The 72,089-nt window shown below is 35.7% G+C and overlaps 3 protein-coding genes and 1 long non-coding RNA gene across 4 annotated transcripts; 3 read left to right on the top strand and 1 right to left on the bottom strand.

Moving 5' to 3' along the window:
• Positions 1-23,090: 23,090 nt before the first annotated feature.
• LOC142638219 (uncharacterized) lies at positions 23,091-25,927 on the top strand. Its single transcript, XR_012844994.1, has 2 exons — positions 23,091-23,349; positions 25,190-25,927. It is a non-coding gene; the product is annotated as an uncharacterized LOC142638219 (long non-coding RNA).
• Positions 23,272-25,927, top strand: LOC142638218 (uncharacterized). The gene has a single exon (XM_075812236.1). The coding sequence runs from the start codon at positions 23,578-23,580 to the stop codon at positions 24,985-24,987; it is 1,410 nt and encodes a 469-aa protein (XP_075668351.1). The 5' UTR covers positions 23,272-23,577; the 3' UTR covers positions 24,988-25,927.
• A 17,071-nt stretch (positions 25,928-42,998) lies between these two features.
• On the top strand, positions 42,999-44,532 carry LOC142641602 (heavy metal-associated isoprenylated plant protein 47-like). The gene is made up of 3 exons (XM_075816058.1): positions 42,999-43,072; positions 43,735-43,813; positions 43,953-44,532. Exons 1-3 carry the CDS (start codon positions 43,067-43,069, stop codon positions 44,291-44,293), a joined length of 426 nt encoding a protein of 141 aa, XP_075672173.1. The 5' UTR covers positions 42,999-43,066; the 3' UTR covers positions 44,294-44,532.
• A 6,162-nt stretch (positions 44,533-50,694) lies between these two features.
• Positions 50,695-61,291, bottom strand: LOC142640742 (DUF21 domain-containing protein At1g55930, chloroplastic-like). The gene is made up of 14 exons (XM_075814974.1): positions 60,262-61,291; positions 59,447-59,544; positions 59,255-59,348; positions 58,328-58,405; positions 58,060-58,163; positions 57,101-57,182; positions 56,658-56,797; positions 56,493-56,571; positions 56,319-56,382; positions 55,540-55,631; positions 54,621-54,686; positions 53,589-53,705; positions 52,058-52,228; positions 50,695-51,151 (listed from the first exon to the last, which is right to left on the bottom strand). Exons 1-14 carry the CDS (start codon positions 60,844-60,846, stop codon positions 50,912-50,914), a joined length of 2,010 nt encoding a protein of 669 aa, XP_075671089.1. The 5' UTR covers positions 60,847-61,291; the 3' UTR covers positions 50,695-50,911.
• Between the last annotated feature and the right edge of the window lie 10,798 nt (positions 61,292-72,089).

The raw sequence follows: 72,089 nt of genomic DNA, 5'->3' as shown, positions 1-72,089 counted from the left end.
CAGTCTTTTTATTTCTATTTAGTTATAATCAAGTCCTTTTCATTTTCTTAGATAGAATTCTCCTTCTCATTAATTAATTTATACATTATTTATACAGAAGTAGCCATCACTGCATCATAACACGTCTATTATATCAAGTTAAAATTCATTGTAATATTAACTTAAGAATAATAAGTTGTTTCATACTTATGTTAACAATAATTCATTGCAATGATTTATATATTTTCATTGAGTGAAGGCCCTAGCTAGTTCCTTATTACATTGGGGAAAAATGTGGTACTAACTTATAATAAAATATCCTTGTAATAATTTAATACTAATTATTTTGTAGTTTATTGCAATAAAAATATTGAAGTAATAGTTTGTTGTAAGGAAAATATCATTACAATATATCGATAACAATTATTACACAATCTATAACAATGATAAAGTGAAATAATAAAATAATATAACAAAAATATTGTTGAAATAACTTAACTCAAATTACTTTTGCCAATTATTTTGCAAACTATTGCAACTAGAACTATGAAGCAATAGTCTATTGCCATGAGTTATTTGTTGCAATATTTGAAGATTTTTGCAATGAAATTTTTGTTTCATTGACCTATTACGTTACCTTGGGCTTTATTGCAATTGCAATACCTCTCATTGACCATTTAGTCATTACGATAGCAATTGTGGGGAGTAAAAAGACCTTGATGGGAATATGGGCCGTTGGGTCATGCTAAGGAAGGCCGACCTGCTCTTGGGTTTGGGACTTCTTAATACTACAGGTCGGCCCATACGCCGAGGGTCCGAGGATCCGGCCGAGGATGATTTTTCCCTTCGGACTGACACCGAAGAGCCCGGGACTTCATGGTAAAGGTTAGGGAAGGACACGGACAAAACCAATGGTTAAAGGGGGTGAACCCTTGAATGTCCTAGAAGCGCCGATGTTGGAAAAATGTCAAAGATTAAGGCTGTCACCTCCACATTAAAGACCCTGCACCTACCACCCTGGCCGCATTTATGGGGAAGTGACACCTGAACAGTGGAAGAGAAACTTCTGGTTACTATTCAAAGGCTCTGAGAAAAGAAATATCTAGGCTAAGGGGGAGATGAGGCAACACGTGTATAAAGTATTCAAAAGAGTAGTATTTAAAGAGCAATCTAAGACAGAAAAGAGAGACGGACTTTTTGTAACCTAAAAAGAAAAGAAACAAAGAGAGAGATAATATAAGAACAATTCTCGGCTTATGTCCGAGGAAGCTAATTTACTATACTCCTTGTTGTTTCCAAGTATTTGCAATCTTTAGTTTGTCATTTAATCCTCACACGCTTCTAACTTGGGTTTCAAGCCCACACTCTACAAATTCATATTGTTTAAGGCTCATTGGGCCTGAGCCCATAACTGTTCTTGGAGCCAGGTGCAACTGTCCACTTACAGCAACATATTGCAACTACTATAATATTATTGCAACGATTTTTTGGTTGAAACAAATATGGTTTTGAAACTCAAACCTTTTAAATAACCAAAAAAGTAAGAGGTTTAAAATTTTTTGAGGTTCGACTGGGGTTAAATTGAGGTAGGAGTATGACAAAATAAAAATATTATAAGTTATTAATTCACTTGAATATGAAATAAATATAATAGTTAGAGTCATAAAAAACACCACAAGCTAACTTGTCTCAATGGTTGGTGCGTTAAACATATATATTTTAGTGTGGGGGTGACTGGACTATTTTATGTTTTATTTAGCAACACATAATTGTTCAATGTATAGTTTTTGTGTCGACATACATCCCATTTTGTCACATTAACTTAAACAAAACTTGTACACTTTTTTTTTTTTTTTTTTAATAAAAAAAAGGAAAAAAAATTAATTATATATAAGTAGATAGAATTAGTTTTTGACTATTGATGATGGTGATGGTTGAAAAATGAACACTCCATTAAATTTTACCTATTGGATGGCTAAAATTTCTAATAATTTTAAACAAGGCCCAAAAGGATAGATGTATGGTGTGAAATTGGATAAGGATTTTTTTAATTATTTCTTACAACTTTTTTATGTTACAATTTTTTTCATAATTTTATAACTTGTTGAGATAATAAATTGTAAGTCGTGGATAATTGTTTCATATGGATATGTTACTAACACCTTTATCATTCACAATATCCTATTATAGTAAGTTGTGAAAAGTTATAAAAGAAATCGTATCCTAAGATTTTTTTTTTCTTTAATTTTATGTGGAGAAAGGATGAGAGGGAGAGAAATGTTAAGACTTGAAATACAAGGAGTTTATTAAAAATACCTAGTAGTATTAATTTAAACATTTCTCACTATATTATTGTATAAAAAGACTATTGGACATTATTAAGCTGATCTCCAAGGTGGAAATATTTTCTCATAAAAAAAAATTTCTCACAGAGGAGGTTTGTTATTTTATGCATCCTTGTATTTGTCTAAGTTTTAAAATTCATCTGAAGCATCATCTAGAAGCATTCTGTTGTATTGATGAAATAAAAACAGTCTAACCTACTTGAAATCCCATATTTTCCTTTTATTTTTATTATTATTAACAAATGCATTCTTAATTAATCTCTCTCTCTCTCTCTCAGACACACATACACATACACATACATATATATATATGATAAACACTATAGAATTTAAACTTGTGATATTCATGCCATAATGATTACTCTTATTATCGGGCTAAAATACCACTTCGTTTTTAGTGTTGGTGGGATTCAAAAGCTAAATTTCTTATTTGACAATAAAAAACTTAATCAATTGAACTAATTGGAACCTACTAAGTACGTAAATATATACAAACATACACATGCATGTATAACAATAGAAATTACGTCTTTAGAAATTACATCTTGTTTTCATGAAGCCTATATATAGTAGATTAAATCTTACATTTACTATTTCAGTCAATGACTTAGGTTAGCTGACAGTTCCGAGTGTTTTAAATTGAGATTTCCAATACTTCGAATTCCCCCCTTTCATTTAAACATATTGAGAAAAAATATTTAATTTTTCAAATTTCCTTCAATATTAGTATTAGATTATGAGTTCATTAAGACATTAACTACAGACTACCGATTTTATTAAAAAAGTAAAAATAAAACTACATACTGCAGAGAGACTGCACGTGCATCTGAAAGGTAGATTATTTGTATACCACCTAATCCATTATTTTTAATATATATATATATATATATAATAAAGGATAAATTAAACTTTTAAAATATTTTATTTAAAGCTTCAAATTTTCGAAAAACAACGATTTAAACATTTTATCACTATTCCTCTAATGCGTTTGAAGCACATGTGGCAGGTTTAAAAGAAGTTTATTCGCAATTGTAAGGTTTAAATGAAACTTATCCATTGTTAGGACATTTATATAAAACTCATTAAACTTAAATGTCACTTATGGTTGCTCCCACCTGCCCTATTTCTTCCAGAAAAAAAAGAAATTTCACTTATCCAAAATAAAAGGTTTATTTTCGAATTTGATTTGGTTGGATGTGTTGGGCTTTGCGGAGCCTAGTTGTATTTGATCCGGTTGATGACTTGACCTGACCCGACTCGAATAATGTTGCATGGTTTTTAATGGGAGATTTTTTGGAGTCTAGTTGTGTTTGACTCGTTTTGTAGCCCATTGTGAATTCTGTATGTAAGATATAGAAACCGCTGTCTTAATGATTAGAGTTTCTCATTGCTGTTGTTTTTGAGAGAGTAAAAAACTATATGACCACACTTTGTATTTTTTCATTGATAATAGTAAAACTTCTGCAACTTCGTGGTCGTAGGCAAATTGGCAAACCACATAAATACTGTATTGTGTATGTGATTATTTTTCTTTGGCTTGTGTTTTTTCTATTTTTGTTTCTCATAGATTTGAAAATTTTGTGTTAATTCTGTAAGTGCACAATTGCACCTGGACCCAAGAACAGTTATGGGCTCAGGCCCAATGAGCCTTAAACAATATGAATTTGTAGAGTGTGGGCTTGAAACCCAGGTTAGAAGTGTATGAGGATGAAATGACAAACTAAAGATTGCAAGTACTTGGAAACAAAAAGGAGTAATGTAAATAGGCCTCCTCGGACGTAAACCGAGAGCTGTTCTTATATTATATCTCTCTCTTTTTCCTTGTTCTTTTTAGGTTACAAAAAGTTCCTCTCTGTTTCTGTTCCAGGTCCCTCCTTAAATACTCCTCTTTTTAATACTTTATCCACGTGTTACCCCCCAATTCCTCCCTTAGCCTAGATATTTCTTTTCTTAGTGCCTTTGAACGATGAATTAGAAGTTTCCCTTCCACCGTTTAAGTGTCACTTCCTCATTAATGCGGCCGGGGTGGTAGGTGCGGGTCTTTAATGTGGAGGTAGCAGCCTTTACCTTTGATATTCTTCCAACATCGGCGCTTCTAGGACATTCAAGGTTCTCTCCCTTTAACCATTGGTCTTGACCGTATCATTCCCTAATCTTTACCATGAAGTCTCGGGTTCTTTGATGTCGATCCGAGGGGGAAAACCATCCTCGGTGGATCCCTCGGATCCCCGGCGTATAGGCCGACCCATAGTACCAACAATCTCTAACCCGGGGTGGGTCGGCCTTCCTTAACAAGGCCCAAAAGGCCCACATTCCTACCAGGATCCTTTTGCCCCACACAATAGCCCCTCAAAACTCTAATTTTCGACATCCGAGGAGAAAAATAGGGTTTTGATCCGACAAGAACCTGCTCTACACACTTTATAAGTGACGACACGTGTGGAAATCGTTTCGCGTCCCGAGAAGATGACACTTGGCGGTTTCATTTTCGAAAACGCGCGCATTTATTACGTAAGTTACTCTTTGTCTCCCACGCTCAACGGTGAGATGGGCATCCAACGGTTCTCCTCACTCCACGAAATTTTAGGCGGGACAGACATAATTTTCGAGGCCGCCTTTTCGCACGTCGTGACACTTCGGGAACCTGCGCCTTCATTTAAGTCATCAGGGATCAATCCCATCAAAACAACGACAATCATTCTTCACTTGAGAAACCGTGGAAACCCGTACCTTCAACTTTGTAAGTTCTTGCTCTCTCTAGTCTTGACCTTTTCTCCTCGGATACGGTCCTCGGCTACCAATACAATCACTCTCCCTTTTAAAGTTTAGTCTATCGTCTCTCGTAATGGGAAGATTCAAGTGTCTAGTTGATACCGCCGTTCGGGATGGAAGGCTTTAGAGCCAAATACCATATTGACGTAGGGTTAGAATACTTGCCGGCAACGGCGTGGCTGGTTCTAGGAAAGAGGGAGAGGTTATCATTCTATGATAGCCTTCATGAGGGTGGGATGACCCTACCCAATGAAACCCGTAATGAGGGAGTATCTTCGCAACCACCGGTTGTGCCCCGACCAATGCCTTCCAAATGTTTTTAGAGTTTTAGGTAGTGTAGATGCTCTAAACGAGCGAGATGAGTTTAAACCTCACATGGCACGATGTCGTGTTCCTATGAGTCCCACAAACTCTCTAAGGTAGGCTATTATATGAAATCTCGGTCTAGCACCGTTAGGCTAATCTCTGTCCGCCCAAATCAAACAAAGGCATGAAGGACGACTACCCGATCATGTGTCCGGGCGGCACGACGGCCTCACCTGCCCGAGTTCGGTGGGGGGATCCAGTGCGACACCATAGGATTAATCTCCCCCACAACACAACTTCTCCTAACACACACACGAATGCGTATTTGTATTTACTTAAATTCGTTAAATATTTGTGTGAATCGACCAGGTTTGTTTGTTTGATGTCTTTTTGGAGATAAGCAACACGTGCGTCCTCGTCTAAGTCACCGTAACGTCGCGTATCTAAACCGGGTACTTCGCTCCGAGGTGTTCGTTAGTGAAGACCTACAACTCGGCTGCTTTCATCTTATTCTAGGATACACCCCCCTTTCCAAAGACTTTCGGGAGATAGAGGACGCCATTATTGCCGCGACCGAAGACGAAAGAGGATAAACGTAGCTCGGCCCCATTTTTTGGACGACCGTGACCTCCCGGACGCTCCCGACACTATTTTATACAACCGGCCGATAGCAGTCCCCCTCGCCATACACTCACAAACAACGGTCGTTCCGGAGAGGAGGTGTCTTCTTCACACACACTCTTGACGACGAGATAGACCAATTCCATCTCGAAGACACCGAGAGACCTCGCGGGAACCGTTCGTGGTACTTTCCGACGAGGAGGAAGAAGCCACCGAGGCCTGCGGAATCGCGGGGTTTGTAGTTGCCCTTCCCGAGGACGAATCCGTAGAAGGCATGGGACGAATGGAGGGTCTTCTCACTAATAGGGCCGCCAAAGTTGCCGAGAAGAAGAAAACGGGGACGTCCCAAGTTCCCCAACTTTACCTCCTCCTCCTCCTCTAGCGAGCCAAAATCAGTAGGATCCCAAGAAGAAGAGGAAGGGAGATAATGAGGGGACGATTACTAAAGACCCCAAGAAACCACGCCAACAACTCCCACCGGCCCGGCCGGAAGCCGGACAAAGGCAAGGGTAGAGCCGTTCAGCTGAACTTGGGGAAATCGGGATGAGGCCGTAGTGCACCGAGCACCGGCCACGGGTCCCCCGATCTGAGGCCGGGACGGCGCTCCTATCTCCTGCCCGGTCCATGATAAGGGCGGTTCGGTCAACAAGGCCACGCCCACCACCCTGCCGAGGTCCTAGAACGCCTTCTTTCGCGCCACCCAAGGACATGGAGACCTTGGAAAAGATGGGCCAACCACAACTATTCCTCTCCCTAAAAAAGAGACTTCGCGCTGGTAAGTGTTTCTCCTTTTAACAATATTCGTAAGTAAGTTTGTTTTTGTTACTCCTAACTCCATCATACTTTGTTTATAGGCTATTCGGGAGGTCTTTGTAGCTGAAAAGTTTATTGAAGACACTCGGAAAAGAGCCGTAGCCGAGCTCGAAATTAGGGTGGGCAGAAGTCCTTGGGTACGGCCACTTGCCGAGGAACGAAAAGCCGACCTCGGAGGTAGCAGAGCGAGAGAGAAGAATGGGGTCGAATCAAACTTGAAGACAATGAAGACCCAGATAGAAGGACAGCGCAAGCTCCTTCATGCAAGAGATTTGAAGAGCTCTCCCCAAGCTCAAAAGGAGTGCTCGGATGCGGAAGAAGCGATTGGCGCCGATGAAGGAAGAAGCCGATTCCTTCCAATCTCTCTTCAAGCCGCGAAGCAAGTTTTGATGAAGGGGTAGCCACTACCGAGGAGCAGCGGGACAGGAGTTCGCGGCTTTATGCCGCGAATACCGTCAAAAGTATGGGGAAGCTTTAAACGTAGCAGAGTTCCCCGGTCTTCGGATTTGAGGAAGTCCGAGAACGTTTGGCTTCCCCTAGAAATACAGGAGATTGAAGGAGGCTCTGCGCTACTCCTATCCCCGAGACAACTCTTCTGTCCTACCTCCGATGGTCCCACGAATTCCTTGATCCTACGTAACCTTTGGTTCCAATAAAGAAAAGGAAGGAGGAGTGGATGCGAGAGAAGGACTTGAACCTCGATAGTGGAACCCAACGTCCTTCCACCAAAGACGGCGGATAAAGGAAAGCGAGTTATGACTCCTTTTTGGGAGTTGAGAAAGACCGAGGGCACTAGTACCTCTCAGCAAGATCCTCCTCCAACAGCTTAGGACTTAGCTTAGGACTTCTCTTTTTCCATTTTTTTTTTTTTTTTTTGTTTTTGAACTATATATTGTAATGTATATTCACCTTGATTAATGAAGAACAATTTCGTTTGCTTTTCACTTGGATTGTGTCTGCTTTTTCTTTATTCTTTATGTACTTATTACAAAAGTTTTCCCATTAAGTCATATCAGAAGTTTCTCAGAGCATAAAAATCTAACTCCAAGGATTGCATAGTCATAACTTTCACATAATCATGCGTATATTACTAAAGATTTAATACAAGGTGACATAGTTAATACGTTTGAACAATGCCTTGATTAAAAAAGGAAAGAGGACTTCATATAACGGTTAAGCCCTTATAATGCACAACACTGTTTCTAGTAGGATGTAAGATCCGAGGACCATTCCTTACACAAATTTACGAATACTTGAAGATATAAAACTTAAGATCCAAGTTAATAAACGATGGTATTAACATCCGAAGGCACAATCAGAAGTTAAATTTAATCAAAGTCGTAGTCCGAAGATAAATCTTAAACAATCTTTCGTTTAATTCTTGAAAATTGCAACTGTAAATGATAAGACATCAATTTCCACAAGGTTTGTGGTTCGAGGACCATACTTAACCAGTTCTGCGGGTTGTTCAAAACAATAACTTCAAATGTTAATTTTCCCAAAGTAGGAGGTCCGAAGACCCGGCATAACTAAGGTTACGTTTTAACACATGACAGGATATCAATTTCCACAAGGTTTGTGGTCCGAGGACTACACTTAACCAAGTTTCTTTTGATTCTTAGCAATTGTAACTTCAAATGTTAATTTTCCCAAAGTAGGAGGTCCCAAGACCCGCATAACTAAGGTTACGATTTAACAAATGACAAGACATCAATTTCCATGAGGTTTGTGGTCCGAGGACTACACTTAACCAAGTTTCTGTTTGATTCTCAAAATTGTAACTTCAAATGTTAATTTTCCCAAAGTAGGAGGTCCGAAGACCCGCATAACTAAGGTTCCGTTTAACAAATGACAAGACATCAATTTCCACAAGGTTTGTGGTCCGAGGACTACACTTAACCAAGTTTCGTTTGATTCTCAAAAATTGTAACTTCAAATGTTAATTTTCCCAAAGTAGGAGGTCCGAAGACCCGGCATAACTAAGGTTCCGTTTAACAAATGACAAGACATCAATTTCCACAAGGTTTGTGGTCCGAGGACTACACTTAACCAAGTTTCGTTTGATTCTCAAAAATTGTAACTTCAAATGTTAATTTTCCCAAAGTAGGAGGTCCGAAGACCCGGCATAACTAAGGTTCTGTTTAACAAATGACAAGACATCAATTTCCACAAGGTTTGTGGTCCGAGGACTACACTTAACCAAGTTTCTGTTTGATTCTCAAAAATTGTAACTTCAAATGTTAATTTTCCCAAAGTAGGAGGTCCGAAGACCCGGCATAACTAAGGTTCTGTTTAACAAATGACAAGACATCAATTTTCACAAGGTTCGTGGTCCGAGGACTACACTTAACCAAGTTTCTGTTTGATTCTCAAAAATTGTAACTTCAAATGTTAATTTTCCCAAAGTAGGAGGTCCGAAGACCCGGCATAACTAAGGTTCTGTTTAACAAATGACAAGACATCAATTTCCACAAGGTTCGTGGTCCGAGGACTACACTTAACCAAGTTTCTGTTTGATTCTCAAAAATTGTAACTTCAAATGTTAATTTTCCCAAAGTAGGAGGTCCGAAGACCCGGCATAACTAAGGTTCTGTTTAACAAATGACAAGACATCAATTTCCACAAGGTTCGTGGTCCGAAGACTACACTTAACCAAGTTTCTGTTTGATTCTCAAAAATTGTAACTTCAAACGTGAGAGCTAGCCATAACTTTGAAATATTAATTGACAAAGGCTTATTTGATTAATAATAATACCTTCTAAGATTATTTACATTCCATGGACGTGGTACAACTCGTTCATCTAGGTCAGCTAGCCTATACGACCCTATGCCTGCTATTGAAACAATGCGATAGGGGCCTTCCCAGTTAGGTCCTAGTTTACCCCATGCTGGGTTCTTAGAAGTGCCTACAACTTTCCTTAATACAAGATCACCAGGTGCAAGTGGCCTTAGCTTCACGTGGGCATCATATCCTCGTTTTAGCTTCTGCTGATAATAAGCCAATTGGACCATAGCTGCCTCACGCCGTTCCTCAAGTAAATCAAGATCTTTCTCTAGAAGTCCCTGGTTATTCTCGGGGCTAAAAGAACTTGTCTTTAGAGTAGGAAAACCAGATTCTAGTGGTATCACCGCCTCGGCTCCATAAGTCATAGAAAATGGTGTTTCTCCAGTGGACCGGCGCGGTGTGGTCCGATATGTCCACAAAACATGAGGGAGCTCTTCTACCCATCTGCCTTTCGCATCGTCTAACCTCTTCTTAAGCCCGTTGACTATGACCTTGTTAACGGCCTCGGCCTGCCCATTTCCTCGAGGATAAGCTGGAGTAGAGTATCTATTTATGATACCCATGTCACCACAATATTGCCTAAAGGCCTTGCTGTCAAATTGAACGCCATTGTCCGAGACGAGTGTATGTGGTATACCGAATCTAGTAACAATATTTTTCCAGATAAATTTCTTGGAATCAACATCTCGGATATTGGCCAAAGGCTCAGCCTCGACCCACTTAGTAAAGTAGTCTGTTCCCACGAGCAACCATCTTTTGTTTCCAGCAGCTCTCGGAAAGGGCCCTACAATGTCCAAGCCCCATTGCGCGAAAGGCCAAGGGCTGGAGAGAGGGTTAAGAACCCCTCCAGGTTGGTGGATATTAGGGGCGAACCTCTGACACTGATCACATTTTCTGGCATAGTCCTGAGCCTCCCTCTGCATATTGGGCCACCAATAACCCTGAGTAAGGGCTCTATGAGCTAAGGACCTTCCCCCAGTGTGACTCCCACAAATTCCTTCATGCAATTCCTCCAGTAATGATTCTGTTGATTCAGGATGTACACACAACAAATACGGTCCTGAAAAGGATCGTATGTATAGCTTCTGGTCCTCGGACAACCAGAAACGCGGCGCCTTTCGACGTACCTTTTCTGCTTCAACTTTGTCTTCGGGAAGGATGTCATTTTTGAGAAAAGATATGATCGAATCCATCCAACTAGGACCAGGCCTTATTAGATGGACGCGAGGTGCGTTAGCAGCTATAAGAGAAGGTTCTACCAAATCCTCAACGAGAATAACCCTTGGTAGACCTTGAGCCGAGATGTTGCCAACGTAGCCAAAGAATCCGCATGAGTATTTCCACTCCTAAAGACATGAACTAAGGCAAGGAGTCGAATTCAACCTGCGACGCTTGACTGGGCCAAATATTCACACGTAAGGAATCTCTAGCCTCCATGGTCCCCATGACTTGGCCGACCACTAATTGAGAGTCCGAGAACACATGGATTTCCTTGCCACCCATCTTATGTACCATTCGCATGCCTACCAAGACTGCTTCATACTCGGCCTCATTATTAGTAGCCGAGAAAGCCAATCTCAAAGATTTTTCAAAGACAATTCCTTCGGGGGACATTAGAACAAGTCCAACGCCGGACCCTTTATGATTAGCAGCCCCCATCCACATAAACTTTCCAAGCCGAGGGCGATACGCCGTGATCACACCAACGATTTTTCACCCATGTGCGCTACCTTTGAAGTTTCTTCTAACAATGGTTCGCAAACTCGCCACCAAATCAGCGAGGACTCGACCTTTCACCGAGTGCGAGGCTTGTACTTAACATCAAAGGCTCCCAAAATGGTTCCCCATTTTGCCACTCTTCTGAAATAATCGGCAACATGCTTTGCAACAGCCTTGGCAATCGGGTCAAAACAACCACAAGATTATGAGATTGGAAATAATGAGGAAGTTTGCGCGTGGCGTGGACTGACCCGAAGTGCTTTTTCCAAGGGCAAATAGCGCACCTCGGCTTCATTCAAGGACTTACTAACATAGTAGATCGGCTCTCGCACTCCATCTTCATTCCTTATAAGGACTAGACTCACCGCATGAATAGCCACGGCCGGATAAGCGAATAAAACCTCGTCCACCTCGTGGCGAGATAAAATGGGTGGCCGAGATAGATATTGCAAAATTGTTGGAAAGCCGACTCACAATCCTCGGTCCCGAAACCCTTTCCACTTGTTCAACAACCGAAAGAAAAGGACGGCACCGGTACAGTCGATCGAGAAATAAATCTGTCAACGCAAAGCAATCATTCCTGGTCAATTTCTGAATCTCCTTTGGGTTCCGAGGCGGTACAAACTTTGAATAGCCTAACCTCACCGGGTTCACCTCTATGCCCCTATGAGTGATCATATATCCTAAGAACTTTCCGATCCCACGCCAAAAGAACACTTGGAGGCGTTAAGGCGCAACTTATACTTCCTCGCATTTGGAAGGTGTCGGCCAAATCTGCGTCACGTGCGAAGGTACCGTCTTACTCTTTACTACCATATCATCCACGTATACTTCTATGGTTTTCCTTCTTTGTTCAAACATTCGGGTCATCATTCTTTGATAAGTAGCTCCCGGCATTTTTTAACCCAAATGGCATGACTTTATAATGATAGTTCCCGTTGGAGTAATGAAAGCGGTCTTTCCGATCCTCTAATGCCAAGGGATTTGGTGGTAACCCCGAAGGCGTCCAGAAACTCATCCAGAGGATGTCCGACGGTAGCATCTACCGATTGATCAATCCGTGGCATTGGGAATGAATCTTTAGGACGGCCTTGTTCGGATCGAAAGTCTACACATACTCTCCACTTGCCGTTCTTCTTCTTAACGACAACAGTATGAGCCAACCATTCGAGGTAGAAAACTTCTTTGATAGCCCCCGCCCTTTTGAGTTTAAGAACCTCTTCCTTCACAAATTTCGAATGTTCTCGGGAAGATCGCCGAGGTGGCCGCCTCCTCGGAACAATGGCCGGATTGACGTTTAGATGATGACAAATAAAGTTCGGATCCACACGGAGCCTCATGTGGGTCCCATGCAAAGACATCTAGATTATCCTTCGGAAAATTTCAACAACTCCATCTTCTCTTGGTGTGGCAATCGTATGCCAACTTGAAAGAACCTCTCTCTGGATCGTCGGTTATTACAAACTTCTCTAACTCCTCGTAAACGGCCTCATCTTCGTCATCGCTCAGTGCCTCCTCGAGCGTTAATTGCTATGACTCTGGATGGGCAAGGTTGATAACTCGACTTCGGCGACGAAGTCTTGCAATGGCGGAGATGCATTGCCCGGCCACTACCTCGACCGCGAGGATTTCCTCAACATGTTCCCCGAGGGGAATTTAACCTTAACGTGCAAGGTAGAGGAGACGGCTCCCAGTGGCGTGCGGCCATGGCTCGGCGAGGATGGCCGTATATGGAGAGTACGCGTCAACCACAATGAAATCTACTTCAACCGTTTCTGTGCCGGATTGAACGGGTAAACGGATCCGTCCTTTTGGCACAACGGCTCTCCTTCAAAGCTAATAAGAGGTGAGTCATAAGGAGTTAAATCTTCCAACTCCAACCTTAACCCCTTAAATAGATCGGGGTACATGATATACGCACCGCCGTCCCGATCTATCATCACCCTCTTCACGTCATAATTCCCTATTCTCGAGGGTAACCACAAGAGCATCGTCATGGGGCTGGATAGTCCCTACTTTATCCTCCTCGGAGAAACCCAAGACGATGTAAAGTGCTCTTTAATCTCTTCGGCTGCTACCCACATCCTCGGCACGCGAATGCGGTAACCGCCATAACCCTAGTAGGACCCGAGCACGTCCTACCAGTGCGCGAAGATAACATTAATCGTCCCCAATGCCGGCCGAGATGAACTATTTCTCCGGTTGTTTGAACCAACTTGACCGACTTGCCCGGGCCGGTGACACAAGTGCCGCTTTAACTTTCCCTCACCGACGAAGCCGCTCTAGATGGTTCCACAGGTTCGACGGTTCTCGGTAGTGTGGCCCACATCCCGATGGTACCGACGAAAAGGTTTTGATTTCTTCTCGCAGGTCACCTGCCATTTTGCGGAGCCATCGAAGAAGGGCTCTTTATGAACTTTTTCTAATAACTGATGCACTTTGGTTCTCGGAACACGATATTACGACATTTACAAGTCTTTGCCGAGCCGATTGTCCGAAGTAATCCCTCCTCGGCTTGTTGTTGTGATATCTGTCCGACCGAAATCCCTTCTCTCCCTGCGGGATAACCTTCTCCTTTCCTTTTCCCCATTCAGTCTTCCTCTACCCTTTTATATTCATCAATACGATCCATAAGACGACGTATGCGGACGGGCTTTTCGTCAAAGACTTTCTTAGGTCGTGATCGGTAGGAGGCCTACCTTAAAGGTATTTAGCGCCACCTCATCAAAGTCGCCGTCTATTTCATTAAACATCTCCCAATATCCGTCGGAGTATGCTTTCGTTGTCTCCCCTTCCTTCATGACCATGGATAGCAATGAGTCCGGTGGCCGAGGGACTCCCGCTACAAGTAATGAACCGAGAAGCAAACACCCTAGTTAGTTCCCCAAGCGAGCCTACGGACCCAGGACTTGAGGCCGTTGAACCATCTCATAGCCACGAGGTCCCAAGTGTGGAGGGGAAGACTTTACACATCAAAGTCTCGTTATGAGTGCACCGCCATCCTTTGGTTGAAGTGACTCACGTGCTCCACCGGATCAGTCCGGCCATTATAGATGGTAAACGCGGGCCGGGTGAACCTCTGAGAAGCCTCCCCTCTCAATCCTACGTGAAAACGGAGATTTAGAGTTGGTGCAACGCCCTACTCATGGTATCGTTGAACCCCTGGAACCCTAGGACGAAGCTTCTTACGTCTCGGATTGGCCGGTCGTTCTCCTCACCGCAGGATGTTGCCTTTGGTGGGGGAATATGACCCGACCGTAGCCATGTCCCCCATCCTTCTCTCGAGGAAGAACTAGATGAGGACGGGGAAACCTTACGTTTAGCACGGCGTAACTTCCTCTTCAAACGATTGATTTCCTTCGCATGGATTTAGAGCCCTCATCGTGAGTAGTGCTACCCCCTCCACGAGTATGGCTAGCCCACGGATATTCTGTATGGACGCTTCCCTCACGATCCCTACGTTGTTCAAGACGTTCGAAATGATCTTCGGGTTGTGATCCTTGTGACTCTGCATGATGAGAGCCTAAGCCTGCCATAATATCCCTACTACTTCTAGACTAGATTTCCCCAGACGGCGCCAATTGTAAGTGCACAATTGCACTGGACCCCAAGAAAAATTATGGGCTCGAGTGCCCAATGAGCCTTAAACAATATGAATTTGTAGAGTGTGGGCTTGAAACCCAGTTAGAAGTGTATGAGGATGAAATGACAAACTAAAGATTGCAAGTACTTGAAACAAAAAGGAGTAATGTAAATAGGCCTCCTCGGACGTAAACCGAGAGCTGTTCTTATATTATATCTCTCTTTTTCCTTGTTCTTTTTAGGTTACAAAAGTTCCTCTCTGTTTCGTTCGAGTCCCTCCTTAAATACTCATCTTTTTAATACTTTATCCACGTGTTACCCCCCAATTCCTCCCTTAGCCTAGATATTTCTTTTCTTAGTGCCTTTGAACGAATTCAACTAGTTTCCTTCCCTTTGTTTAAGTGTCACTTCCTCATTAATGCGGCCAGGGTGGTAGGTGCGGGTCTTTAATGTGGAGGTAGCAGCCTTTACCTTTGATATTCTTCCAACATCGGCGCTTCTAGGACATTCAACGGTTCTCTCCCTTAAACCATTGGTCTTGACCGTATCATTACCAAATCTTTAACATGAAGTCTCGGGTTCTTTGATGTCGGTCAGGGGAAAACCATCCTCGGATCCTCCGATCCTCGGCGTATAGGCCGACCCATAGTACCAACAATCTCTAACCCCAGGGTCAGGTCGGCCTTCCTTAACAAGGCCCAAAAGGCCCACATTCCCACCAGGATCCTTTTGCCCCACACAAATTCCTTACAGGATGGTGATAGCAAATATCATCGTCTTTAATTATTATTATTATTATTATTATTATTATTATTATTATTATTATTATTATAACTATGATTAAAATTTGTATTTTGGGCAATTTAAAGTTTTTTTTTTCTCTCAAAAGGATACGATAGCTAAGTTTATTAAACCTTAAAATTTCAGATGAATTTTATTTAAACCTACTGGTGTCATGTGAACTTGAAACGACATTAGAGGAATAGTGACATTATGTTTAAATTATTGCTTTGGAAAACTTTGAGATTTAAATAAAATATAGCCAAAATTCTAAGTCTTAAAATGTTATTTTGTGCTAAAATGAAAGGTTATAAAAATAATTCTATGTCATTTTCTTTTTAGTTATATAGTGAGAGGGGGGTTGAGATTTGAACCAAAGACATGAGACCCTACTGATGATGCATCCATATCATTTTTAAAATTGCATTGTTTATGGTGTCTATGTCTTTGTAGTTACCCATGAAATGAGTTTGATATTATTGTACTCACGACACTATTTAGGGCATAATTATGGTAGTTGCTCAAATTTCCATTTTTCAACAAGAAAAAAATGAAGTGTAGCCATCAAATTCTAATGATATTTTTAATTTCATGAGATCTTACTGTCAAATTCGTACTCTCTGAAATAAAATTTTGATTAGCATAGTAACTATTTTATAAACCCGAATCCAATTGTACTTTTTTTTTTTTCTAGCTAGCGTATATATAATCAGAAAAATCAACAGTATCTCCAACACTATCAAACTGCAAACCCTGCCTTTTTCATCAAATGAATTCCACTGTGTCAAGTTATGAATTTGCAAAAAGTTCTTACACAACCAGGAGTTTTATGGCTCAATAACATATTGTTTGATTGTATTCAGTAGAAGAATTCGAGTTCAAATCTCCCATCCCGACCCACTCATTGTAAGAAAAAGAAAAGGTTCTTACCATAAAGCTAGTTTGCAACTTTGCATAAAGAATATTTAAAAGGTTCGTACAACTGGCTAAAGGGAAGAAGAAAAAAAAAAAAAAATCTCATGCTATGCTAGCTAGTGCCTGCTTGATTGCATGCTTAGTGCAAAATGCACTGTATAGTGTTTGAAATAAATGCAATAATGGGCTGGAATTGATATGAAAGTAATAGGTATCTTCAAGTAGTAACCAGATACCCATTAAAACCAAACCAACTTTCACATTTTGGTGGGACTTTTGGTAGGGGGTATTCACTATTGCCTTTATTTATCCATATCAATTTGAGACCCCTTTTGCTTAGCTGCCTCACATGATTTCTCCTAATCATTGTTTGCTTTTCCAGGCAACATATGGTGCATGTTGCAGAAACAAGGTAAAAAGTGGAGGAAAAAAGCTAAGATAGAGAGAATGGAAGCCATATTTTTCTCCAAAACACATCAATGTGTACCTATCAGTCTGGTATCCAATGCAAGCCATTGATGCTGCAAAGTTATTCCACAGTTCCTTTTGACTTGGTGAGATGTTGACGCAATTTCATCTATTTTTTTCTTTGGCCATGAACTGTCTTTTAGTTAACAGCAAAAATTTAGGCCCTATAAAAGGTACTTGATTGGCCTTAACATTGCCATTTTTCTCTCCAACTTGTACGAGGTCCAATTGGTATGGTTGGTACCAACTAATAAATGGGGTAGGGTTACTCACTCTACTTGATTGACAGTTAAACTTAATTTGTATATATCTACTATGAAAGACAACTCACAAATTCTCATTGGAAAAGTTGGCACTGACTTTTGATATTTTCTACTGAAATCGGAAAGTTTCACTTTCAAAGTGCTAAAATTTTTGAGGTTTGGAGTAGCTATCTTCTAATAATAGTAACGAATTTCCCTCTCGATACTTTTTATTCGTTAATTAACTAGTACCACAACGTAAAATCCCTTCCTAGCATTTATTGTAATCTATGTATATTTACCATTAATAGTTAAAACATTTCACTCTAACAACCCTTTAAAGGGCCTCTAGGGGTCAACCTCTATATATGATAAACCAACTAGTTGCCTCAATGTAAAGATAGAAAGTTAGGTAAATTCAGTTTTTTTTTTTTTAATTTTTTTTTTCTTTTACCCCTTGAATAGCAAGTAGGTAAATTCAACTTAGTCTTTGGTCAACATGACAACCTAGTTGCTTATGCATTAAGAACGGAAGAAACCATTTTGTGTATCTGTTTTATATATATCGTTCTCTTATAGTTGGTGAGTCTTAATTTTCAGTTCTCACACACTTATCGGACCCATATGTTGAGACATTACATATATGCTGCTCTTATAGTTGGTGAATTTTAATTTCAGTTCTCACACACTTATCGGACCTATATGTTGAGACATTATATATATGCTGATAACTCCTAACACAAGATTTTTTTTTTTTTTTCAATTGTTTAGACTCAACTGTACTGATTTGGACGCTAGGGGTAACGAAAGCACAAAGGAGCAGATAAACATAAGTTGGGGGGTCCATGCTCAGGACAAGACACAAGCAATCTTGCACGTAAAATTAAGAACTGTTACAAAACATCCAACATTTACTCCTCTATAAATATTGTTTCCAACATTTTTCATAGTTCTTCCCCATGAAATATTGTAGTTTTGGTAGGTGGCAAGCACTTAAAAATGACAGGCCCACATCATGTGCAATATTTGATGCAACCCATCAAGATTGTGAGTTCTAGTGTGCAGTTTGGAAAATATGTGTGTGACAGGAGTACTAGTTATTAAAGTCTTCTATTAATTAATGTCATTTCCATCTTCTCTTTTAAAATATCCTTGATAATCAGTCCAATATATATATATATATATCCTTGATAATAACCTTTTTAATGTCAATTAACGTATTGAGTGAAAAGTGAAAACCTATTATTTCTAGCTTTTATTTTAAGCTATTACATACATACAAGTTGAGACAATTAGTGAATGTTTAAAATTGAATACTTAACTTCAAGAGGTTGGCTAAATGGTTCCAATACTTCATGATATTCATGAGATCTTGAGTTCAAAACCTTTTTCTAGTATCTTGGGGCCACCGTATAAAAAAAAAAATTCTTTATAATAACTTGGTGTGTGTGCGTAAAAGACACACACAATTTTCCCTATAAGAGTTATTAATAAGTATTTGTAAATTGTATGTCTCTTTTCATTATAAATTTATATTATGTACGAGTGTGTCTGATATTGTTTGTGTGCGTGTTTTTTTTTTGGTTATAATATTATTTGTATGAATTGTGATGTGTGGGATGTGTGCGTTACATGTGTGTGTATTGTTATTATGTTATAATAACATTTTATTATAAAGTTAATGATTCAATAGGAAAAAAAAACTAGTAATTGTTCAAGCATTTGATTGGTTAAGTAGACGCATGGTCTATTATTTATGTATGGATGAGTGTGATTGTGAAGATCAACAATTAATATAGTGTTAGTGTGTTGAGTTTTCTCATTTAGTTTAAAATATTATTATAAAAATAATGACAAGTTGACCATTGCATAAAAATAAAAATGCTGTACAAGCTTTAAAAAAAAAAATGGTCACATCAACCCACATTGGCAACAGATAATGACAATTGAACTACCATGTAATAATTTCAAATTTTAAAAACTCGTAAAAGGAAAATGTAAAACTTTATGTATTTGAAGGGTTTTTTTTTTTTTTTGTCAATAACTTTATATATTTAAGTTCTCTTTTTATTAAATTTTGTTTAAATTTTCTTAAGGTCTGGATACTTACCCTCGTTTGTAAAAAAAAAAAAAAAAAGTTGAATACTTGAATGGATGGTAATAGGGCAGGGAACTTAGCCTATGAGTTATGGTTTAAGGTTTTAAAAGAAAAAAATTAAGTAGTGGAATCTTGATATTTAATAACCAAAAAAAAAAAAAAAAAAGTAGCATATATATGATTTTGATTGAGGTTGTAACATGCGAACGCGTGTATGTGTATGCATTGAATGGCATGTCGACTAATCCTTTGCATGTGTATGCATTGAATAGCATGTCTAATAATCCCTTTCTTGAGGTCATATAGGAAAGGAAGAAAATACCACATTTCATTAGACTGCCATAAAGCAATGTTAGTCTTGTTAGATGCTTATTGGAACACAACAACAGAATAATGTCTTCATTTCTGAAAATTAGATGAGCCAATCTTCTGATGTTAGAACTGTTAGTTGTGATTGGTTATTTGAATATTTCACACACCAATGAAATTCGTTGGTTGTTGAATTGTTGTTTCGAAATTATTTTTCTTAAATAATATATTATATATATATATATATTTTATATAAAAAGTATCTTTCCAAATAATGCGATTTTGATGTTCTTTTTGAAATTGATGTTCTTTACATACATATATGTTAAAGAGAAGGAGAAAGAATATCCAATATAAAATTCATATATTATTAGAAAAATTTTAAAATATTATCTCGGAATGTGAGAATGTTGGTCCAATAGGTAAATTTTTGTGCTTTCCAATAAGATATCAACAAAGTGACTAAATCACTTTTGGTCATTTAATATCTTGTAAATCTTAAAAAATATTTATATGAAATTGAGAAATTTGTCTCGAACGGGTAACCAAGCAAAAACAATTATAAAAAAAAAAAAAAAACACTTTTAGAGGCAATCTCTTAAGAGACTATTAAAGATTTATTGGGTAATGGGAATCATTGTTGAAACAACTAGAGTTTATAGATTTGTTAAGAATTTGGTGCACTTCTTAGTATTTCTAATAGATTCATATAAATTTAATCCTCTCAAATTCCGTGACAAAAGCTTTTTAAGGCCAAAAATGAAAAATAAATTTTTTTGTTACCATTACAATCTTGGAGGGCCTTAGTAACAAATCTAAAAGTTTGTTTAATTTTTTTTAAAGCTTAATTTCATCTTTGTTATAAAAAATCCTATTAAGACAATGATTATTGTCGTTTAAAAAATTTCAAGCGACCTAAACAACTAATTTTAAGGTATAAAAATTAAAAACATACTATTAAGTCCCTGTCAAAAAAAAAAAAAACTATTAAGTCGATTTAAAAAAAAAAAAAAAAGATTAAGTCGATGTTTCTTATTACATTACATCCTCTAGGATTTGTTTGTAGCCTATTATTCGTTATTGGGCCGAAATAATTTCCACATGGGCCCAAAAAAATTTGGACTGAATAGGATCCTACTATTTGCGATACATGTCAGATCCGACCCAACGAACTAAACACAACCCAGAAATAGCTAACCAATGGGTTGGATCTACAATTCGGACCTCCCATTTCCCAATTCCCATCAAAAGGCCAACGTATAATAGGTGAAATTTGCTCCTCACAATTTCATCATCATCACCATCTTCTTCTTCTTCGGATCTAGGCTTCTCAGATTTATACACAAAACCCTTCAATCTCTCTATTATCTCTGCATGTGGGTGTTTTTTTTTTCCCACTTCTTAGCATTGTATAAAAAATATCATATACATTCAATGGATAATTCAATGATATCATAAATTTGTAAGTGTTTAATTTTGATGGTTTCTTCATGAATATAAATAAAGGGCTAAGATTGTTTTAAGCATGTGCATAAACTGATTAGTTAGTCAAGAGTAAATATGTTGAATTATTAGGTAACTGGTTCTAGTGGGCGGGGTTAGTTGTTTGTAGGTTTTACTAGCTAAACGCGTGTCCAAAGTGTTTCTTTATAAAGTTTCCTGTGTTCCAACAAAAAATAAAAAATTAAAATTTTCTGTGTTCTAATCATAGTAGGTAACATACATGCTTGCATACATAATGTATGGGTTAAATACAGATATTCATGTATGGAGGATTTGGAATGTGCAATTTAAACTACAAAATTTTGCGATGAAATAATATAATTTGAGATTTGTTTTGTAATGTTCACTGCATTGCCCAAATCAATGTCGAAATTCACACATTTTTGTGGGCATTTGTTCATCCTAGATTATGGGGGTATTTGCAATATGCACCTTGAGCTACAAAAAACTCTGCAATGCAATGATTAATGTGCCCAATCTTTCAAGTTAAGACTCTAATTTGTATGGTGGGACTTATACAAGCTACACCATTACCATCATGCATAAAATGAATGTGACATTTCATTTTCACATATCAGAAGCACCATTTACCTGAGGCCGCAATATGATCTCATTATAGCATTTCTTTTCTTTGCTTAGGTTCTTAGTTGGGGAGAGGTTTCATGCTGTTAGCAGATAAAGTTATGCCTGGAATTCTTTTTTGTTTGATTTTAGTCATTTCATAATTGCAGTAACACTAGCTTGTACAATTAGTTGGTTGCAGAAATTTTGCACTGTGATGACTTGTTTTTGTTTTGTTGCGTCAATTTTTTTAGTTGAAAATTTACATTGCTCTTAATCTCTCTGTATTAATAACGATTCAATGGTCTTTCTTGTATTGCAATGATTATAAAATACTATCTTCCTTTTCAGGATTGTGCTTATATTGACACCTTGGCAGCCACTTCTTACTTATCCAAAAAAGAAAAAGACTCCTTTGTTGCTACATTCTTTCCATATCAACAAAGATGTGGACCGGAATCAGAGTAAAAAAATAAAAAAAATTAAAAAATTGAACATTTTTACAATTTAGAAAGTAATGCACCTTTGAATTCTCTCAGGCTAAAATTTTAATCCCTAAAAAAGAAAAAATCATTTCATAGCATATATATATATATATATATATATATATTATTTTTTTTAAAGGAGATTTGAACCTTGGTTCTTTTAATAAAATAGAACAAATTATGTTAATGAACTATTAAACTCTTCGTTCAAAGTCTTAATAGTTAATATGACTACAAACTATATTTCAATTTTCTTTTTTAATAGGAAAACTATATTTCACTTTTAACTTTAAAGTTTGGGTTTATTTTATTTTGAGTAATTTTAGTACACATAAAAAGTTATAACTTTTGTCATCAATTATCTTATGTGGCAGATTGTGATTAGCTGCATGTCACTTTCATATGAACTTGCCACTTTTTCTCTATTGCTAGTAATTTGTCACATGTACAGTTGTCACAAGAGTTGTGGTTTATTATGTGTTCATATAATTTTAGTTTTATTTTGGTCCAACAAATTTGATTCCGTTTTAAATATAGTTATTCCATTCATCTCCATGATTGATTTTTTGGTTAAATGTCAATAAAAGAATGTATTTCAACCAAATTAGTAATGAATACCAACAGATCTACCATTTTTTAAAACGGAAATAAATTTGGTGGATCAAAATAAAAAATCTAAATTGAAGGAATTAAAATAAAATCAACCTATACTTTAAAGGTCAAAACTGTAATTTAATCATGTTAAAACGATATTCTTAACTCTGAAGTCACTGAACCCCACACTTTTGGTAACGAAGATGACAGTATGACACACATTAGCGTCGGAACCAAGTTCATTGCCTTAACAAGTTTGCAAAATTTCATAGGTTGATGACGTGTCATTAACTATAAGTTGTTAAGGCGAGGTCTTGTTTTCAAGGGCGAACTTCTCCTGTATAGTCCGTACACTTGTGTGGGTTAACTTATTGCCCTTGTACAAAATACCTGATGATTTGGGATTTGGCTTTGAATTCAAGCTGTTTAATAGTTTCACCAATCTGCATATTTGATCAACCAATCCAAAAGGGTACTCACAATTTTCTCTCTTTCATTCCAATTCTTTCTCTTTCTTGTTGATATGCAATCACTGTAGGTTCTTTTGGTTTCTCTCTATTGATTCTGATATATGAAAAAACGGCTTATAAATTGTCTTAAAGTACACTGTTTTTGTTTGTGTTATTAGTTTTTTTGTTGTCTATACCTGGAGATTGAGGGATTGTGTTGAATTTTTTAAACCAGGCTTGAGTTTTATGTAATGGGTCACTCAGAGGCTGAGAAAATCCAAGAAAAATTAAACCCAGATTGGGAAAAAGCATTCAATCAGTATGAAAATGTAATATCTTCTGGAACTGAGGCTATGAGAATAAAAGCCACAGTAAAGTTAGCCCATTTCTGTAAATATGCCCCACAAAGTATATTAGCTCGTACCATACCTATCCTAGCTGAAATTCTTAGCAAAGTGCCTTCTAATAATTCAAGTCAGCCTATCCAGGAAGCTGCTGTATATTGCTTAAAATGTATTGCTTGTAGAGGTGATGGTGGGTTGGTAATAGAGATAGGCCAATCCGGTGCTATAGTGTCTATTCTAAGGTTATTGTCACATTCTGATAATGGTTTTGAGAGGGTCATGATAAAGTGTTTGTGGGTTCTTGTCAATTTTGGAAAAATAAATCGTGAGATTGTAGCTAGAAATGGACTTGAAGTTATCATAAATATGCTAAATTTGTGCACGGATGGTACTAGGAGGTATTTGTTGGAGATTCTGAGTGCATTGACATTGTTGAGAGAGGTTAGGAGAGTACTTACAAGTTTAGGAGGCATTTGCTTTCTTGTTGAGGCGGCTAGGTGTGGTAGCATGGTCTCTAGGGAAAGAGCTTGTCAAGCAATTGGGTTGCTTGGAGTTACAAGACGTGTGAGGCGTATGCTTGTTGAATTGGGTGTGATACCAGTGCTTGTTGAGTTGTTCCAAGATGGGGATAGTACAACAAAACTTGTAGCGGGTAATTCTCTTGGTGTGATCTCTGCTCACATTGATTACATTAGACCTGTTGCTCAAGCTGGGGCAATACCATTATATGCTAAACTTCTTCAGGGACCAGACCCTAGTGGTAAGGAAATTGCAGAGGATGCGTTTTGTATATTAGCTGTTGCGGAAATGAATGCAGTTGAGATTGCTGAGCACTTGGTAGGGATTCTTAAAGAAGGTGATGATGCAGCAAAAGCTGCGGCTGCTGATGTTTTGTGGGATCTCTCAGGTTACAAGCACTCTGTGTCTGTTGTGCAAAACTCAGGTGCAATTCCACTTCTAGTTGAGCTTTTGAGAGACGGGAATAGTGAAGTTAGGGAAAAGGTGTCTGGGGCTATTGCCCAGTTGAGTTATGATGAGGAAGATCGGGTGGCACTTGCAAATGCAGGGATAATCCCACTTCTGATTGAATTGTTACATGACGACTCTGTGGAACTGAGGGATAATGCTGCAGAGGCTCTTATCAGTTTCTCTGAAGATCCATTGCACTGTGATAGAATATCTGAAGCAATTGATTTTCCTTCTTTCCAGAATATGCACAATAGATTAACTCGGAATCATGCTTCTGATGAGAATATGGTTAGATCTTTGAGGCGGATGAGCATTGAACAGCTTACTTGGAACCCAGATCTTGTCTAATTGTTGAAATGATACCCCCAGTAATCTCAACTAATTGTGAATTTTGTATATTGTACCAATGTCTATGCTATTTTTGTCCCCTTATTTTTTCCCCTTTCAGTGGTTTTTTGTTTTGTTTTGTTTCTTTGAATTGATATTCAAACTGCATTAAAATATATTTCCTTCCTTTTGGGTTGAAAGCCTTGTTGGCACTGGCATGCAGGGAGCTTGATTTTTACTTTGTAGAAACGTTCTGAGATCACATATACAAGTTATAAGCATGATGAAATGAGTTCTGCACAATTTTTTCCTTATAGATCTGTTCCATAAATCAATGATTCTCATTGACATCAGTTGCTTTAATATGGGCAGCAGCTACTTCTGCCAAGTAGGAAAATAACTATGGGGGCCTGTAGACCAATAAGGCAATAACCTTATATACATTTTGAGTTCTTAATAAGATTAAAAATTAAGTGTGTGTTGTGTGTGGTAAGTTATACTTGCACCTATCACCTCACCCTCCATTTCACTATGAATGAGGAAGTGCCGTTTGAGCTACAACACAGTTAGAAGTGGAATTGAATTGGAAGACCAAGATGGCGTGAGCAAGGTGGGAGACCCACATAGACAGCTCCAAATCTATTTCAAGTAGGACAAGCTACTCAAGGGAACAACACAGCTGACTAAAAGAGCTGGTAATATATTACAGAAGAGAGAGGCAGCACAGCATGTACATATCTATGCTGACAACAACCTCAATAGCCATGTCAATTTGTAATTTTAAGGCCATTTTGACTTATATAAAGAAAGAAAAAGAAAAGTAAACTATGGTCGCTGTGATATTTTTCAGTACATGGAAGCCAGAATATTCTTGTAAATTGCTTATTGTATGATTGTATTGAGTCATAAATGAACACAAAGAATGCTATAAAATTCACATGCTGAGCATCTTTGGAATTTCAATAGCAATATAGTACTTCTGATTTGGAGAACTGCAGCAACATTTTTGTCAGCAGTTTCTCCTCTTTATTTGGTGAAATCCTTTGTATAATGATGAACAAATGAAGAAAAGGAGAAGCACGGACAGGTGTACTTGAAGTGCTGGCTTTTTGAAATCAAGGTAAGGTGTTCTGAAAATATGTCACGGTGAAGATGAGATGTTTTTGCAGTAACAATCCGGCAGTGGTGATTGTTGTTGTTCTTTTGTAGCTAATCTTATTTAAAATTTTAAATCTGTTAAAGGAGATTACCATGCATGAAAAAAATTTCAAGAATTATTATTATTTTTCTACTTTGATGACATATTATCATTATGCAGATATAGGATATACCTATACGTCTAAGTCCCCACCAACTGTTTGATTAATAGAAGAAACCAAAAGACTCCATTTGCTCCTTGTAACTATTTCTGTTGAAAAATTAAAAGACCAGGTTTTGAGAGAACAAAAGAAGGATAAGATTCTATTTTGAATATATAAACAATATATTATGAGTTCTGTAAGGACTGAGTTTGAAACCTAGGCCTACTTAGAACAGTGGAAGCTAGCCCAACAAACCCAAAAACAATAAATTTGTTACAGAATGAATCTTACAAGCAAACTATTAAACTAAGTAAGTATAAGCCCTGAGTAGATTGGGTTCAAGACAATTGGGTTTAACATACAAATGGTTCTAAATACCTTTCCTTGGTTTAGTCTGACGATGTAGTGTTCCTATATTTAATCAAGTATTTCTAGTTACAAGGTGTTTTTCTCACTGTTCTTTCTCTCCTTTATTTATTGCCTCCCTCCTTTTTGTGAAAGGCATTTCCTTATGTAGTCCCTTCTTAATACATCTTAGCCTTCCACCTATTCTATTTTTAGGAAATCCCCTAGATGCTTGTCCTATTAAGGCTTTTCTGGAGGTAATAAGAAAGGCTTGTGAGCTGGGATGATACTGTTTATGTGTCATTTCTCCATAAATACGGTTAGATAAGTTGGTGCAGTGCATTTAATGTGGTGGTGGCAGTATCCTTCCCAGATATTTCCTTCTTCCGTTGTTGGTACGGCTCTGCTACTTCCCCTGAAGACTATCTTTACAAAATGGTTGACTTCCTAAAGCACTCCCGAGGTGGCTTTGTCAGTTTCCTCTTTCTCCTTGGCTTACCGGCTTAGGTTTGTACGAACCCTTTAACCATCCTTAGGTACCTACTAGTTCTCGAACGTGGTCCATAACCAAAAAAAGGTGCTCGGTTTACCTGTCCTCACAAGTTCCATAATTCATTTTGGAACATGAGTTTTGCTCCATCTCAATAAAATTGTTCTGCAAAATTCTTCAAGAAGTTTAACAGCTGTTTGCCTTTTGTCACTACACGAGATCATCTCTAATGCTCTCCTTTTATTATTTTTATTATTTGGAGCAGCATTTGGTGACATTCTTCTAACATTGTCTCTTTTCTCTTTAGGCAAGACAACAAAAGAGGAACTGCACATCGACATCCTTACAAAAGGTCCAAGGGAGAGGAGAACATTGTAATTCAATATATCCATAAGTAACCATAATTAATTAAACTCTAAAAATGCCATCACATGCATGTTAATTTTTATTTTTATTTTATTTTTATAATTAGGTATTTATGCATTTTTAGTTCTTACATTTGACGTTTTCAATTAAAAACTTGTTATTATGTCGATCTCCTATTTTTAAGAGTATTTTTGTTTAAAAAATAGGCGAACTTTTGAAGGCTAGAAATCTAAAATTTAAGGTTTATAATTTTTTTTTTAGAGATAATTACAATATACTGCTAACTTTATAGTTTGAACCCTTTTCATTTTAGACTTTCAAGCATTTGTGCATGAGAATGTGCCAAAACTAAATATATATATCAAGAGACTTAAAAATAATTCAACAATTGAACAGAGAAATATAAAATTCTATTATTTTATATATCAAGTTTAATTTTACATATATTTGAGTACCTCAATCACTTGCAAAGATTAAACTTTTCCCAAAAGTATAAATAAACATACATAACGTGTATAAAAGCACTATATCTTTTCCAAATATACCCTTTAAAAACCCCAAATGCCGTTGAAGCAATGTATCAAGCCTTGCCATTGTTGTTAAGAAGTTTAGATAGATACATCCAAAACCAAATTCAATCTCATACTCTTCTTGGTTGACGAAGACTTTTAACCTACCCTAGTATTTCTTCTTTTCTTTATTTATTTGTTTTCATCTTTCTTCTATATCCAATTATTTGGGTTATTGAACATTCATCACCTAGAATTTCATAGGTAGCATTTTTTTTTTGCTCTTTTTTTTCTCTGACTAGACCCACCGCCACAATTGGGCGCATCTACCATGCTTTGTCAACATCAAACATTCAACATGGAGAATTAAACAAATAGCAGTGTTTTCTTTTCCCTTTTTATTGCTTTTTTTTTTCTTTAATATCATCTTATATATATATATATATATTGGAATCTAACATATTTTTGTAGAAAATATTACTAAATTTTCAGATATGTGAGATGCAAAATAGAGAAAAATATGGGCCAAAAAATTGTAGCACTTTTATATCGAGTCGGGTCATAATTTGAATTAAACACAACTAGGCTTACATAGCTTAACAATTTTCTCACTCTTCATATTTGGCTCTCTCTCTCTCTCTTCCTACTTTTCTTTTGGCCCTTTGATATTTTGTGAAATTGGAATATATAAAATAATAGGTGTTAGAAATCCTTTCAATTCTGAAATCAACGAAATTAAAAGTGGAATGTGGAAAAGGGAGTGAAACTAAATCTCTTAATCTTCTACATTTATGGCTTAAACTGGTCATTAGTAATAAGATGGCATGAGTGAGGCAAAAGGCTAAATGAAAAACTATTCATACGAAATGCCACATGGTAGAATCTCATTATTTCTCGCAAGAGGTTTCTACTTTAACTTTTTATTTATTAACTAGGCAATATTTCGTGTGTTGCACCAAATAGTTAAATAAAAATTAAACACAAATACACACACACACACACACACACACACACACATAATCAACATCATGCAGTTTATTTAAAAGGAATAACATTAAAACAAATGAATATCTGCCCTAAATATTATATTTGTATATTCATAGCCTTCATGTTTAGAAAGACTATCACTTAAATTTAGCTGGACCAGAGTGGACCGAACTGCTACGTTAATGAGGCTCAACAAGAGTATAACAATAATAAATGCTATGCTTAAGATTTTAGATATTATGAGTTTGAGATTTTTTTAATAATAAATTTAGATTTAGAATAGATGTTTTCAATCCAAACCTGTCTTTTCCCATTATGTAAGTCCACAAAAATGGACTGAATTGACAAAAATGGACCAAAATGGACCAAGGTGAACTGAATAAGATCGAATGGACTGAATAAGACCAAAGGGGACCATATAGACTGAATAGAACAGAAGTGGACTAAATACAAACAAATTGGATCGAAGTGGACAAAATGGACCGAATTGGACTAATGTAGACCGAATATAACCGAAGTGCACTTAATAGGACCAAATTAGACCAAAGTGGACCAAGTAATAATGAATAGACTTATATGACCAAAGTGGACAGAATGAACCGAAGTGGACCAAATAGGATCCCTGTGGACTAAATAGGACCGAAATGGACTGAAAAAGACCAAAGTGGACTGAGTAGGACCGAAGTGGATAGAATAGGACCAATACGGACCAAATAATATCGAATGGATCTATGACCAAAGTGGACAGAATAGGACCGAATAGGAATGAAGTGGAAATAATAGAACCAAAGTAAGCCGAATGGACTAAATAGAGCTGAATGGACCAAATAAGACCAAATTAGACTGAATAGAATTAAAGTGGACCAAACAGGACCAATATGGACCGAATAGAACAAAAGTGTAGCGAATATGACTGAATGGACCAAATGGGACTAAATAAGATTGAAGTTGACGGAATAGGACTGAATGGACTGAAATGCTAGGTTGATGTGGCTCAACAGGAGCTTAATAACAATAAATATTACACTTAAGCTTTTAGATATAGTATTTATTGACCCTTGCGTTGCATGGAATTTTTTTTTTTGTTTTTAAATTTATAAATATTAGTCTTTAGGCACCTAAAGTTTTTTTTTTTTTAAAATATGTATCACCTTAAATATATAAAAAGTATTATCAATGAGAGATTTTTATTAATAAGTAAATTAGACCATATAAATAAAATGTAAAAAGTTTATCTATAGTCTATTTATTCAATATTTTGAAGTCAAATGGGTTGAAAAAGAAGCACTCAACTTTATCAATAGTCTTTAGTATTAAATTTTAGTTCTATAATAATTTTTTAACTAGAAAATAAGATTTCTATCAACATAATTTTGTGAATTTCATAACTTTCGTATGAAAAAATATTTTGTTAACACTTTGAAAATGCTTGAATCTGTAAAAGGCGCACTTAAAAATTAGAGAGGAAAAAAAAGAGATAGTAATAAGCAATAATTGCATCAACCAATAAACAACTTCAATAAATTTTATTAGAAATATTTACCAATAAATGAGAAAGAAGTACCATTAGGAGATTTTGGGTGATATTCATTACAACCTGAATAAGTTTTATATATATATATATATATATATATATATATATATATATATATATTATCATTTAAAAAAAAATAATTCCATATTATATATTAAAAACCAATTGTTATTTGTCTGTATCTATTGAGAAAAACATCATATTGCATTGCTTAGCACCATTTTCAATATTTGTTGCTAAAATAAGCAAATATACTGATAGTTAGGGAAATATATAGTGTAATAAAAAAATGGTCGATTATTTAATTTGCAATTTTAACAATTTATAATCACATACAAAATGTGAAAATAAACAGTAAAAAGAATTAAAATTATTTATAATGATGAAAAATATAGGAAACAATGGTTGTTTAATATAAAATCATGAGTATTTTTTTTAACTCATTAATATGTAGCAATTTCTGACATAACATTTAACTTTAAAATGTATAGCAATATTATAAGGTCAAAGCCATCATAAGTCCTCCATCAACCATAACATAACCTACAAAAAAAAAAAATCAGATTTTATTTTGCACAATATCTAAAATTGAATATTGAAAAATTGCATATTAATTCAATATCTTAATCTATCAAAGTTCATAGCAGAAAATATTTAGACCATTCCTTTACATATAGTTTTTGAAAAGTACCAATCTATGAAAAGGGGAAGGAACACCTTATATCAAATGATCTCTTATCTCTTTGAACAAAATAAGACATATGTTCTATTGACATATGAAATCATTAACACAAATAAAAATCAGCCAATTATATGAATGAAAAAGACCATATTATATACAATAAAAAAGTTTAAAATGATAGAATCTTATCTTAACAGTTTATCTTGAGAAATCATAATAACAGTATTTTTATCCTCTGCGTCTTTTCACCAGTAAAAAAGAAAAGAAAAAGGAAGCAAAGTCTTAACTAATTGCAAATATGTTTGGAATTGAAGAGAAAATACTAAAAAAGATTCTACCTTGAGAGAATAAATTTGCAGTTTTTTCCCTTATTCTCAAGTGATGATTAATTCAAAACTAAAAAAAGAATATGCAAATCAAATGTAAAATCAAAAGGAGACGACATACTAGGAGAATTGTAGCATTGCCTTAGTATTTTTCTCCTTTGGAAAATTTTTGGAACAAGTAAATTTAGAGCTGAAAGTTGTAATTTATGATTTTTTTCCCACTGTTCAATGGCTATTATTTAAAGGGAATAAATGCTTTTAACAACCAATGAAAATTATAGCCTTAATAGAGAGAGAGAGAGAGAGAGAGAGAGAGAGAGAGAGAGAGAGAGAGAGTAAGCATATACTAAGAGATTTATAGCATGAATATATGTGTAATGAATGTATTAATTGAGCAATATTAAAATATGTGTAAAATATTAAGTTTTAAAAGTAATTTTGGACTAGGGATGATAATTCGTGTTCATGTGTTAGGTTCGTGTCTTGTCGACTCATAAGTATTCAACTTAATGAGTCAAATAAGTTTATATACCTAGCATTTTGAAGGGTATATTAGTAAAATGATATTTAGTTTAATGGGTCAAATGAGTTCTATGGGTTGGATATGAACACGATATGCTTATTGGTCAGTTGTGTCAACTTGAATATGACATGAATCTATTAAGTCTTAACCCATAATCTGTTAGCTTTGTGTTATGTCGTGTTAGCGGGTTGTGTTGAATTTTGCCACCCCTATTTCGGTCTACCAAATACATTTATGGGATTTTACATTTTAGCCCAAAAAAAAAAAAACGTTTGCAAGAGATTTGACACTTTCAATTAGTCATTAATTTTAGGAGTTTGATTGGACAAATCATGATTAATGCTTGCAAAATATTATTTAAACTTTAGTTGGTCAGTCCATCATTTTAGAAGTTTGTCTTTTTTTATTTATCCCTTTTAATTAGTCTTAATTTTTTTTTTGGTTTTCATATATATATATATATATATATATATATATATATATGTGTGTGTGTGTGTGCACGTGCACGAGCCCTCCCCTGTGCATATGTGTGGGTGGTATTAAGTGATAGATCCATCAATTTAGCAGTTTTTTGTTCTTCTAATTAGGCATTTAAGGCTTCCAAGTATTATGTTTTTCAGTAACGTTTAGTATATTAGGTGTTTTTCATTAATTCTAGTATTGCTTCTATGGTTCTAATAAATAAATAAATAGTAATGCTTGTACATTTTTATATTCATTACACGTAGGGTAAGAATTTATTGCAAACTAAGTTGTACCAATTTTTGTAAATGACAAATTAAGAATTTTTTTTATTTTTAAGAATCAAGACCTCGAAGAAATTTAATAAATCATCCAAAGTCGGTTACAAGAACATGATGAAGTTGTAGTGGAACATCCTCCATCCACACTGTAAGAGCATCAATATGTTTTGCGTACTGAGCTAAATTATGGGCTAGAGAGTTACCCGACCTACTAGTGTGCGAAAAAGAAATACAAGAAAAAGCTTCTAGGTTCTGCTTAACTGAGGAAATCAAGTGGCCAAAGGAAGAAAAGGACTCCTCCCTTCGTAAGGCTCAAATAATCAACTCTGAATCTCCTTCGACAATAATAGAGGGTAGATGGAGTTCAAGAGCGAAAGAGATAGCTCTAACAGTTGCCATCGCTTCCACTTCATCTGAGGAAGATGGTAACCTGGTTTTTTCAGACATGGACGCCATCACCCTTCCCTGGTGGTCACGAACGACAACTCCTAGGCCAGCTTCGTCTGTTCACGGAACACGGCACCATACTAAACAAATGCATTTACTTCACTAAATTTTTTAAATTATATGTCATGTGTCTAGTATTATGGCAAACATATTAACTGTTTCAAATAATTTACTGATATGTGGTGTTGTGTGTCCATATCATACCAGTAGGATGTAGGAATAAGTTACCACATGTTGTTGTAAATTGCTTTGAAAAGAAACACAAATCAGTGTAATGTGCATCTACCCGGTTTTGGAATCCAACTTTCATATAATACATATTAATTAAACATATATCATAATAAATATTATTTTTTTGTCAAACTTTCCTATACATTATACCAATTAATAACTAGTTACCTAATATTTTATTGGCCGAGAAAAATGCATCATTGATCACATATTTAAAAGGTTGATCCATGAAAACTAAGACTTTGGGATCCTCCCCATTCATAAAAAAATTTAGGCCGTGTCTCTCATACTGTGGTTGTGGGGGGTAAAAGGACCTAAGTGGGCATATGGGCCTTTGGACTGTAGCATGGAGGGCCGACCTACTCCAGAATTAAGCTCTACGAATTGGCCCATACGCCGAGGATCCGATGGTACAGCTGAGAACGAGCTTCTCTGCGGACAAATTCAAGAGAACTCAAAACTTCATTATGAAGGTCAATGTATAACTCTGGAAAGACTAATGGTTAAAAGGGGATACCCTGAATCCTCTAGATGCACCAGTGTTAAAGAAAATATCAAGTGCAAAGGCTGCCATCTCCGCATTAAAGGCTCTGCATCTACCTCCCTGGCCGCATTAATGGGGAGGTGACCCCTGAACAGTAGGGCTGAAACTTCTAGTCACTGTCCAAAAAGTATCAGGGAAGGAAGTATTTAAGGGGGGTGGAGGCCAGAAAAAAGGAGGGGGGGATCAGCAACAAAGAAGAGACTAAGAATTGTAACTTTTAAGGAAGAAATAGCAATAATACAGAAGTGGTCCTCGGCTAACGTCCGACGAGGCCTATTTTCTGTTATTTTTTGTTATCTACCTGTGTTTGTAACTCTTAGCCCGTTATTAAGTTCTCAGCACTTCTAATCTAGGTTTCAAACCCACGCTCTACAAATTTTATTGTCTAAGGTTCATTGGGCCTGAGCCCGTAGTTGTCTTTGGGTTCAGGTGCAATTGTGCACTTACAGTGGTAATGTGTCATGTATGAATATTAAGCAGCTAGTGGAATAAAAATAGATGAAATGCATGCATCGGACCTGAAATGTGAAATTTAGGATGGAATAAAAACAATGTTGGCTTTCTACGTACGCTATGATCGATCTTACCAAGAAAGAAGTACCATGTTAGTTAGTGAAAACCATTCATTTTTAAACTGTCAAATTGTTAATTTGTTATCTTACATATATATAGATATAGTCAAATTTCCAAAGATTAAAAAAAGTAATCCTTCCACGTATAGGAAGAGACGGCGAAAAGGAGTGATTAGTCTCGAGACAAAAATCCAAATTTTGGGGACTATGAATTTTTATTTTTATTTTTTAAAAATTTGATAGTTATAATAACGAGGGAGAAGAGATTTAAGCTCTATATATTTCCATTAAAAACACTAAGATATGTCAATTAACCTACTAATATTTATTATTTTGTTTAGCAACTACATGTAATATGATCATGTGAGAGAGATATTATATAATTGTGCAATAATTATTTCTTAAGGCCATAATTTTTCTTTCTTCTTTTGATAATTCGGAGCAACCTTTCATGTACGTTCTTGTAACAAGTTTCATATCTTAAAATTGTATTTCTTAATTTTTCCATGGATTGCAACAATGCATCACTAGTTACATAATTTAAATGACTGGTCCATCAAAAATACAGTTTGAGGATCCCATCCATTCTATAAAAATTTGTACCAAATGGCTTTCTCTATTAATGTAGAGTTTCAATTGGGTTGTATCTACAATATTGGATCAAGAACAGGTCGAGGTTGAGGTTGGCGTAATATTACCATATTTCCTCATGCTATACTGTCTAATTAAGCTAAAACCATTCAATTACTAAAAAATAACAATAATAAAATAAAACCATTCAACCAATTTAAACTATTTTCACCTTACGATAAGTGAGAGAAGGATTTAAATTTAGGGTTTTTTTTTTTAAATTTATTTTTATCATGCGAGAATTAGACAATATCATTGAATCACAGATCTCTTCACATTCAAACAATTTAAATTTCCAAATATTTGGAAGCAACATAAATTTATTATACATTCGAAACAAAAGATTGAGAGACATGAGATAAAAATAAGCTAGAGAAAAATACATTTGGTTGACTTTAATTAAAGAGTTAAGAATCTATAATCGTTTTTAAAAGTTTTAGAACTAAAGTTTTGTTAATCTAACTCATAAAAAGACAAAAAAAAAAAAAAAAATTATAATGTAGTATACAACCACAAGAGCTCGAGCAAATCCCTCTCTCCCTTACATTTGAATCTTTAGTAATTTTTTCACATAGAATTAGCATCTTAAGTGTTTGAAAAACCAGTACAATTTGGAGACAGATCAAGTTGAACCTGCTTCATTAGTTATCACCTTCGCCAAATTAATTACCATGGTATGGATTTCTATAGTGATATTCACTCAATCATTGTTGTTATTAATAGTTGACTTAAGACTTAGTTCATTGACTTGAATTATAAACAAGTATAACAGTAGGACAAGAGATGATCATCACAAAAGCTTCGCACGAAACGCGTCACAGTATAGTATATGTTTGACCCATGGAAAGTGGATCGGCAACTTTGTCCTTAAATTTCCTAATCCAAGAGGGTAGTTATAATCACATGTAGACAAGTTTTTTTTTTTTTTGAGAAACACACACACACACACACACATATATATATATATATATATATATATAGGGGAAGGGACATGTAGACAAGTTAATTGGAATATTAATGCTCAAATATATATAAAGAGCTTCATTCTCTTCTTATTCTTCATCGGATTGTCATAGACACTAAAACATGCATTTGCACTTTCTTCGAAAACCCGGCTCTTTTGTCAAGCATTTTACAACATGAAGGTAAGACATCTAGTACAAACAACATTTTTATGCTATTCTTAATCCATTTGTTTCATTGGAAAATGCAAAAATGGTTTCCTTTATGGTTAGGTTTATTGTCATGCATATTTACCATGTAGCTTAAAAAAAACTGTCAAAGTAGAAATTAAACATGTAATGCTCCAATTAGCTAGCTTAATGCAAAATGTCTATACAACATTGATTTCACTTTTTATTGGAGAAAGATTGCTTGTGAAAAGATTTCAATCAAAACAAAAGTAACAAGTCTCTCGGAGATTTCATGAGCTTTTTCTAGGGACTCCAAGGCCAATTTCAAGGGTCAATGATCAACTCAAGGCAAAGACTACTTTATCAAGAGCTAACCCGCTTTGATACCACTTGATGTCACCAAAACCTGAAGAAAGCACATATGATACTCTCTTTGATGGAATAAATATTTTTTTGACAGAATAGGCAGAAGTATATTAATAAAGAAATATTTTTTTGATGGAATAAATATTAAATTGTTAGGTTTTGGTAGTGAATCTCGAATTCACGAGGGGTTCCTTGAATTCACGAGGGGTTCCTTGAATCCACAAAGTGATAATTTCCTAGTGAATACTAGGTGATAATTTTCTGGAATCCACTAGAGAAAAAAATAGACAAAATCCGAGTTTGAGTAAAAAGAAAATCTAAGGCAATTAGGAAAGTCTAGAACGGTTAGGAAAATGTACAAAACCCTAATTTGACTAAACAACATTAAAGGAACTTAAAATTAAAGAAATAATAACCTAAACCTAAAATAACGAAAATTACATAAAAATACCAAAATTAATGAATTACAAAACTTAAATTGTAGATTCTGTCATATATCACCACTTGTTGGGTTTAGACCCCTACCAAAAACAATAATTAACTAGTTTTAAGGTCGACTTGATTTTTAGATTAATTATGAAAACCTTAGGTTAATTAGATAATCATGATCATGCAAGTGAGAAAAATTAAAGAAGCCACGATATGATAACTTAGAAAACCAATGAAACAAAATAGTTCCACATGAAAATTCTAGGAAGTCTTGACCTTACAATCCCTAGGTAAGTAGATTCACTATCAAATAAAAGTTCACAAACTGAATAGCTATATTCTTCGTTAACTGAACTACAATTACCAAACTGAGTTCTGAAATCCACAAACTTCTTTGATATGTATTTGTTCCAACATGAACCTCTAATCCACGACTCCAAGACCACCTTTGAAGGTTTAGATCTCCAGCACTTTTGATGATTGGTATGAGGTAACAACTTCTACAACATCAGATCTTGAGTTCCTTTAAAGAATACCACTGATAGAAGCTATGAGAGAGCTTTGGGTACAAAAATCCTAGATACAAAACATGAGGCACTTCTCTCTCTCTTTAAAAATCTCTCTAAGGATAGCTTATATAATTTCCTTTAAATACCACAACAAACGAATCACAAATTGGGCTTGAAACAAACGAGGTGTGAGCTCTTTCATGTTTGTTGATTTTTTCTGATTCAACCATTTTTGACAGGTCGAATAGGAATCGGATGGTTTAGACAGGTCAAATGGGAAGCGAGTAGGAATTGAAAATTTCAGATTCACGTCTTTATTTATTCTAGACTTGGGTATTTGTCTTGGACTTGAAAGTACACATTTTAACTCAACAAGACTTACAATTTGTCATAGTTTGCCTGCACTACAAACTCAAAACCTAGCATAATTTTTAGGCCATTTTGACTTATATAAAGAAAGAAAAAGAAAAGTAAACTATGGTCTTTGTGATATTTTTCAGTACATGGACGCCAGAATATTCTTGTATATTGCTTATTGTATGATTGTATTGAATCATAAATGAACACAAAGAATGCTATAAAATTCACATGCTGAGCATCTTTGGAATTTCAATAGCAATATTGCACTTCTGATTTGGAGAACTGCAGCAACTTTTTTGTCATCAGTATCTCCTCTTTATTTGGTGAAATCCTTTGTATAATGATGAACAAATGAAGAAAAGGAGAAGCATAGACAGGGTGTGGTTGAAGTGCTGGCTGTTTGAAATAAAGGTAAGGGATTCTGAAAATATGTACATCATGATGAAGATGAGATATATTTTTGCAGTAATAATCTGGAAGTGGTAATTGTTTTTGTTCTTTAGTTGCTAATCTTATTTAAAATTTTAAATCTGTGAGGAGGAGATTACTATGCATGAAAATATTTCAAGAATTATTTTTTGTTTCTACTTTGATGACATATTATCATTACGCACATATAGGTATACGTCCTAAGTCTTGGGATGGCAATGAGGCAATGTGGGGCCGAAGGATGGGGTCTTCGCCCCCGCTCCGCATGGTTTTGTCTTGCTCTATTCTCGCTCCGCCCTGCATGACTAGGGAAATTTGCTTGCCCCATCCTCGCTCTTTGGGGTCCCACGAAGCTCCATCCCACCCCGTAAGACTCTACTTCTTGGTAATTTTCCCTACATCTATTACAATTTTTTTTAATTAAACATGTTTCATTAATAAAAATATACTTGAAATTACAATTAAATTTATCCCATCAAATAAAACTAATTTTTAGCAAAAACTGAATAATATTATTGAAGTGTTTAACAATACAATATCACAACAAAAACGAAAATCTCATAATATAACACATAATAAAATAGAGATAGAGAGTCACGTTGGGTAGAATAAAATAAGCTAATATTGATATGTTTATTTAAATAGTAGGGTTTTAGGGTATGAAAAATTACAATTATAACTCTTATCAACGCGAGGTAGTGCAAGATGGGGATGGGTCTAAAAATTCTACTCATCCCCGCTCTGCCCTGTGGTGCAAGGCTAAAATCTCATCCCATTCCTGCCCCACCACCTTTTCTGGGCGGGGAAAACCCACGCGGGGCGAAGCGAGGAGGGGCAGAGCAAAATTGTCCTCTCTGCTTCTAAGACCTTGATTTTATTTTTTATTATTATTATTATTATTATTATTATTATTATTATTATTATTATTATTATTATTATTATTGTGGGAGTAGAATGGTCAAAATATGCATTTGGGCCTTGGGCCTAACTTGGTGGTGTGAGCTTGTTTGAGCAGAGCTTTTGAGGCCCACAAGCTAACTCTTGCCAGAAAGGTTGTTGTGGTTGTCCGAGGAGGAGCATCTCCTCGGCTAAGTCAAGTGAGACTCCTAGGACATGTCATGGTGTTTGGAGAGGGAATCCTAGAAGGTCTGTTGGGTAAATATATGTTTCACAGTTATGGAAAGGAGGGGCGTATGAGAAATATCAAGGGAAAAGGTTGCTACCACCGCATTAAAGACCCTGCACCTACTTTCCTGGCCGCATTAATGGGAAAATAACATCTGAACAGTACCAATTAGCCTTACAATTGTTATTTGAGGACTTCTAGAGAGCTGTGGATAGGACAAGTATCTAAATTGGTGATTTATGCTACACGTGGAACGTGAAGGGGAGAGGTAGAGTGATATAAAAGGAAAGAGAGGGGGGGGGGGGGCTTCTTCAATGGTAATTGATCATTAAAAGAAAGAAAGACAATACAAATCATCCTCGGCTTATGTCCGAGGAGAACTTCTGTTATTCTTGTCCATTGATTGTGTAGTTAGTGGCAATCTAGCCCACTCATTTGTTGTCCAATATCCATAAAGCCTAGGTTTAATTCAAGCCCACACTCTACAAATTTCATTTTATAAGGTTCTTTGGGCCTGAGCCCACAACTCGTTTGGGGCCTGGGTACAAACTGGGCACTTATAATAATAATAATAATAATAATAATAATAATAATAATAATAATAATTATTATTATTACAATTATTATTATTATTATTATTTGTTCGGAGTAGACTTTGTTGTATATTCTTATAACATTATCTTATATATTAAAATTATATCTATAATCTATAGTCTATATAAAATGGTAGCCTTGACCTTTTTTTTGGTCAACTTTCTCTTTTGCTGTTATACTATGATTTGGTTTAATTTTAGAGTTATCATACACTTTGTTAGTTCAATTAATTGTCTTTTTGGATAAATAACGTAATATTAAACAAATTTGCATTAAATTGAGCTTGAGCTTGAGCTTGATCTTTTCTAAACAAATTGGTAAATTCTTTTATCCAAAATTTTAATTTGACTTTTTATTTATTAATACTTATTAATTAAACATATATCATATATAAGAGATTAAAATTTTTATAAAGATGTGGTGTAAAACTTAAGTTTTACACACTTGCTAATCCTAACATGCTACATCATCATATTATATATTAAAAAATAGATAAAATTGCATTCATTCAATTCTAATACTCATATGAAAATCTAACCTAATTGGGAGTTTACTGAGATATTATCTAAGTATGGTATGATGTATTGAGTTTTAAGTAAAAAATTGATGTAACAATCTCTTATTATTGGATGATGTATAACATAGCTTTTACACCTCATACTTACCAAATTCGGACTCTATAAGAGAATAGTTATTGCCAAACTTTGCCATACATTATACGCATTAGCGACTAGTTACCTAATATTTTATTGGCGGAGAAAAGTGCATCATTGGTCACATATTTTAAAAGATTGATCCAAGAAAACTAAGATTCTGGGATCCTCCCCATTCATAAAAAAATTTAGGCAATCTCTCTCCTACTGTTGTAATGTATTATGAATATAATGCTGGCTAGTGGAATAAAAATAGATGAATTTGAGTGGTAGTTGAACTTATTAAGCACGTGTACTTGTTAATCCCTTCAGAGACATCTGACTAAGTTACAAAGAGACAATGAAATGCATGCATAGGACCTAAAATGTGAATTTTAGGATGGAATAAAAACAATGTTCGCTTTCTACGCTATGATCTTACCAAGAAGAACCATGTTAGTTAGTGAAAACTGTCAAATTGTTCTCATACACTTAGCCAAATTTCCAAAGAAAAATAAGTATTCCTTCCGCGTCTGGGAAGAGACGGCGAAAAAGAGTGATTGTTCCAGGGCAATTCTCAAAGTTTTGGGGACTTTAGCATTTTTGTTTGTTTACTACTGTTTATTATTTTGTTTAATGTTGACATATAACATCTTCCTTATATATAGGATCCATTTTACGTGAGTGGGATCTTGAATACAACCGAATGGTATTTGTATTACACGTTATGCAAAATACTATTCTTTATTTTTTATTTTTTATCATTTGGAGTAAACTTTCATGTACATTCTTGTAGCATTGTTTTGTATCTTAAAATGACATTACTTATTTTCACGGAGGAAAAAGATGCATCACTAGTTCATAATTTACATGATTGGTTCATAAAAAATACAAAGGCTTTCTCTATAATTTGTACTAAATGGCTTTCTCTATAATTTTCACTTAGGTTGTGTCTTCCTATCAAAAAAAGAAAAAGAAAAAAAAGGGGTTGTGTCTACAAGGGCAACACTTAGGTACAGTTCCTTAAGTTCACCTCTTAAGATTCTGCCATGTGGATTTTTCTCATGAGATGGAAGTGTATTATTTAGTTAAGTAGCTACATGACTGAATCTTGAAAAGGGAACTTAAGGAACAGTACTTAAAGTACTGTACCTAAATTTTGTCCATATCTACAATATTGAACCAAGACATGTCGAGGATGAGGTTGGCCCAATATTACCATATTTCCTCGTGCTATATTGTGTAAACTTAAAGCATTCAATTATTTAAAAAAACAAAAACCATTCAATCAATTTGAACTTTTTTTTCCCTTACTATAAGTGAGGAAAAGGGATTCAGTTTGAAGTTTTTTCATGTGAGAAAGAATTAGACAATGTCATTGAATCACTAATCTCTTTAATTACATTCATACAATTTAAATTTAATTTCAGAATATTTGGAAGCAACAAAATTTATTATACATTTGAAAAAAAAAAAAAATTGAGAGCATGAGATGAGATATAAAAATAAAGAAAAATACCTGTGGTTGAGCTCATTATTTATTGAGGATCCATAATTGGTGCAAAAGGTTTTAGAACTATAATTTTTTTTTTTTTTTTTTTTTTTTTTTAATTTTAATTCTTACGTACTGACAAAAAGAGAGAATGGATAAACAATATTTATAATGTACTATACAACCAGAAGATCGAGCTCGAGCTAACACTCTCTCCCTTACAGTTGAATCTGAGTAATTTTCTCACACAGAAATCTTAAATATTTGAAAAGCCAGTACAATTTGGAGACGGATCAAGTTGAGCCTGCTTCATTAGGTATCGCCGTCACTATATTAATCTAGACACGTGATGGTGTGGATTGTATAGTGATACTCTCTCAATCAGTGTTGTTATTAATAGTTGACTTGTGACTTTGTTCATAGATTTGTAGTAAAATTTTAAATTTACAGTATGATAAGAGATGATCATCAGCAAAGCTTAGTTAAATACGTCAGTTAATGTTTGACCCATGGAAAGTGGATCGCCAGCTTTGACCTTATATTTCCTAATCAAAGGGTTAGTAATCACATGTAGACAAGTTAATTGGAATTTTAATGCTTTTATATATATATGTGTGTGTGTGTGTGTGTGTGTGTGTGTGTGTGAGTGTGTGTGTGTGTATATATATATATATATGTATGTATGTATGTATGTATATAAAGAGCTTCATTCTCTTCTTATTCTTCATCTGATTGTCATAGATACTAAAACATTTGCGCTCTCTTCGAAAACCCGGCTCTTTTGTCAAGCATTTCAAAATATGAAGGTAAGCCTTCTAGTCTAAACAACATTTTTATGCTATTCTTAATCCATTTGTTTCATTGGAAAATGAAAAAAATGGTTTCCTTTATGGTTAGGTTTATTGTCATGCATATTTACCTTGTAGCTTAAACATATCTTCAATTGTCTGGCTTATTGCAAAATGACTATACAGCATTGATTTCACTTTTAAGTGGAGAAAGACTGCATGTAAAATGATTTTCAATCATAGCAAATAAGTAACAAATCTCTCTTTGATTTCTTCAAATGAGCTTTCTAGGGACCCTAATGGCCAATTCTCTCATATATTGCTAAGAATCCAGCAAGTTTGGCATTGATTCCTTTAGATATGTCAATTTGGACAAATGTACTCATAGTGATCAGGGTGGATATCTCGTATCTGAATAGTAGTAGTTCTCCTTGTCAATTCTCCATGGCCAAAAATAACTCAATTTTCTTCCGGGAACTATTTACAAGACAAGAACAGGAAATGAAATTCATGTTTTAGTTTATTTGAATTTCCTTGTCTATAGGCTTATTCTCTCTCTTAATACCATTTTTGAGCCAGGATAAAAGAAACATTAAAATATATGCTGTCTACTACAATATTGGTCCTGTCCAAGCCAACATAATAACCATGGCATTTTTCTATGGTCTAATGGTGTGCAGCAAAAGATAGTCATCAAGGTGCAGGTGAGATGTGACAAATGCCGGTCCAAAGCCATGAAGGTAGCCGCTGCAACAGATGGTGTGTATGTATGAGTTTATCATACTTAAAGTTGTTCAAAACTTGATCTCCCATGTCAATTTAGTACCAGCCATTGAACTCAATTGCTTAGTATTTTGATTTTTTGTTTCTCTCTCTTGATTTATAATGTTATACATAGGTGTTATGTCAGTGTCATTACAAGGTGTAGACAGAGATCAAGTGGTGGTGATTGGAGAAAGAGTTGATGCAGCTTGCTTGACAAACACGTTGAGGAAGAAGGTTGGGTATGCAAGGTTAGAGACTGTAGAGGAAGTCAAAGATAAACCCGCTGGTGAGAAAAAAGATGAAAAGAAAGATGGAGATGATAAGAAAAAAGAAGGTAAGAAAGATGGAGATGGTAAGAAAGATCCACCACCATTTCAATGTATCATGCCACCACCGTGTTGCCCACCTCAGTTTGATTCGTATAGAGTGGTTTACGAGCCCTATGGCTCTGAACCAAATTGTACTATCATGTGAAATGGGATGGACTTCATAGAAAATTGGTGTAATCTCAATGCCCCTTTTTTTCTTCTTTAATCTTTCTTTGTAACTTTTTTTTTTTGCTTCATTGACATTTTGAGATGTATGTAGGCAGATCTTCAAACATGCATGTCACTCATTGTGCGTGGTTTACCCTCTATTTGTGGCTTCTAGAATTTGTTGACTTGTATGTATTTATAAATTAGTAAATAAAAAAACATTAAGGATTTATACCATATAATTCCACTTCATTTCATTTACTTTGTTGTTTTCTAGGGGATGCCTAGAATAATCAAAGAAATACCCTCCTCTTAATTTTATGCCTTAATATAAGGATGGTCTTTTGCTCCTAATAATTAAAGTATGGTAACTTGGTTATGTATGATGCTGCTAGCAAATCTTCTGAATATTTAATTGTCAAAGTTTTTTATTGATGATCATTGAAATTGACCTGTAGTTTGGTTATAAACAAAGTAACTTTAGGTCCAATTCCGGTGGGTGTTGTTGAAAAAATTGAGTAGTTATTTGGAGGATAATTGGAGAGGATTTCGTCTTACTATCCTACCAAGCTAGTACTGGTGGTAGCTAAGCTGATTTTTCAAGCATATTCTAAGCATTTATTTATTTTTCTGGGTTGGTCATCTAGAATAAGCTAACAAGTAAAGATAGGCAGAGGCATGTTGGTTGGGAGTTGCTGAACCTGAGGGCTATTTTTTTGGGTCTTTCTCCATGGTGTAGGGATTACCATGGACAGAGTTTGAGTGGGATATACTCAAATCTAACCAGAAATTTTTACCTATGGATACCTAGACACGACCCGAGCCCTATATTTGGGGCTTTTTTGTTCTGAAGTTTTATTTTTTATTTATTATTTTTTTTAAAATAATATGCAAAAACCTAGAACCCAAAATACAATGAAAACCAAATTCTTCGTGTTCCTGGCTTCAACAATGAAATGTTTGTTGGGGTTCTAACCAAGATTCATGTTCCAAACCTCATTAAAACAAAACAAAAATAAATACTAGTGCAAATTCAATGTTTCAGAGTCTACGACATGTTGTGTGGTCTATATGTGATTCTCTAGGACTAAATATTTGCTCGGCTTGGAAAATGGGAATGTCTAGTTTGTAATTGTAATCACCCACAGTGCAATTACTTAATGGATCACTTTGCCCCAAAAAAAAAAAAAAAAAAAAAAAAACCCCTTAATGGGTCACTTGCTAGTATTAGACTAGGGTTCAGACTTTCCAACCCAATAATTTTTTGGGTAGGACATAAGCCCACTTAATGCCTGTTAAATAATTCTTTTATAATACAGATTGGATTCGGGTAATAACTGTACCCGACCCAAAAAATTTTGATTTTTTACCCGAGTTTGGCCTGATTCTATTTACCCATGACATATCGGATAATATCTAGACATGGCAATACGAGTCAAAATTTTCTAACCCGACCCGACCTGAAAAATACCTGACTCGAAACAAAAACGAGTTGACCCGTGATCTGACCCGACCCGACCCGAATAACTTGTGACCCGACCCGTTAAAAAATTCACTAAAAAAATATTTAAATTATATACTGATACTAAGTGCATAAAGTACCTAAATACTTCATATAAATATAATCATATAAAATTCTAAATTAATAAAATATTAAATAAATTGTCATGTTTTGACAATTGAAAACTCACATCACAAGCACAGCACCTTACACAGTTATACCAACATGTCCATCCGTCCACACATTAGTGACATTACACAATGACAAGTTGACAACATTGACAAGGCTTGGCTGTATCACAACCGTTCAAAAAAAAAAAATCTCATTCAAATTCAATGGTAATTGGTCAATGCTTGCTGCCTAGTAGCTGTAGTCCATTCCATTTCGGATTTTCAAAGCCAAACAAAGAGACTAAATGACAAAATTCTTAAATTCACAATTCAAGTTTACGAACCCCTCTTCCTCAGTTCAGACCCTTTAAAACTTCAACTTTACTCTTTTCTTTCAGTTCTCATTTTCTCTTGTTTAGTTTATTTTTCTAAGTAATCTAACTTTACTATTATTTTAAATGCAACAGGAACATGTGCACTTAAGAAGATCGATAATTTGCTACTTTGCTGGCTTACTTATTTTGTTTCTTTTAAGATCTTTCTCTTTTTGAAGATGTAAACTTGTAATTATATGCATTTTGACAATAAACTATTAACATTGAAAACTTTTTCCATCATGAATTTATGACTATAAATAATTTTTGTTATGCTCAAAACTGTCAGAATTAGAAGAATATTAACAAATGGCATTAAGTGCAATTCATTTGCTTAATTGATTTTATTCATTCTCTCTAAACAGATTGTCATTGATTTGTTTTTGTAATTGAAAAAAAACAAAAAAACTTGTTTGAAAAATATGGGTCAACCTGACCCGACCCGCAACCCGATTGACCCGTGACCCGTTTGACCCGCAAACCCGATTGACCCGACCCGCCCGTTTTGCCATGTCTAATAATATCTAAAGTTTTTGGGTCGGGTTAGGCCTAGTATCCTTTACCCCTTGATATTGGCCATCCCTAGTCCCTACATGCGGCTACTATTTATTGGACATCGAATATTGGGCTCAAATAAACAATATCTCATTTATTTTTCTTCACAAGTTATTTGGATTTTTAATAAGGATAGGCTATTACCCAGTATACTATCTCTGTCCCAAATTGTTAATTATGTTTAAAAAATCTTAATTTTTTAAGAAAATATTATTTAATGAGTTGTCTGTTAGTTAAGAATGTACAAATTTCTAGAATTACCTTTGTTATTTTAAACTTTATAAGAGAAATAATAATATTGACTTTTTAGATAAAATAACAAGTAAGAGATGAATTTAATTTATTGATTTTTTAAAGAAAATTTTATTTTGAAACATTCCAAAATAAAATAAAGGACTAACAATGCGTGATGAAGGGAGTATTTTCTTTGTAAAAATGGTACAACATCATATTTTCACTAAAGCTACGGAAGCAAGTAGCAAAACTAATAAATAAAAGAACAAAGTTTAACTATAAAATTAGTTGTATCTTAACGCTACAACCTTACTCAATATCTATTTATTGGAGGTGAATTTTGACAAATTCACTATTGAATTACATCTTTTTCTTATAACTTCCATGCTTGCAAAATTTCTAGAAAATTAAAGATCAATAGCTATGTCATTAATAAATTGTTTAAATTGCAAGTTTTTGTAATTTAAAATTATGCATAAAATATAAACTTATAGATCATATACTAAATAATATCTGATTAACACAAAATTTGACATGTATATTAAGAAAGTAAAGAACACGCAATTCAACGGTTAGATTTTCAAAATATGTAGTAATTTTTATTTTATTGAGCAAGGTTGTAACATAAGGTTATAACCAATTTTGTAGCTAAATTTTTTCCTAAACAAAATAGAGAAATCCCATAAAGTATAGTTGGAGATGGAATCAGTGAGGGGTTATTTGTTTTGAAATCCAAACACCCTATGAGGAATCCTTGAAGATAACTAGATATTCCAAGGAAGCCTATCATTTTTGACAAATAAGGAATTCAACCTATTAGACTATTGATATTCACTCATATGTTGCTTCCCCTAGCTCATACAACAACCAATCATCTTGTGATTAAATCCACATATTACAAATGATGAGGCAATAGTAGTTTGATATGAATAAAGATTTGAACTCTAAATATCTCTATTAAAAATACTAAAAAGTGCCAAAAAAGTTTTTTTATTTTATTATTATTATAAAGTAAGCGTGTTATATCATCTTTACTAACTCTTATGTTTATTTTTATTTTTATTTTCTTGGGAAAATGTTTATTTTTTTATTTGATAAAACAAAAGAAAGAATTAAATTGTATTTTCTCTCGTATCTTATTTATTACCATGAAAATCTATTATTACTATTTATTCCTTTTTTTTTTCCCTACTTCTTCTTATTTATCCATTGGGTGGGGCCATCACTTCACCACCTTCATGCGGGGATGACCTACATTTTTATCTTTAATGAATAGGTGTCTAGAAATTTCATAACTAGTTCTATTACAATATTTAGATCTGGTTACCAAGACTATTTTTGGTTCACCCAAACATTACCCACTAACCACCCCAAAAGCGATTAATTTCAATCCGACTGGGTACATCTACCAATAAAAATGGTCTAGTGTCTTTAAACAATACACGAGACAAACACAAATGGATAGAAAGTGCCACGCTATTTAGACTAGCCGACACTAAATGATGCTACGTGGGTTGGGTTCATAGCTTTGGGTTAAGCTTATAAATGTGGCATTTTTAATCCATAGGACCTGCATTTTTAATACATGTACATCTATTACTATAAACATGGCCAGTCGGATAACACATTAGTGTTTGTGTGGTGTACAACAAAATTGGATCATTTTATAATTTTCGGACCAAATTAAAAAAATAAATAAATGAGCTCGAAGGTCATAACCATTTACCCTTGTTTTTTTGAAATTAAGCCCACTCTTCTTTACTCTTAGAGAGGTGACCACACAAACCTAATTCTATTCCCCCCCCCCCCCCCCCCCCCCCTTTTTTTTTTTTTTTTCCCAAGATAGCCTTTTAGAATGGAATCTTTCAATTTTTGAATTCAAAGATTTACATATTCAAGTATTTTCTTGTTTTTCTTTCAAGTTTTAGTAGCCTCATGGCCAAAATTTATTTGTATAATTTTTTTTTTTTAAATGTATGGAATAAGCTCTGACTCAAATGATACTTCATTTTTTATCCTAATTGAAATGATTGAAAATAAAAAGAGGATAGTGGCCCTTTTTGGCCAAGCTCATCATAAGAGAGTAATGTAGAATGATTCGGGACTCTTCTCATCTTAAATAAATAAAAAATAAAAAAAAAGTCAAAAAATGTGGAAATAGCAACTTCAACATACAACGGCAATCCTGAATCCCTCAGTTCATAGGGATCTATTGTCTTACTAGATTTTTGTTTTCGAACACAAACAATATTCTTTGAAATTAGTTCCTAAATGGAATTATCTTCTCGATAAATTAATTTACTCAACTCTGCAAAATTTCGTTTGAATAAAAGGACCGACATATTTGTAGATAAAATAGATTAGTGTGTCACGATCATTTTGCACATGGTGCCTATTAAGTTAACCTTGGGATTATCTAGCGGTGCAGAAGAATGTTTGGTCGTTTATCTACCTTCACCTTCAAAGGGTCTACCTTATCAAATTCTAATAAGCAGCTCCTTTACCAACACTACTTTGGTAGAGCTTGCCTACACATATGGACTTCTAGGTAACTTCCCCAAAGCACACCCTTTCACAGTTTCACATAACAAATGGAGGGAGTTGTGGTGTTAAAACACAAGCATCCCACAAGAACAGCCACAAGAATATCAATAACTCTATAGCCCTTTTTGTCTCCATGCAATTTCCATCCAGCTACTCAAAGACAAACAGAAGGTTTGTAAGAGAGAGAGGGCTGGCTATACTGTGCCACTTCTAGTGGGGAGACAAGGATAAAAGGGTACAAGGATTGTGCCATTTGGTGGGTTATCTTTCTCTTCTTTCCATAAAAAAAGTGCTCAATCAAGAACAAAATCAACAAACCCAAAAATTATTCCCACTTCTAACAAGGGTTCTTGTCCTTTCTGTTCATCATCACCTCTAATTTCTTTTGTACTCCACCAAAGTGAAAAGAGAATGTTTTAAGGTAAAATAATACCAAGATCCCACAAAACGAGGGCTCCATCTTCTCCGAAGCTCTAAGCAGCTCTTGGGGACAAGCTGACAGGGCATCACCTATTCATATATTCGGTTAAAGAAACCTTTACAAATGCTACCTCCATTTTCCCCTTTGGACTTTCTATCCAACCATTTTCTCCCTTAGATGTTCTTTTTGCCTTTCCTCACACCTACCAAACCAGAATAATGACATAACTTTGTCTTCTTGGATTTTGCACCGCAGCGCCGATTTTACATCATTCTGAATCTACTAAGAGGGCAAAACATGCACGTTCTATATATAGTAATGTGTGCACATCCAAGGCCTCCTAAGAGGGCACCTACCATCAGTCTCTTATGGAAAGTTCGGTTCTTTCTCAAATGGGTAGGCAAAGTTGTGATGCCACTGTCGTTCATTCCTCCATTGCTCTACTGCAAGAGAGGTTTAGACAATTGCAGAGAGCAAAAGAGATGAGAGAGGCAAGGGAGCTCTTGAGGCTGTCATCTGAACCAGAGAGGGTCAATCCAGCCACGCTTTATGATCCTACCAGGTTGTTTTTCCATTCAGAATTGATCTATTCACCTAGACCACTTCCCCAAGGCTCTCTCTACCTCCAACCAAACTTTCAGAGCAAGCACACTGATATCCAGGTCAAAGATACTCCATTTTTTGGAAGCTTAGGTTCCATAGATACAGTCATGGATAGAAAAAATGATTTTGATGATTCAGATGTTGACACTTCTCTTCATCTGTGAAAATTTTACAAATGTTAGTTCATTGCTAATTCTACTTTTTGTTATTTTGTTCTTGATCTTCTACCTCTTCCATGGTGCTGTAAGAGTGAAAAATACAAACAGCAATGTAACTAATTGCTACCATGACTATCATGATCATCTTCATGTTCAATAGAGAGGCCATCATCCGGTCTCCTTGGAGATAAATCATCATCATATTCTGTACTATCAGAGTCCTCACCACTGTTCCATTTCCTCTTCATGATTTTGGGAAACAAGCGAGTCACCTCTTTGGTCTCCAACATTGTTTCATCATTGTCTATCCGTTCAAATCGAACCGCACTGATCTTTCTGGCATTTCCTGCAAGTATCTGCACCAAAGCCAATATGACAAAAAGTATTATTTTGTAATTGTTAGATGAAGCTAATCAAGATTAGGCCCATTTTCATTTTATATGTTTTGCTTAATTGCTGAGAGAATATGCAAGTAGATACAAAAACTAGGAATCTTATATCAGGTATTGCACAGAGAAGCTCTTCTAAGATTCCAACTTCTCTCTCCCTCTTGCAGTCAAAAAGATTAATCAAAATATCAACATATCCACCCGAATAATTTGGCTTAATTTGTTACAACACATCTTCATCTGGTTCCTACTTACAAATTGTTGAGGAGAAATAACAAAAATGACACTTTAAGATGTATATCAAATTCTTCAACATTAAGTTTTCTTAAAATAAGAAAAATGAAGAACATCATCATTAAACATCAGTTGATGTCAGCATTAATCATAAGATTGCATTCCCTTAGTTCCATTTACAACCAATTTATTCTTAACCCACCCATTAACTCAAAGGAAACAATTCCAATTTTGTGCATACCTCTCATTTAATTCTCATCAACACCCTAGCTCATCTGAATAAAACAGGAACCAATTTTATTATGGTGATACTATCATATTGGCTTTGGCATGAGATTTACCAAATTCTGATTATACCCAGCCCGAGGAAAAATTTAAAGTTGGGTCGCCAAGACCACTTACTAAGCATAGAATCAAACAAGGGGGAAATTGGAGCTAACAATGCATGATCCTTTGTAAAAAAGGTGACACAGGGAGCTAACCATTTGATTTGTACAAATTTTAACTTTCACAAAAAGTAAATTTTCATTGTACAAATTCTTGAAACAATTTAATGTCTTTTTCTGATAAGTAATCTAAAAACAATTTGGTGTAATGATTTCTCCAAACAACTATTCGCGTAAAATAACTCAACTGTACCTCAAGTTTAAATATATATTCCTTTTCCTTCTGATCCTGGTGGTCAGATTTGGACTCATGGTTCTCTTCTTGATTTGCCTTTTCAAGGATCACTTTGATGCTCTCACCCGTCCGTGGGATATATCCAAATGCTTCACATATAAAACCTGACACTGTCTCGTATTGATGACCCTGTACCAGAATAGGTGATGTGAGTTAGATGGGAATTTTTGACAAAGTGAAGTGAGTTAGCAACGTGAATGCTACAAGAATGATCTCATTAATTTAACCTTATGGATTATCATCTAGATATGTAAAAGGAAAACAAATAAGAAAGGGAAGGAAAAACTGTTTATAAAGTATATGGTAAGTCCGTTCATAAATAACAACTAAAGCAGGAATTCCCGTCACCTATGAGAAACTGGACACTACTTCAACTAAAATCACAGGTCATGATTAAAAACATCAAGTGGGGTTTGTGGGATGCCCCAATGGTTCCAGCACCTCTTGTGGTATCTAGGAAACACTGTTCGAACCCCACCAGCCCTCTCCCTCTATTTATTTATTTTACATATATATATATATATATATATATATATATATAAAGATTAAAAACATTGGGTGAGTTTAAGAATGGAAGTTAAAAAAGCTTCCATCCATTTGAGTTGACACGCTGGACATTTGAGAAGCCTACAGTATGAGATGGTAAACCTTAAAGAGAATCAGTAGCAGAATGTATAAGATCTACCATGGTCATCGCTTACTACACACAAGAAGACTAATTTCAGTTATGATAAAATTATTATGGTTCTTCACATTTCAAAAAGAAAGCAACCAAGTTTGGTCCTCCGTCCCAAAATTTGGGGTGGCCATGGATTTTCAACAGACTAGTTAGGCTGGCCACATGTTTCTTTTCTGCCATTCTATTTTACCCAAAAGTCATACTCTATTACCTCCTTAATTGATATGTCATTTTTTCTACTTTTATTAATGTTATTTTTAGTCTTCCTCTACCTTTTTTCCATCCCCTCAACTTGAACCAACTCACTCCTTCTCACTGGTGTATTGATCCCTTTTCTATAAACACAACCAAACCATTTCAAGAAATTCTCCCTCATATTTTCATTACCAACAGATTTATCAAAAAAATATTTTCATTATCAATAGGGGCCATCCCTATCTTTAAGCATATTTCTTCATTTCGAATCCTATTTTTCCTTGTACTTTCACTTATCCTTCTTAATATTCTCATTTCAACTAGACATTTCAAAAATAATATATCTTTAAATTGCTCAAAACAATTGTTACAACTATTAGTAACATGTTACAGGTAATGGTTAAACAGGTGAACTACCACAAAGAAATGGCAGGACTAGATAGATTCCTTCAACCAATTGTAGTTGGACTAGAGAAACCAGGAGGGAATAGGCATAGGCACTGATACTTTATAATGCAGACCAAGAAAAAGAATTTAGCATTTAAAAAAGAATAGCGTACCCCTGACATTTTACTTTTCAGAATAATAATTTAAATCAATAGAGTTGTAATATACCTCAGGCATTTTGACGTTTAAATCTTCAGAAAGCTGATCAATAGAAGTGTTTGCATCCACATCAAACACTCCCTCAGCTCGCATTACTATGTAGCCTGTTTTTTTCTGAATCTCCTCCTGTTATATTGCAAACAAGTTGAGAATGAGGATTTGGGGGAAAAATTAGCATCTCAGTGACAGCATAAATTGTAATGCCAGTAACCAGCACCACTGATATCTTAAATGGAATAATTACATCCTAGATCCTACCAAGAATGTCTTCCAAAATACAAAATTTAATAATAATGGCAAAATAGTTTACATGCAAATGTCTGAATTTTAGTAGCTTTGCACCTATTTGAAATCTAGTCATAAAACCACTTCACTATATGCAACAGCAGAAAAATTGATTAATATCATTTTTGTAACTGGGCAATACTTGACCCAGTAGCACCAGGATACAAGTCCAAAGCATTGAAAATCACCAATTATTCAAGGTAGTATCAAGCATAGATTGAAAAACTATCAATTCTCACAGAAATAAATTTAAGTGCCTCTTAATTTATCAAATAGACTCAACTAATAAAAAAATGCCAGAGCAGTAAAATCCCACAAGTTATCCCATAATGTAAACATGGAATGCTAAATCACAAATCTCAAGGGCCCCTATAATGTCACAACTGCCATAGAAATAAAGTTGATTGCCACTTGATTCATCCACTAGATTCAACTTACAAAGACATCCAAAGAAGTCAAGTGACAAATGCTAAAATTTTCGACTCTTTCAATCACAGTTTTACATTTAGATTGTTTTTGTTTGTGAAGATTTGTAATCATATGTAATCATGAATGAAAGTAGTATACACTCATGGAAATGAAATCTAGCACATTTTCCTCTAAGGTAAACTAAAACTTGCACAGGCAATCATGATAAGCTTCTCTTTTCTTCTGAACAGAGAACCTGGATACACTCACACACAAACACACACACACACACACACACACATAGAGAGAGAGAGAGAGAGAGAGAGAGAGAGAGAGAGAGTGCTTTACATTTGAATCATTTTCATCAAAGATTTCACCAACAATCTCCTCAACAACGTCTTCCAGGGTCACAATCTGTTGACATCACAAACAAAAAATTAATAAATATTACAGATGCAGGGCACATTGTGTTGCTGAATTTGTTGATAACTGTTCATGCAGACTTTATACAGAAAGGATCTTAGAGAAAGTATGCGTTAAGTCAAACATTATATTAAAAGTATCAATTACTGAGGGGGAAACTCATTTGTCTTATCTCCATCTTTGAGAACATTTTTTCTTTTTACTTATTAAGTACTTTATCAACATCAAAGGAACAGACAGACAAGTTAATGGAAAATATACAAGAGAAGCACCAATGAGAAAATTTGAAGTCTAGGTCGTGACAAAATCCAGAAGTAATTTTATCTTCACTGAATGAGATTTTAGCATGTTAAAGTAGGGGGTTTTAGAGACATCAAAGTTCTGAAAGTGTGGAATACTTTGCCTAATGTGTTGCACTTGGAGGAAGTGAAATTCTAGGAAATTTGAAGGCTTCAATTGAGTCTGTATTCTTAAGATCACTTTTATTTTATTAGCTTAGGGATATTGGGGATTTTGTTTGCTCCTCTGTCTTGGAAAATTTCTGGATCTATGTAATTTTAGATTCTAGTCCTTTGTATTGCTCATGTATACTCCGCATGTACTAGGGTTTTGACCTCTTTTCCTTTTTAGTAAAATTTTATTATTTATAAAAAAATTCATGAAGTAATGTCTATACAAAAATAGCATATATTAGTGTTCAATGTCAGAAGCCTCATATTGGCTTCAGATTCTAGCATCTCAGTATGTGCTTATTTTCCATTTAGTTTAGGTCCCTGATGTACAATGTCAAACAGCAGATTCAGTACCAATTTGTTGGAATTCAGAGATGAGTGTGTGTACATACTCCCACAGTTCCACCATATTCATTAAGGACAACAGCCATGTGAACTTTCCTGATTCGGAACTCTCTAAGAAGATTCCAGACTGACATCGAATCTGCAAAACCAATAAATATGATATAATAAACTGAAACTTTATAGCTTAGACACACACACACATCAAAATAATGTTGACAGTCTATTAAAATTGTGGTGCACACCAATAAATGCTAATAACTGAATTAAACTAACTGAAATGAAGAGTCACACAACTGTCAACTAAACAGAATATTAATGAAAAATTTTGACCCATGGAACAGGACAGTCAAAAGTTTGATCAACAAATCAGACAATTCATGCAAAATGTAAAAGAATGGAAATTCAAGTGATGTAGCAACTATTTGGTTGATTTTTAAGATGCTTTCATTAGAGGGTGTGCAATCCTTGGCTGTTGAGTACAAGTTCTAGCCAACGCTAAAGGGTTCCCCCACCCCCAAAAAATAAAATAAAAATTGAGGTTTAGTTGAGTCAATTAACTTTTGGATAAGTTGGCATCTATATCATAAAATTCCAAAGAGGTGGCACCACCCTATTGCACAGAAAGATCTGAAAGAAGTAGGGAAACACCTTAAAGTATTTGAGTAAGATAAATAAACATCTTTCTTTTCAGGTTTGTGTTGGTTAAACTTTGGGGGAAAGCTACATGTTCTACCTAAGGCTGCTATCCAACTTTATTCAGTTATTTTTTTTCACTATACTGTGCATATGATTCTCACCCCAAGTTGACATAAAAATTAGAGCTTACCAGGCACAAAGTATGCAGGTTTGTGAGCCATATCTCCAACAGTAGTACTTTCTAGTAGCTCACCCTTCAAAATCAAACAGATTATAATTCTGCACACTGTGAGATTGTGGCATAAATCAATAAGAAAGCAATTGAAACTCATTGCAGGAGAAACAAGAGTAGAAACTGGCCAACCTTCTGAGCATAATCCAGCAGATCCATTGCATATGCAATACCCACTATGTTATCAACACGCTGCTCAAAAACAGGCACTCTAGAAACAAAAAAATATATTATTAGCAAATTGGCATGTCACAGAAAGAGGAAAAAAAAATTCACAATACATTAAAAGAGGTGTACCTTGAATATTGGTGTGTCACCCACAAGGTATGAAAATCTACAAGTGTAGCACTGGTATCAATTGCAACTACATCTACAAGAGGTGTCATCACCTCTCTAACATGGGTGTCTTTAATCTCCAACACATTTTCAATCATATCCTACAAAGCAATTTAGAACAAGAACATCTTAGCCAGAAAACAAAGAAAGAAAGCTCATTGAAAAGAATTTATGGAGCATGGTGATGTAGTGTAATGATTGGCACACTCATTTTCCCCCCTTTTGGAAGGTTAGAAGGAAAATCACTATGTAATTACACAAAAAATATGCTGCATAACATGCGCACTTCTAGCGGGATAACATTTCACTGTTATCATTCAGCAAGTGCAATGCATAGTCATTATAATATCAAAACAAAAGAATATTATAAAAACAATACACTCAATAAAAGCCAACACTATTACCTGTTCTTCCTCCTCTATTGCTCCACTCAATTCAGCCCCTCGCAACATCAGTTTCAACTCATCTTCAGTTACATATGGTTCACTGATACAAAAGAATATATATACACAACAAATGTTAAGCAATGACAAAAAGTTTGTCAAAAAACATTCCGATAAGAAAACCATAGACAAGAATTTCCAAAAAAAAAGAAAAAAAAAAGAATTGATCACAACAAATGTGCCAATTGCTTTAAGTTGAACATCCATTGACATACTAGCTCCCATATTGAACTTCGGGGAGAGGGAAGAAGCTGAATAACAATGAAGTTACCCAAGAGATAAACCTTTTCAATAAACATGCTAGGTAAATGAGGTTCCTGTTGCTAACCACACACAGTTGGAATAAGGCACAAAGGATTATTTTGCCCGTTTACATTGATTTTACCTGGAAAGATAATACCAAAAAAAAAAAAACCTGAAAAACTTTGTCTTGTGGCACCATTGACCCTCTTAAAATCAAGTCGTATCATGCTCTCCAACTTATAAACCCAAACAACCACTAAAATTCAAGATGAGAAATAAATAGGCTTTCTCCCTTAGATCAACACTATCCACATTCTGATCCTGCATCCCTCTTATGAATTATAATATGGCTTGCATGACTTAAGACGTCAATTAACAGACATATACTCATTCTACAGAAAATAATGACCATCAATATACAAAAGTAATATATCACTGTCAAGCCCCACCAGTAACAGACGAAATGAATATTTTTTCCTCATCTGATATTTAAGATGTTCTTTTACTTCTTGTGATTGACCTCATTGAATGAAAAGTCAAAAAAATATACTTTTATATATAAAGCATCACTACAGATAGAAAACCTAATAAACATTTGAAAAAGAAGCAGGAGGCAAAAATACAATATGACAGGAAGCTGCAGCGAGATCAAGATGTGGTTAATTAATAAAGCATACCTTTTTCCTTTTAAACCAAGGAGTTTAAGCATCCCCATAGATAAATATGTAACAACTCTTCCCACAGGATATAATACCAAGGAAAGCCATGCCACTGGTCTGACCTAAAAGCATTGCAAGAAAAACTTGTTATATAAAGTAGAAGTAGAACTGATGGCATCTTCTAAGCACAAATGAATGAACAGCTTAGCAAATGATGAGCATGCTTAATTAGGAATTTAACAGTGAATTTTAGTTTTGAAAAAAAGAGAAGTCCTTCTCAGCTTACCACAAACCTAGCAACCTCAGTGGCATTGTGAACAGCTATACTTTTTGGAGTGATTTCTGTGAGGAGCAAAATGGCTACCTAGTATCATCAAGGTAAAAAAAAAAAAGTATTCAATATCCAGTCTAGGAGAAACATATAATGAAGTAAAATATAAATATCCTTGACCGACTGTGTGCATATTTTGATCTGCCAGAATTATATTAGGGAAAACATAAAACCAACTTTGTTAGCATTTTCACATCCTCTTTTTACACTTCAAAATGCAAAACAGAAATCTACTCAATTAAGCTAGAAAAAACTGACCTTCAGTGCTTCATATGATATCTAAATAAATGTTCTCAATTTTTCTATAAGAGACCCCAAAATGACTAATATGCATGTTAACAAACAACGTACAAACTCCAATGCTAAGAAAGAATTCCATCTGTATTTCTGTTGGACAATGTTTAAACAGAATCACAGTTGAACACAAGAAAAAGGATAAGAAATTAAGAATGGATAAAGGGGGAAAACTTGAAAGATAAAAAAAGGGGTAGAAGGTAAAATTTCAAAGAAATCAATAGCTACAGTTAATATATATACATAAATGAGATGCCAAATCAATTCTTCTCATATACAACCAAAAAAAAACTAAATTCTCAACTTTTTTTTCCTTCTTTTCAAAATTTATTTCCCAATCCCACCTGTCCAAATGCCTCTACCATCCGTAAGTTAGCAAGTCTATATAGCAGGTACTGATATAATCAGGATACAAAAAGTGATTTTTGACAACCTAATAGGTTTGGATTTACATGACAATGAATTATACAGCCATAAGCGCTAACAGAATGTTGTAAGTTCAGGTCTTCAAGCCATTTATTCTAACTCAAACTCTTAACCTTCATGCTACATTTCTCCTGTTTATTAAAAATGGATATCGGGACATACAGTCATTACTCCAGTTGCTGCACTAACACCAGCTTCACCGAATAATGTCGTTGCAGCTTCTGTGACTAAGGCAGTTGCTCCAATATTGACAACACTGAGTACATTAATAGAGTCCAAAAAGATAAGGAATTGTTTCAATTCAAGCTAAGAAAATTGAATCCTTAATACTGAGAACCATGAAAAGGTCAGTACGTTGTGCCAATAAGTATAGTAGTTAGAAACCGGGTGACATCACTGTGAAGTGTTCTAAAGACGCCATTCTCAGAATCCTTTTCAGCCAATTCACGCACCTGATACAGATTGAGATCAAATGACCAATTACACTTCAGGATTATAGACCATAACGGCTAGATTATTTACTGGAAAATCAAAAGAGAACATCAACCTATATACTCATATAAGCACCCAGAATTATTTTTCAGAAAAAAATATTTCTGCCACATGGTTCAAAATCCGAAATTAAACTTTAACTGGGAATCTATTTGTTGTACCTTACATTCTCCAATTAAAAACTTTAACTGGGAATCAAATTATAAATATTATGTAGTTTCATAATCAGAGAATTTTTTACTTCGTAATTCATATACAGAAGAGAAGGAACTATAAACTATGTTAACTTTCATGTGTGAAATTGAGATTTGCATTAAATGAAATAAGCAGTTTTAAGCAATGAACCACATTGCAGTTTAGAGTCAACTTGCACGTGTCACCATATAATCTAACAACCAGAAGCATAAAACTTCCAAACATACTGGATATAAAACTAGATGTAACAACCAGCATAATACGCAATCAAATGAATAATAAAGTTCTAGCCATGCTAATTAGACAACGTTCCTACAATAATGACTATGCTCGTTAACTTCATCAAGAGATAACATGACATTAACTCAACATGTTGCTTATTAACAATCATGATTCTAACATTAAGTAAAATGCATTAATTCTTTATTGCTTAGAATCCACAAAACCTATAATTACTCACTATCAGAGAATAGAAAAGGCACCTTCCAAGGCCAAAGAGTGGTAATTGAAGTCTCTGCCATGGAGAAGAACGCCGAGAGTCCCAAAAGCGCAGCCAGAATAAGACCCTGCTCTTTGAAAACCTGAAGAACCTGTAATGTCTTCGGCCATGCATTCCTCAATAACAAAATGCTCTGCCCAATAACCCCATAACCAGCATTCGCCGCGCCTTCCATTGCAAACACTCTCTTACACCCAAAAACCAAAACCCCACAAACCATTGCCGCCAAAACAATCCCACGCTTTATCAACTCACTAACAAACTCTAAATTCACACCCGAAACCGCATTTTCATCACTCAAACTCTCACTATCTTTACCTACAAATTCCAAACCAGCTCTACCAACAAACAAGTCAGTTTCTTTTCCTCGATGTCTAGAATTGATATAGTTCCTAAAACCACAATGACCTACGCAATTCAACGCTAACCGAAATGGGTACTGATTATTTCTCTGCAAAATCTTCATCGGCATTCCCATTTGCCTATTGGAAGGCACCAAATACAGCGACTTTACGCCGGAATTGCAAGTGGGTGCATTAAAAATCGACGATTTAAGCAACATATCCATAAATTACACAAAAAACAAAACCCAAAACCCAAAATTGAACACCAAAAAACTAATGGGTACCTATGACAAAACTGAATAAGAATATATTCCTAGTGCTTTATAGCTAACAACAATAAAGTAATACTGAGACAACAACAAAAGCATAGAAAAGCAATAACGTTGTCCTAGACTGTGTTTAAGGATTGTGATTTTTTTTGGGGGGGTTTAAATGATAAGTGAAAATTGAGATGAGGAGGGTAGGGTCTTAGAGAGAATTTGGGAGGGTGAGAGAGAGAGAGAGAGGTGGGCCTGAAGAGAAGAAAGCTTAGAGAGGGATACAGTGAAATTGAGATTTGTGGAGCAACATGTTGGGGTTGTTGGAGAAGGTGGGTGTGAGGGGGCATGAGAGAACGCCGAGCTTGGAAAATTGGCTGTTGTACTTGTGTTGTGCAAGTGGGAGAGAAGCAAATCTCATAGAAAAATGCCTTTATTTATTTATTTATTATTATTATTATTACCTCTATTTGACTATTTGTTAAAATAGTTTGCTATATAATAGTATTTTTAATGGAATTTTTTTTTTTTGCTAAACTTTTAATGGAATTTTTTTATTATTAAAAATGTAACTTCTTTTATTGTGTACGGTTGCAACTTTAACAATGATGGTAAAAATAATTTACATTCGGCTTGGAAGAAGATAAAGAATCTTATTGGAATAAATAAATAAATATTATTTTTATAATATTCATTCAATTCCCTAAGTTTTAACGAAGCAATGTTTAGGAGTTTAAATGTATTTGGATTTTTACTACTGCTTATTTTTTGCGTAATAGTCACTTTACAAATATAAAGTTTTTGTGGAGTGGGAGCTAAGGATTGGAGTTCAAGTTTCTATAAGGAGTTTCAAATATATATACACTTAGATTAGACTATAGTAGAATTTCTATCTCATATATATATATATAGAGGTGAAAATACTCATTTTTCAGGATTTTGATGGAATTAAATTTTTACTAAAACTCTTAAAATATTCATATATATTTAGCAATTTATTTTAAAATTGAGGTATAATAGTAATATTGGCATAAAATAATTTCATTCATTTCCTTTTTATGGTACTTCCAAACAAAGTTATTTACTCTCTATTGCCTTATTTTAAAACAATTAAACAAGTTTACTTAATTTCATTCCTTTATAAACTCCCAATGTTGGTGATGTGGTGACAATAAAGGTGGAGATGGTGACAAAATTGTTGGTGGTGTGTAGGGCTGTAAATGAGCCAAGCCGTTCATAAATAGCTCGGGCTTGGCTCAATAAAAAACTCATTCATGTTTGTTTTTTTTATAAACAAGCCAAGTTTAAGTTTAAGTTTTAGGCTTGTTTAATAAACAAGCTGAGCTTGAGTAAATAATATTGTTCATGAATAAGCTTGTGATCACCAAGATTCGATACAAAAGTAACAAAACAAGTTGAGCCTAGGCTTATTTATGAGTTTGGTAATAGAATTGATATGAGTTTGACAAGTAAACTCATATCCTTCTAGGACTTAAATTAATTATAAATTGAGACCACTCATCTAAACCAAATAGGCTAGATAATAAACTTAATATAGGCCTGATATTATACTTGTGTTGGATCTCAAACTCAAAAGCATGATATTAAACTTGAGTTTGGGCTTTATATTGAGCTCGAGCTTAGTTTGACTAATGAATCAAGCCAAGCCAAGTCAAGCTCAAATTTTTATACTTTATAATGAGTTTAAGCTTGAACATTATTTTTAAGCTCGTATCAAGCTCAAGCCAAGCTTGAGTATTCTACTTTTGTTGTCGAGCCAAGCTTGAACATTCACTACTTGACAAAGTTCGGCTCGTTTACAGCCCTAGTGGTGTGACAGTGATATGATAGTAGTAATGCTACTGGTAACAATGTTGGTAACGATAATGGTGTGGTAGTAGGCTAGCTGCAAAAGAAATACTAGTGGAGGTAATAGTAATCAATGAATGCAATTACAATAGAGGCAATGAAGGTGCCGGTGGTTAGGGCTAGACATGGCAAAATGGGTAGGTCAGGTCAGGTTGGGTCAATTGGGTTCGGGTAAAAAACGGGTCATTTTAAGTGGGTTAAAATGGGTTCGGGTCAAATCAGGTTGAAGGTTGGGTTAGGTTGACCCATATTTTTCACATGAAATTTTTTTTCCTTTTTTTTATTATAAAGAAAACAACATATATTTTTCATTTGGAAAGTTATGCAACAAATTACTTGATGTAAAATGCATTAGTTTGAATTCACCACTTATATCAAGAATAAACTCAGCTAAACTTCTTAATACTTATTCAATAATTTTAAAATTGTACAATTCCTAACATTGCTATCTAAAACAAAATAACACAAAAATAAATAAAACAAATACACAAGTTCTATTTCTACACAATATCAACATTTCAAAATATAAAACAAAATTACAAATGATTTATTGGATAACTCATTTAATAAAAAATAAAAACATATAAGAAATTTACAATCTTGAAAATTAATTTTATAATCTATTATCAATTGTGGTTGACACTTTATTTCAATTTGAGATATATATTAAAGTTTGATTATTTACTTATTTATACATGGTCTCTTTAATGAATATCATATCATAGTTAAGCAACACACACTCTAGGAAATATCATAATTTATTTTGAAAAGTCGTTTATTTTGGACATAAATTGTTAAAAAAATAGGTCTAAGCATTCATAATTTATGCTAATTTGATACTTTGGCTTCACTATTTTCACACATGTCTACACTTTTAAATTTATGTTTTTAACTCTATTGTAACCAGATTATCTTGACATGTACTTTGCTATTTGATATCTAAAAATCTTTTCTCATTACAGAATGCTCAACCATTCATCTTTCAATTAATTTGCATGCAGTTATGTAAATGTATCAATTGTTTCCTTAAAACTCACAACAAACAATTAAACCAATATTGTTTTAATTTTACTATTTTTTTACCCAAAAAAAAAAGTTTTAAAAAAATGGTTCGGGTTTGGGTCAAGTCAAGTTGACCTGCAAAAAACACGAGTTGGGTCACAGGTCAACCCATTTTTACTTTGGGTCAAAAAAATCGGATTTGGGTCAAGATTTTTCAAATCGGGTTGGGTCAGAAAATTCTAACTCATTTTGCTATGCCTAGTTAGGGCTAACTTTAGCTATAATTCATTTAAATAATGCGAAAATGTTCCATAATTCTGGTCTAAAAATAAAATACACACACCCTCTCTCTCTGTAATAAATGTATTTGTCTTTTTCCCTCTTCGAATTAAGTATTAATTTGATTCTAAATAAATTTATCTTTACTTGCGAAGGTTAAGCTTATATGATGATTCTATTGCTAAGTGAAACAACAAAAACACATTTGATAAATAAATCATATTGTTTTACGCTTTAAAATCTATTTTATTTGTGAAAGATACATTGTTTTTCTAAAGCTTATATGTTACGTGCTTTTGGTCCTTAGTTTCAAATGATAGATTTTAACCCCTACAATTTAAAATGCAAACTCCATGTCACCTAAAGCAATGAGGTGACATATTCTAATGAAATGGCATCTTTCTCAAATTCAAACTTTTTTTGTATAATTTACCATTAGAAATATTCTATTTCACCTTTTATTTATTTAGCGAAATAAATAATTTGAAAATTTGAAGTACAATTGAGCACAAGGCCATCCTTGGAACTATGTCCAAAATGCCACATGGTCCCAAGACAGAAGTCCAATTGAGCATAAGACCAACCCCAAAATTAAGCTTAACGGTTAGGTGTTTAGTTAATTAGAAAATGAAGAAGGAAGAATATTGGGAAAGGAAAGGAAGAATTGAATTAAAGATTTTTAGTTACTTCGAGGTTTATTGCCTCCTAGAGAGAGAGAGAGAGAGAGAGAGAGAGAGAGAGAGAGAGAGAGAGAGAGAGAGAGAGAGAGAGAGAGATTAGAATGGAACTAAAAGGGAAAATTGATTAATACTCTTCATGCCCTTTATTTCATATCATCCCACATCTTTATACAACATATTAGTCTTCCCGCCAAAACTAACAACCTAACTAACTAATAACAACCCAACTGCTACTAACTAACATAACTGTTACTAACTAACATAGCATAGCCACACTACCTTACTTATTTACAATGTTATTCAATTATAATGCTACTCAATTAGCCAGTTCCTTTACATTAACATGCCATACATTCTCAAAACAAACAAGCATATGCACAAGGCCAAATTTTTTTAAATAACCATAAAATCCAAACTATATTATTAGTTAGCCAATGTTTGAAACTATTTTGCTATCTAACAACTTGAGTTTGTTAGGGTCAATTTCACTGTAGCAAATCGAGTTTGTAAGACTCGATTTGCATAAGGAGTGTAGCTGACGTGGATTAAAAAAATCCACGTGGAAATCGAGTCTTAAAGATTCGATTTCCCTCATCTTCTTCCTTCACTTTTTTTCTTTTCTTTCTCGTTTCTTTCTCCATCTGCCGTCCTTTTCTTCCTCAATCTGCCGTTCCACTCCTTTCTTCCAAGCCCCGAAAACCCAAGACAGTCTAACTGCATCTAAGATCTAACAGCTACCTCAAAACCTCAAACAACAACGGTGGAAAACACTAGAGCTATATCATTTAGAACACTTAATTAACCATAAAAATCAAATCTTTGAAACATGGGTTTTATATAGAAATAAAAATAAATTAAAGCAAATTTATACGGAATCAAGACTTTGATCATTTTCCACAACACCACCCAAATATGCTATGCTGCTAAATGAAACTACAATCCAATGAAATAGAGCTCTACCCAGAAATTTGAAGAAGATTTTGAATCAACGTAGAAAGGGAAGAGTGTAACCTTCTTGTTTCCTAGGTTGGTAAAGAAATACGAGAAAAGTGTGGTTCCGATTTCCAAGTCCATGAAAGAGAGAGATAAACCGGGTCTGAGAAATGTTGTGGGTTTGTGTTGTGTTTTCAGTTTTGTTGCGGTCTGTAAAATGTTGTGGGTTTGTCTTTGTTTTCTGGGATTTTTGGTTGTGTGTTTGTATTTTCAGAGGTAGGAACTCGAGTCTCTAAGACTCGAGTTCCACGTGGATTTTTTCTTCCACGTCAGCTACACACCTCATGCAAATCGAGTCTTTTAAACTCGATTTGCTACAGTGAAATCGACCCTAACAAACTCGAGTTGTTAAATACCAAAATAGTTTCAAACCTTGACTAACTAATAATATAGTTTTGATTTTATAGTTATTTAAAAAATTTGGCCTATGCACAAAATGCCCTTAAAATCAATATACAAACATAAACTTTAAATTTCATCTCAAAAAAAAAAAAAACTTTAAATATGATTATTTCAAGAAGAAGAAAACAATACCATAATTCACATCTACAAGAATAACTAACTCTCCGACGTACGCAATTCTAATGCTCAGCTACTGCAAGATAAATGCTCAAAATCTTCATTTGACTCCTACTAGTGAACATGGTCCTCACCACTTTCTACAATACCTTGCATGCACCACCCAAAATATATTTATAAACACAACTTCGTATAAAATCATAGCACAAATTAATCTAAAGAGAAGTTTGTCAAACTCACCTGAGGGTAACTCGGATGCATTACTTCCTTCTTTATCTTGACCTTCTTTTCTTGTCGTTTTTTTTCTTCTCATTCAATGAACCATACTAGCCATTTTAGGTTTTCCTGTTTTAAACACAACATATCCCATCGTTATTCCAAGCAAAAATCCACATCCATATCTGATTAATACCGCCTTCCAACCAAATCCACTTACAAATAAGGAATCATGGTCTTCTTGGAATACTGATGGCAGTGAAGGTGGTGGTATTAGCTCATCAGTGCTACATTTAATTGACAATGGAAATCCACATAATCCCGAATTCCCATCATATGAATTATTTTCAAAAGTATCGATTTGTTTTTCTTGAGGTATGGATCTAGTAAGTTGATTTTGTGAAATGTTTAACATGACCAAAAATGTTAGTGTAAGTGCACAATTGCACCTGGCCCCAAGAACAGTTACGGGCTCAGGCCCAATGAGCCTTAAACAATATGAATTTGTAGAGTGTGGGCTTGAAACCCAGGTTAGAAGTGTGTGAGGATTAAATGACAAGCCAAAGATTGCAAACACTCAAAAACAACGGGGAATATTGTAAATCAACCTCCTCGGACGTAAGCCAAGAGTTGTTCTTATATTATCTCTTCCTCTTTTTTCTTTTCCTTTTAGATTACAAAGTTGTCCCTCCCCATTTTCAGTTCTAGGTTGCTCCTTAAATACTCTTCTTTTTGATACTTTGTACACGTGTTGCCCCAACTCCCCCTTAGCCTAGATATTTCTTTTCTCAGTGCCTTTGAATAGTAACCAGAAGTTTCCCTTCCACTGTTCAGGTGTCACTTCCCCATTAATGCGGCCAGGGTGGTAGGTGCAGGGTCTTTAATGCGGATGTGGCAGCCTTTATCCTTGGTATTTCTCTAGCATCGATGCTTCTAGGACATTCAAGAGTTCACCCCCTTTTACCATTGGTCTTCACCGTGTCATTCCCTAACCTTTACAATGAAGTCCCGGAATCTCCGATGTCCGTCCGAGGGGAAAAATCATCCTCGGCTGTACTCTCGGATCCTCGGCGTATGGGCCGACCCATAGTACTAACAAGTTCTAAACCCAGGAGCAGGTCGGCCTTCCTTAGCATGGCCCAAAGGCCCATATACCCATCAGGGTCTTTTTACTCCCCACAATAGCCCCTCAAAACTCTAATTTTCGACGTCCGAGGAGAAAAATAGGGTTTTGATCTGACGAGAACCTACTCCACACACTTTGTGAGTGATGGCACGTGTGGAAATCGTTTCGCGTCCCAGAAGATGCCACTTGGCGGTTTTATTTTAAAAAACGCGCGCATTTATTACTGCAAGTTACACTTTGTCCCCCACGTTCAACGGCGAGATGGGCATCCAACGGCCCTCGTTACTCCACGAAAATTTGGGCGGGACAAATATAATTTCGAGGCCGCTTTTCCGCACGCCGTGACGCTTCGGGAACCTGCGCCTTCATTTAATTCCCCAGGGGTTAATCCCATCAAAACATCAGCCATCATACTTTACCTGCAGAAAACCGTGGAAATTTGCACACCTTCAACTTTGTAAGTTTTTGTTCTTTCTATTCTTAACCTTTTCTCCTCGGTCCTTGTCCTCGGCTGTCACTATAAGCATTCTCCCTCTTAGAGCTTAATCTTTCGTTCCTCTGTAATGGGAAGATTCAAGTGTCTAGTTGATACCGCCGCTGGGATGGAAGGCTTTAGGGCCAAGTACCGTATTCCCAGCGACGTAGGTCTAGAATATTGTCCGGCGGAAGCCGTGGACGATTCTAGGAAAGAGGGAGAGGTTATCATCCCAATGATAGCCTTTATAGAGGGTGGGATGACCCTCCCAATGAAACCTGTAACTAGGGAGTACCTTCGCAACCACCGGTTGTGTCCCGATCAGTGCCTCCCAAACGTTTTTAGAGTTTTGGGTAGCGTCGATGCTCTAAACGAGCAAATGGGTCTAAACCTCTCCTGGCATGATGTCGTTTTTCTGTACGAGTCCCATAAACTCTCCAATGTAGGTTACTACATTAAGTCCCGTTCTAGTGTCGTTAGGTTAATCTCCTGTCTGCCCAAATCCAACAAAGGCATGAAGGACGACCACCTGATCGTCTCTGGGAACTGGCACGACGGCCTCCACTGCCCAGTTGAGTGGGGGGACCCAGGTGCGATGCCATAGGATTAATCTCCCCACAACACAACTTCCTCTAACACACACAAAAATGAGTATTCATAATTACTTAAACTTATTACATATCTGTGTGAATCTGATCAGGCTTGTTTGTTTTGACGTCTTTTTTGCAGATAAGCAACACGTGCGCCCTCGTTTGAGTCACTGTAACATCGCAGACCTAAACCGAGTACTTCGCTCCGAGGTGTTCGTTAGCGAAGACTTACAACTCAGGGCTGCTCATCTCATTCTGGGGTACACTCCCATATCCTCGGACTTCTAGGAGATAGAGAATGCCATAATTGCGGGTGACCGAAGACGAAGGAGAATAAACGTAGCCCGGCCCCACTTTTTGGACGACCGCGAGCTCCCTGACGCCCCTCACACCGTTTTGTACAACCAACCCATAGCGGCAATTCCCCTTGCCGTGCACTCTCAGGCAACTATTATTCCAGAAGAGCAGGTGTCTTCTTCACATACACTAGACGAGGAGATAGATCAATTCCATTTTGAAGACACCGAGAGACCTCGAGGGAATCAGTTCGTCGTACTTTCCGACGAGGAGGAAGAAGCCACCGAGGCCTCTGGAATTGCAGGGTTTGTAGTTGCCCTACCCGAGGACGAATCCGAGGAAGATATGGGCAGGATGAAGGGTCTCCTAACCAATAGAGCTGCGAAGGTTATGGAGAAAAAGACGGGGACGTCCCAAGTTCCCCCATCTTTGCCACCTCCCCCTCCTCCAAATGAGCCAAAACTTCCAGCTGAGGATCCCAAGAAGAAGAGAAAGGGGGATATTGAGGGGACGATTAGTAAGGACCCCAAGAAACCACGACAACAACTCCCACCGGTTCAGCAGCAGAAGCTGGACAAAGGCAAGGGTAGGGCCCGCTCAGTTGAAAGCGGGGAAATCAGGGACGAGGCCGAAGTGCGCCGAGCACCGACCACCTGGTCCCCCGACTTAAGACTGGACGGCGCACCCATCTCCTGCCAATCCAGTATAAGGGCGGTTCAACAAGGCCATGCCCACCACTTGGCCGAAGTGTTGGAGCGCCCTCTTCTGTTGCCCAAGGACATGGAGACCTTGGAAAAAATGAGCCAGCCACAACTATTCCTCTCTTTAAAAAGGGATTTAGCGCTAGTAAGTTTACCCCTTTTTAGGAAGATTCCACTTTTAACAATATTCATAAGTTTGTTTACTATTCCTGATTCCATCACACTTTGTTACAGGCCATTCAGGAGGTCTTTGTAGCCGAGAAATTTATAGAAGACACTCGGAAGAAGGCCAGGACTGAGCTGGAGATTAGGCTGGAGACAGAGAAGTCCTTGGGCACAGCTCTTGCTGAGAATGAAAAGCTTACCTCGGAGGTGGCTGAGCTGAGGAGAGAGAAAAATGGGGTCGAGTCAAACTTGAAGACTATGAAGACCCAGATAGAACGGCAGCGCAAGCTCCTTCGCGAAAAAGATGATGAGCTCGCCAGAGTCCAACGGGAACACTCGGATTTGGAAAAAGAACTTGCGCTGATGAAGGAAGAAGCCAGCTCATTCCAACTCTCTTTACAAGCTGCCAAGCAGGCGAGTTTCGAGGAAGGGGTAGCAACCACCGAGGAGCAGCTGACAGAGGACTTCGCGGCTTTGTGCCGGGAGTACTGTCAGAAAGTCTGGGGGGAAGCTTTAAATGTAGCAGGAGTTCCTCTATCCTCGGATCTGAGGAAGTCCGAGAACGTTTGGCTTCCCCTGGAGATACAGGAGATTGAAGAGGCTCCTGCTGCTACTCCTACCCCTGAGACAACTCTTCCTGCTCTTCCTCCCATGGTCCCGAAGCCAATTCCAGATCCTACAGAACCTTCGGGTTCCAATAAAGACAAGGAAGGAGGCGGAGATGCCGAGAAGGGCCTTAGCCAAGCCATGGAATCCAATGTCCCTCGAACGAAAGTAGCAGACAAAGAAAAAAAAGGTTCTGTCTCCTTTTGAGTTGGAGCTGAAAGAGACAGAGGGAACCAGCACTTCTCAGCAAGATCCTCCTCCAAAAGCTTAGGACCTAGCTTAGGGCTTCTCTTTCTCCATGTTCAGCCTTTATATGTAATGCATGTCCAAATGATTAATGAAGAACAACTTTATTTGATTTTCACCCGTGTTGCATCTGTTTTTATTTTATTCTTTTTATACTTATCGCAAAAGTTTCCCATTAATACATAGCAAAAGTTTCTCAGAGTAAACAAATCTAACTCCAAGGATTGCACAATCATCACTTCCACATAATCACGCGCATGTTATTAAAGATTTAACAGAAGGTGACATGGTTGAGATATTTAAACAATGCCTTGATTAAAAAGAAGAAAATACCTCATATAACGATCAAACCCTTGTAATGTATAGCACCGTTTCTAGTAGGATGTAAGGTCCGAGGACCATTCCTTACACAAATTTGCTTATCACTTAAAGATATAAAACTTAAGATCCGAGTTAATAAACAGTAACGCATTAACACCCAGACATAATAAGGAGTTAACTTTGATCAAAGTCGTGGTCCGAAGATAAGACTTAACCAATTTTCCGTTTGATTCTTAAAAATTGTAACTTCAAATGTTAAATTTCCCAAAGCAGGAGGTCCGAAGATAAGACTTAACCAATTTTCCGTTTGATTCTTAAAAATTGTAACTTCAAATGTTAAATTTCCCAAAGCAGGAGGTCCGAAGATAAGACTTAACCAATTTTCCGTTTGATTCTTAAAAATTGTAACTTCAAATGTTAAATTTCCCAAAGCAGGAGGTCCGAAGACCCGGCATAACTAAGGTTCTGTTTAACAAATGACAAGACATCAATTTCCACAAGGTTTGTGGTCCGAGGACCGCACTTAACCAAGTTTCTGTTTGATTCTTACAAATGATAACCTCAAATGTTAATTTTCCCAAAGCAGGAGGTCCGAGGACCCGGCCTAACTAAGGTTCTGTTTAACAAATGACAAGACATCAATTTCCACAAGGTTTGTGGTCCGAGGACCGCACTTAACCAAGTTTCTGTTTGATTCTTAAAAATGATAATCTCAAATGTTAATTTTCCCAAAGCAGGAGGTCCGAGGACCCGGCCTAACTAAGGTTCTGTTTAACAAATGACAAGACATCAATTTCCACAAGGTTTGTGGTCCGAGGACTGCACTTAACCAAGTTTCTGTTTGATTCTTAAAAATGATAACCTCAAATGTTAATTTTTCCAAAGCAGGAGGTCCGAGGACCCGGCCTAACTAAGGTTCTGTTTAATAAATGACAAGACATCAATTTCCACAAGGTTTGTGGTCCGAGGACTGCACTTAACCAAGTTTCTGTTTGATTCTTAAAAATGATAACCTCAAATGTTAATTTTCCCAAAGCAGGAGGTCCGAGGACCCGGCCTAACTAAGGTTCTGTTTAACAAATGACAAGACATCAATTTCCACAAGGTTTGTGGCCCGAGGACTGC

This window comes from Castanea sativa, chromosome 6, assembly GCF_040712315.1.
Source record: "Castanea sativa cultivar Marrone di Chiusa Pesio chromosome 6, ASM4071231v1".
NCBI lineage: Eukaryota > Viridiplantae > Streptophyta > Magnoliopsida > Fagales > Fagaceae > Castanea > Castanea sativa.
Note: the sequence above shows the minus strand (reverse complement) of the source record. Positions and strands in the feature narration are given on the sequence as shown.

Excerpts from the sequence above, each read along its gene's own strand:
- LOC142640742 (XM_075814974.1), bottom strand. The coding sequence starts at position 60,846 with ATGGATATGTTGCTTAAATCGTCGATTTTTAATGCACCCACTTGCAAT. Across the intron at positions 56,798-57,100 it reads CAATAGAGGAGGAAGAACAG|GATATGATTGAAAATGTGTT; the intron begins GTAATAGTGTTG and ends ATTGCTTTGTAG. Across the intron at positions 56,572-56,657 it reads GTGACACACCAATATTCAAG|AGTGCCTGTTTTTGAGCAGC; the intron begins GTACACCTCTTT and ends TTTTGTTTCTAG.
- LOC142638218 (XM_075812236.1), top strand. The coding sequence starts at position 23,578 with ATGGGTCACTCAGAGGCTGAGAAAATCCAAGAAAAATTAAACCCAGAT.
- LOC142641602 (XM_075816058.1), top strand. Across the intron at positions 43,814-43,952 it reads GGTAGCCGCTGCAACAGATG|GTGTTATGTCAGTGTCATTA; the intron begins GTGTGTATGTAT and ends TGTTATACATAG.